The sequence below is a fragment of the Homo sapiens genome, chromosome 14, assembly GCF_000001405.40.
Source record: "Homo sapiens chromosome 14, GRCh38.p14 Primary Assembly".
NCBI lineage: Eukaryota > Metazoa > Chordata > Mammalia > Primates > Hominidae > Homo > Homo sapiens.
The window spans coordinates 83,857,038-83,929,126 of NC_000014.9; the positions used below are offsets into that span (position 1 = coordinate 83,857,038).

Below are 72,089 nucleotides of genomic sequence, written 5' to 3' on the forward strand. Positions count from 1 at the left end.
TGTTTTACTTTTGCATATGTAAATCCATTCTGCTTAAGAGTCTCTGGGCTTTTTGGATCTCTGGTTTGATGCCTTTCATTGTTTTAAAAACTTTTTTTGGTCATTATTACTTCAATTTGTTTTTCGGCTCCTTTCTTTCTTCTCCTGAGATTCTAGTTACACACATGCTATGCTACTTAATATTGTCCCACTGCTCTTAGATGCCCTGTTCTCCTCATTTCTCTGTGTTTCGGTTGGGGTGCTTACTATTGACTCATGTTCAAATTGAATGATTAACTTTTGGAAATGTCCAATTGAATGATGAGCACTTCAAAGTTTTCCTCAGCTTATGATACCATGTATTTTAATTTTTACCACTTCCATTTGACTCTCTCTTAGGGTTTTGACAAAGACTCGTTCCTTGACCGAATTTTAGCTAGGTTCCTCTGATCCCTGTTCTTGACTAGGCCTCAATCTTAGCCATAGAAAACTCAAACTCTCAACATGAATGATTTTTCCACCTCCTCCCCGCACATGAAAAGACTTAAACACTTACATACTATCTAAATGATCAGGATGACCCTAGCCCAGCTTAAAGTGCCTGCCTAAGAAAGCCCAAAGTTGACAAAATAATTTGTTGTTTTTATTGTAACCAACACCTGGTGACAGGCCTCAGACCACCCTTTCTCAGAGCATTTGCTAAGGGCATATGATTCTGAATCCTTCCTCTGTCTCTTTGTAATGTTTATGTATCTCACACAACTCTAGAGTGTCTTCCTCGAAGACTAAAATCCATTCCTCTAAAACACAACCATACAAAAGGATAAGACATCTGTCCCCCAGTCTTCGTGGTAGAATATAATCCTAACTTTTTAATGGCCAGTTAACAGAAATGGACTAATAAACATTTATACTGACAAGCCCTTTGTAATTTTTTTACTTTCATGACTCCACTGAAGCACCCTTTGCCTGACCCCAAAGCCTTCATTCTATCTTTCAAATGCCCACCTCTGCACACCTCTCACAAATCAAAGTGGAGCTCCATTATTCAACTAAATTATTAACATCTGTTCTTGCTAGGTGCGGTGGCTCACGCCTGTAATCCCAGCACTTTGGGAGGCCGAGGCAGGTGGATCACGATGTCAGGAGATCAAGACTATCCTGGCTAACACAGTGAAACCCCATCTGTACTAAAATTACAAAAAAATTAGCCGGGCGTGGTGGCGGGTGCCTGTAGTCCCAGCTACTCCGGAGGCTGAGACAGGAGAATGGCGTGAACCCGGGAGGCGGGGCTTGCAGTGAACCGAGATCATGCCACTGCACTCCAGCCTGGGTGACAGAGAGAGACTCCGTCTCAAAAAAAAAAAAAAAAAAAAAAAATCTGTTCTTACCACTTTAATTAGTGTTCAACTTTCATGATCTTTCACAGTTTTCATCTTTTTTTCTGAAGTGTCCCATCTCTTCACATGCTGTCTACCTTTTCCACTGCATTTTTAACATGCTAATCAAAGTTATATGATATTCACTATCTGATAGTTCTAACAGCTGCATCATCTCTGAATCTGGTCCTGTTCATTGCTCTGACTATTGACAATGGGTAATTTTTCTTGATTGTATTATGCATGTGAATGTATGCATGTTTGGATTTTTGTGCATATTCTAGATATCTCCTAGAGAAGGAGAGGCTGAGGTCAATGGGGTTCACGCATGGGAACGGGAATGTGTCTCTTCTCAAGCAGCTAGTGTCGTGGACTGAGTCAGTCTTGTCAGTTGAGTTGGCTTGAGGTTTTATAACTATATGTTTAGCTCAGTACACCACAGGAAACAAATTTATTTAACAAAGCCTCCTCCTTAGGGTGGGGGATTAAATCCCAAGCGTATTCTCCGTAGTTGTACTCCTCTCTGAGTCCTCAGTCTTCCTGTGTGCCACAGAGGGAATCTGTCTTCATACTCTTGCCCTCTTGTCTTGATTCAGCCTCTGTTTCAAATAGATCTTGCATTCATAGATCTATCTCAGAACAGGATTTTATCAGAGCAGAAAAGATTTAAAGCTGGGATGTTAATGTTAACGTGATTACTAGAAATATTAGAGGGATCATATCCAGATGGGCTTCTCAGAACTACTCTCCAAGTAGTAATCAGAATTGTCCTACCAAGACATGCTGCTTCAGCCACATTCAGAAAACTGAGAGCTGAAGATGCCAGTATCATGAATATTGGTCCAGGATTATATTTTCTTATTTCTGATCCCAAGGTTAAGAAGCAGCTTCCAAATCTATTGTCTCTAAAGTCACAACACGCCTGGCAACTCCACACCAGCAAAGTGTGTGCTTCATATGCGCTGCTCTTTCTCCCAATTTACTTGGTCCCAAACTTAATTTGATCAGACATGCATGGTATTGAAAAAGATGAGTTGTAGTCAGGATAATAATTGCAAGAAATTTTACAAAATGTACATTATTTGTGACATATATTTTATTTGCAGTAGACACAAAACCTGTAAACCTATATAAGAGGTTAGAATAGGGGTTGAGCAAGTCTTTCCATCATATCTACTATGGATTTGAATCCTCTCCAAATTGATTGATGTAATTTTTTTTTGTAACTTAGTGCCCAGGTTTTATTCACTTATGAGCAGAACAGGTATATTAGTAGCTAGTAATAACAGATGTTGTTTATTGGATGCTAACTACTGGCCAAGCATTGTTGTAAAATGCTTCACATAATTTGATCAATGCAATTCTAATCAAAATCCCAAAAACACTTCTCACAGACTCTTATATGGACTATGAAATTTATATGGAAGAGCAAAGGCAAAATATGGCCAACATATTACTGAACAAAAACATGGTGATGGTGGATTTCCTATGCCAGATGATATTATTCATTTGAAGTAATAGAAATAAGACAGGATGGATTGTCATGATCATAAATGAATAAGTCAAAGGCACAGAATAGAATTGTTTGCAAAGCAGAAAATATTACTTGATATGTATAGGTTTTTACACACACACATTTTCAAATAAATTATTGACCAAAATTATGTACAAGGTGGAACTCTAAATTGTTAGAGAAAAGAATAGGAAAACATCTTTAAATCTTGGTGATGATAAGGAAAACAAAAATAATTAAAGCAAAAGTGGTAATAATAAGGGAAATGATAAATCCATCCGTTTTAAAATTAGCAACGTGTGTTTAAAGTGAAAATACCAACACAAACTAGAAAGAAATATTTACAACATACATAATGAACAAAGGGTTAGTGGACAAAATACAGTCAAGAAACATTTAAAAGCCTTTATAATAAAAAAATAGAAAAATTGGTAAAATACACAAGTATTTAACAAAGCAAAGACTAATAGCCAATAAACATATGAAAAATATTTCACTTCACTAGCAAGCAATGTACTGCAAATTAAAATAATGAACTACCATTTTTACTCATTAGATTGGCAAAATAATCTGACAAGATCAAGTCATGGAGATAATGTGGATTAATAGGGAAATAGGAACATATGTGCACTTACGGAGGGAAAATAAATTCTACCACTACCTTGGAAAATAATGCGATATTATCTCATAAAATAGAAGATACACGCATGTCTTTGTTTTTACTACTATAACGAAATAACTTAGACTGGGAATGTATAAAGAATGTAAATTTATTTCTCACATTTCTGAAGGCGGGAAGTCCAAGATTAAGGTGACAGCAGGTTGAGTGTTCTGCTGAAGGTGGCAAACTCACCTGGCAGAAGGAGGAAAGGCAAAAGGGAAGAATACTGCATTTTCCATGGCAGAGAAATGGAAGGACAAAAGGGTCAGATAGCTCTCTGAAACCTCCTTTATAAGGACATTAATCCCATTTGTGAGGGCTCTGCCCTCAAGACGTCATCACCTTCTAAAACACCATCTCTTAATACTATCACATTGAGTCATAAGTTCCACCATACGAATTTTGGAGGGACACATACACGCAAATCATGACTCAGCCATATGAAACCTAGGCACATACTTTTGAGAAATTCTTATACCTGTGCACTGGGAACCAAGCAAGAGACCTAGAGCAAAAAAAAAAAAAAATTACTGTGGCTAATTCAAATGAACTTAATTTTGAATAAAATTGAGAAACCCACAAAAAAGTACTTATAGAATTATACCAGTTATATAATGCCCAAGAACATAAAACATAAATATACAATGTGTCATATACGCATAAATACATATGTAGTAGCATTATTAAGACATACAAGGGGATGATAAATGAAATTTGGAATAGTGGTTTTCTATTAGAGGGAGGGAGAAAAATGTGATGAACTGGATATATAGATTATTCTGTGTCTTAATCAGGGTGGTGAACAAAGACATGGTGTTTATTATTATTGTATAGAGATAAATTTTACTTATATACATATCTTTATATATTTATATGTATTACTTATTGCATGTTTTTAACAGAAAAGCAAACAAAAAAGAAGGTAATTTTACAACAAAATGATTGGCAAGAAAGGAAAAATGTTATTAAAGTTGTGAAAGGCAAAATTAAAGAAGGATTTTCATTATACAAATTAATTACCACATATTTTCCATTTTTCATATTTCCCCCATGAATCAGCTACCAAGAAAGCCTCCTATTTTTTTCTCCCATATATGCTCCTTTGTATTAGTCAAAGTCTAGTCAGGAAAAAAGAAATCTGAATGTTTCAATTAGAAATGGTGTAATAAAAAGAAAAGAAAATAAATGATGTAATACAATGATTAATTGGTTACTGGATATTCCAAATATAAGTGCTGTAGTACAAAGACTGGTCACATGGGTGGGACAACACCTGAAAGACAAATAGGGGAATGGGAGGTAAACTGAAGGTTATTAACTCCAGGAAGGCTGAGGAACTAAAGAAAGGAGGTGTTGGAACCAGGTCCTGGGAGCAGAAGAAAGTTCCCACTTCAAAGGTTGCCACTACTTTCTGCACTGAGGTCTGAGAGGAAGGACCACGCTGTGGATGCTGGAGTGGCGGAAGCCAGGCAGATCCTTCCAGAGACACTGTCAATGAAGGAAAAGACAAAGAGTAAGTGGAAAGATTTCTCCCTCCTCCTGCCTTCTAATCTGCCCCCATGCCTCTTGCTGACAGAACCGAACAAGAAGCTGACTGGCAAAGAAAAAATGGGAAATGTAGTTTGCAGACTCCCAAGTCTCCATTTTAGTTTCTCAGAATTTGCATAGCCATATTAAATATTTTTTTTAATTTTTGTTTTTTGTTTTTTGTTTTATAGTGGTTACTCCCTATAAAACTCAGAGTGAAAATAAGCATAAATAACTCAAAAATATTTTTCACTCGTGTTGCTAAATCTTGTCTTCCTAAGTAAGGTTATGTATCCAGACCAAATTCTCATTTGTTATGACAGACTCTTAAGATAAATAAAAGATGATGTTACTGAGAGTGGAAGGGTGTGGCAGGCTGAAAGCTAAGGTGGCTAGCCCACCTGCAGACAGAAGATGGATAAGGCTGCTGTGATTCTTCACAGTCAACTCTATCCGAAATTTCTCTTACAACACAAACCCAAACAACAAAAACAGAGACCCAAGAGGAGCCAGCTTATGCTGCCAGATAGGTCATGAAGGCCAGCAATCATCCCATCTCATCCCCAGACATGGAGGATCATGCAGTTTGAGGTGAGGGTGACAGAGCAGTGCCATTTGCTTTTCTACCATTTTCTTTTGTCCTATATTTAATAGTTGTTTTAAAAATGAATATTTTCCTTCACTTAGTAACTGATATCCTTGAATGGCCAAGTCATTGGTGTCCTTGCCTTAAAAATGTACCTGGGATTTTAGTTTTATTCAAGTATTCACCATGCAACAGAACTGAAGACAATTGCCATTCAAGAGATGGTTTATTCCTGACAGTGTCCAAGAGGAGAGGGGCACATCACCCTAAGCAAAGTCACAGAAGAGAGTCTGGAGATTGGTCACGGGCAGAGGGAGTGAGCAAGAGCAAACAGAAAGCCTTCGTGGTGTTTTCCAGAGAAGGTGTGGGCAAGGCAGAGCAAGGGGACTGACCAGGAGAGTATTGACTATGTTAAATAATTTCATAGGGATCTAGCATGTAAAGCCTGGGCCTAGTTGTTTGAGACTTAGGCCTGGAGAGATTAGGGCAAAAGGATTACTGTCCCACAAGTCTAAGAGCCCAGAGAAAGCAGATAAACCAGGTGGTGGAGAAGGGGAAGAACTCTAGATTGTTTGCTTTGCATATCAAGGACATTCTCACAGGGAGTTGTTTGCTGTTTCCAGAATTTAGCTATCACTGGGAGGAGGAGCATTGATTCTGGAGGCAGCAAGTCCCTGGATGTGAAAATGTGAGATATGGAAACTAGCAAACATGATTAATGCGTTGATATATTAGGGAGAATTGATATCAACAGTAAATTAATCAAGGTGGCCCAGTTCCTAATAACCCATGGGTAATGAGAATTTATTTTTATGTTGATGTGTGTTCACACCCACTCCCTTGTCATTTAAAGCCCCTACACTATTGATGTCAATCCTTCATGTTGCTGTAGCCAACATTACAGTATTAACCATTCTCCTTATGATGCTTCCTCCTCAACAGGCACTGCCCTCATTTATCGTTCATCCCTTTAAAGAGCAGGTGCAGGGTAAATACTGCTCCCAGCACACCATCACTAAGAGCAAACGTTAGACTGCTTCCCCTGTACAGTTTAGCAAGTAGATGTGCTTAGATTTGGTTCTAATTTGTTGGAAATGATTTACTTTTCTGGTATCTCATAACTGCTGCCATTCTTTTATTTCTCTGATACAACTTTGAGAATTCCCTAGACCTCGATGCTAAATCCGCAATGCTACCCCAAGAATAAGGAGATAGGGTGGAGATGGCTGAAGGGGTTTTGAGAAATCAGCCCAGGGCTCCATTCAAATGAGCTGTCAAGGAGCTGTTGGATAACTGCACATTTTTATTTTCTGGAGACAAGATTGGAACATTGGGAATATGAGAAAAGAGTGCCTGATGCTTTATTTCTTTAAACTATTTGGTTGGGATGTAAGAATAACAGACAAAAGCCTCTGGGTTTAGCAGAATCATTAGCGTGAAATAATGTACCTGACTCCAAAAATACGTCAAAAAGCAATACGGAATATAAGCCAATTCCCAGCAGTTTGAATTTATTATTTATGATGCCGGTTAAACAAGGCTAATGTGCTCTGCAAAAGTAGTTATAGCTGCTATGCAGTATTAGTGGAAATTAGTCAGATGTTACCAGCTCAATACAAAGTAAATTTGCAAAGGTTTCTGCAAATGACAGTTCGGCTGAGTTAACATGACAGTTGAGAGCATCCAAGCTGTTTCAGTATTGGCAAGTAGGTTTAGAACCAAAGTCAGCATTTATCACTGAAGGAAATAAATTAAAATAAAGTGGGGGAGGGACAGTAATGAGCTTCAGTACTTTACCCATCATGCAGGAACAGTCCCCCTCCTCCTCTCTAATCCTGGTCTTATCAGTTTCCATGAAAACTATGAGGGTCACCTTTATTTTACATTGTTTGGCTTCTTCTCTACCTAGCTTCCTCTCTTCAAATGGTGTGCCCTAGGAATACCCTCTAGCATGTGTTCTGCCCTACAGGCCTGCAATTATGTCAGCTTAATGTTTCCCAAGGAAATGGGGCAAGAGGATCTTGTACTGGGCTGATTAGTAAAATTATTATGCTAATGAAAATACATATAATCATAATTCTTATTTTTAATTCATAAACACTATCTCATAAATACATTAATGATGTATTGTATAAAAAGGCTTAAGGCAATAAAATATTGGCTTATTTAGAAAACTTACACCACATTTCAAGCACCAAAGAATAAACATATTTTCAGAAGTTCCACTTACATTTCTCAATCTGGGCAAGAAAATATTAGTCTGTCTGTTTAAAACTTTCTGTTAAGAAGAAGCCATACTGATTTAGGGGGGCTTTGAATAATGCTTGAGCATTGAGGAAGGAATCAGTATCCTTCCAGTGGAAGGATGAGCTTCAGGAAATTCATTTTCAGATTGGATTTGAGTAATTCCTGCCCCTCCCCTCCCTCCCCTTCCCCTTCCCTCTCTTCCCGTCCCCTTCCCATCTCTCCCCTTTTTTTCCTTTAATGGGCATGTGCAGTGCACTTACTAAACATAAATTCTCCTCCTTTGTGTAAAAACGAAGCAATGGTGCATTCCCCATTGATCTTACCTCAAATTATTGGATGGGTAAATCATAAGAGCTTTAAAAATGCTTTGTACATTTCAGAGAGTATAAAAATTACTGGTTTAATTCTCATTATGAATTTTACATTTGGAATATAGGACTCCATAATCTGTATGCAAATGTATGTGAATTAGATGCATGTACAAATTAGAATCAAGAGTCCAGGCTCTTAAAACAAACATAAGGCTGTTCAAGTGACATTCATGACAATTAGCTTTCTTTTCCTTTAACTGTTCAATGTCTGTCACTACTATTCTGAAATAACTAAATTCATTATTCTATTTCAGTTCCTATTTCTCTATGAAGATTATTGCCCTGGTCTCCGAACTATTAGAGCTATTCTGAAAATTGTTCATAATTTGAAAACGTATCTTGACCATAGAAACAAATAATACAAAATTTCAGATACTTTGATAGTAAAATAATTTTGAACACCATCCAATTTTATCTTTAAAACATCTACTATGACACTTGTTTCAAATAGTATACACAGTAGTATATACACTTTTAATTATTTCTACAGCTGTCATCTTACCTGAGTTTTGCCACTATCTTTAAAATATTTGAAGCAGGAATAATTATCACTGTATTGTATTTAAATAAACAAAGACCCAGAGGCAAGAAGTGGCATGCCCTGGGTTACCTAGGAAATAACTAACAGTTATATACATTCATTTTCTGGGCCTGCTGTAATAACCACAAATTGGGTTGTTTAAACAGAAATTTATTGTCTCTCAGTGTGGAGGCCAGAAATTTGCAATCAAATTGTTGGCAGGGTTATATTGAGAGGTGACGCCAGCTGGACTTCCTGGGTCGAGTAGGGACTTGGAGAAATTTTCTGTCTTACAAGAGGATTGTAAAACCCACCAATCAGTTCTCTGTAAAATGCAGCAATCAGTAGGATTCTAAAAGTAGACAATCGTGGGGAGGATTGAAGAAAAGGGCACTCTGATAGGACAGAAACGCAACATGGGAGAAGACAATAAGGGAATAAAAGCTGGCCACCCCAGCCAGCAGTGGCAGCCTGCTCGGGTCCCCTTCCACACTGTGGAAGCTTTGTCCTTTCACTCTTCACAATAAACCTTGCTACCACTTATTCTTCGGGTCCATGCCATCTTTAAGAGCTGTAACACTCACCGCAAAGGTCTGCGGCTCCATTCTTGAAGTCAGCGAGACCACGAACCCACCGGCAGGAACCAATTGTGGACACAATATCCTTCTGTGGGGTGTGAGGGAAGGATCCGTTCCATGGCTGTCTCCTTGGCTGACAAGCTGGCTCTCTCCTTGGCTCTCTTCATGTTCAAATGGCATGCTTCCTGCAGGGAAGCCTGTGTCCAAATGTTTATTTCTTATGAGGACACCATCATATTGGATTTGGATCTGTCCTAATGATCTCACTTTAACTTTATTACCTCCATATATATCTTATCCATAAATAAGGTCTCATTCTGAGGTGGGAGGGATTAGACTTCCAAATATAAATTTTGGGGAAACACAATTCAACCCATGACAGTATGAAAACCCACATCCTTTGATATACTACTCAATACCTTGAATACCAAGCCACAACGCTGCTAAGGAAAGATGGGTAAAGATGAAAAAGTGTTAGCAGGGTGAATCAAAAGAGACCTTAATGATATGAAAATGGAGCAAAGTGGGTAATCATGGGAAACATAAAAAAAAATCAAGTACCTACCATAGATTGCGTGCAATTTGCAAAATTACCCCAAGATGGATCTAAATGTATTAATATACAACTTTTCTTTTATCCTTTGATGGGATTAACTACAACCAAAGTGAAGTTTAGGACGGAGTAAGAAAGCCCTTGCCTACTCTGTTTAGTTTATGGTAATAAATTCCAATTATTTTGAATTGACATTGTTCTGCACAGCCTGAGGTTGACTCCAAGAACTTCTTTCTCTGCTCTGTTAAGGTACCAAAGACAAATGACTATGCTAAATTCTTTGGCATAGCTCCATTTATTTAAACCTCATCTATGCTTTTCTTTTTCTCTTTGCAGGCCCTATGGGAAAAGAAAATACACACTGACCAAATGCTGAGCCTGTTATGAATTCTGTGATTTCAAAAGAGAAGTGAGCTAAGCCTGAGATTAAGCTTCTCTGTTTTAGGGGACTCTGTTGATAAATTATCCTAATAGGAATGGATACCAACTTTTTGTGTGTGTAAACTTGTGAGAGGTCATGGTCCGCCCCTCCACCCAGCTTTTTTCTCACCTATCTCCTTGGAAGTCCAACCCCATAAAATACTGAAACTATTAATTCACAAGACATGTGCACAGATCTTGTTTAGTTCTGCCCCTAATCTTGCTTTCATAAATATTTGAAAATTGCAGCTAAAGCCAAATTGTGCTTCTCACATAATGGAACTGCAGGCTAGTATAGCAGCGCAATCCTTTAAAGTTCCTGGAGGGGGGAAGTGAGAGATGATGAGATTTGGGGACAGTTTATGTGAGCAATTTGTTATGCATGCAGGAGGAATGGCGACTTGATGACAGATTCACTTCTTGGTCCTGAACCTTAATTAACAAGGCCCTCTGAGTAACATGCGGAGAAACAATAGGAAAATTCTTCTGAGCATTTCACAGATTATTCACTTATAATCTTTGGGGATTTATTTTATTATTATTTTTCTTTCTTTGTGAGCTGCAGCTTTGTTGCCTTGACATCCACACTCAAGAGTTATTGGTATCAAACCAAGCTATATAAAAAGCTATCAAGCACTTCTCAGATTTTCCACAGTTCAAAGCAGTGTTGGCAGCCTGCCAGCCATGAAAGATGAGCTGCACCCCAATGTGATGAGTGTGGCTGCACGTGCAAAAGGGAGCTTGGGGGTGAGGTAGGAAAGGCTGCCAACTTAGAGAACCCCACAGGGGAGAAAGCTGGATCCATCCCCATAGACCTGAGGGTCAATTCTGCCCCTGCAGGGAGCAAACGAAACTAATAATGTTGACTAGGTACAACCATCATAGAAATATTACATTCTTGGAAAATAATTTTTTAAAAGAGAAGAATCCAGCTATATTAACCAGAAAAATATCGGCGAGGATTTTATTTATTTTGGCCCCAGATACACCGGAGACCTTAGGTCTGGGAATCTGCTGAGACCAAAACACCAATGTGTAGGACCTGAGGTGATAATATTCTTCTTACAGACAGATGATATAAAATTAGGAATTTCTAAGAAATCTTGGAACATTCTATTATCCCTGATTTTGCCTGTGCACAAGCTTCAACTTTACTTTTTAATTTTTGTTCAGTCTTTTCCAATCCCAGTTGGTAAATGGAGGTGAAACCATGAGGCACATTTTAGTTTGTTTTAATCTTTCCAAAACTCAGTGATGCTTGGAGTCATTTTCAGGTAGCATGGTTGGCCGTGTTGTTGCAAATTAGGACATTAAGACCCAGAGACATTCTGTTCTTATCAAAGCCCGCGTAGCTAGCAAACACCAGAACTGAAACCCAAATTTCTACAATCACCAGTCACCCTCTGATCCAGGAATATATCATCCACTGAGTAACAGCATATTCACTTGTAAATGCAAACATCATATAAAGCTATGTAGAGCAGCAGTCCCCAACTTTTTTTGGCACCAAAGAGCAGTTTCATGAAAAACAATTTTTCTACGGACTACAGGGTGTGGGGAGATGGTTTTGGGATGAAACTGTTCCAGCTCAGATCAACAGGCATTAGATTCTCATAAGGAGCTCACAACCTAGATCCCTCACCTGCACAGTTCACAATAGGGTTCACACTCCTATGAGAATCAAATGCTGCCACTGATCTGACAGGAGGTTGAGCTAAGGCAGTAATGCTTGCTTGCCTGCCACTAACCTCCTGCTGTGTGGCCCAGTTCCTAACACGCCCTAGACCAGTAGCCGTTGGGGGCCCCTGATGTAGAAGACTCTGTTGGTGCCCCAAGTATTTTCTCTGCCAGTCATTTGTGGGTATTCTATGTTACACAAATTGAAAATGCAAGTTAACCCACTGAAGTGACCCTCAACCAATGAAGGATAGAAATTGGTGGATAGGGCTGGGCACGGTGGCTCACACCTATAATCCCAGCACTTTGAGAGGCTGAAGTGGGTAAATCACCTGAGGTTGGGAGTTCGAGACCAGCCCGACCAACATAAAGAAACCCCATCTCTACTAAAAATACAAAATTAGCAGGGCGTGGTGGCGCATATCTGTAATCCCAGCTACTCGGGCGGCTGAGGCAGGTGAATCCCTTGAACCCGGGAGGCAGAGGTTGCAGTGAGCTGAGATCGTACTCCAGTTGCAGTGAGCCATTGTACTCCAGCCTGGGCAACAAGAGTGAAACTCCATCTCAAAACAAAACAACAACAACAACAAAAAAAAAAAAAAAAAAAAGAAAAAAGAAATTAGTGGACAGCTCTCACAGCATCTTCACTACTTAGTGGCATAATTTCTATGCACATTCAACACAGGTTCTCAAAGTGTCCACGTTGGACTGAGACTTAGTTATCTACAGCAGTGACCAATTCATTAATGTTCCTTTTTCTGTGACCTATTCATTAACGTACCTTTCTCTTTCCCTGTCTCAGTTCTTCCCTCTCACTTTCAAATATATTACTTGCACCCAAATCAACCCAAACCAACACCATTAACTTGCATATTTATCACGTACTACATCTATCAATGAGCCCAGAATCCAAAGATCTCGCAACAGAAAGAAAAACCCAGTTGGATCTTTGTTTCCTGTTCCAGATATAGCTTTACCTACGACAAGAGAATTGCTACTTTCTTTTCAAAGTACTTTATGCTACCATGATATTTTAAGAATAATGCAATTTGATTGGAGGACAGACTTGTATAAAAGCAATTGAGAATAAAATGAATATCTACTTCTAAATTCTACCAACCAGAAATAACTACTGTTTATATTTTGGTAAATACAATTGTATATACATATATGTTTACAAAATAAAACAGTTTCATATATTGTTTTATAACCTTTTTTATTTAATATGTTATGAGCATTCTCAAGAGTCTTCAGATATTATTTTGTAATATTATATTTGCAATGGCAGAGAGTTTCACCTGATCTATATACAGAATTATAGTCAGTATTATAGGACATTATTTTTTCTATTTTCTGCTAACATCAACATCCTTAAACTTACAAAATGTTCTTATTTATATTCCTAATAGAGGTAAATAAAAGTGCCAACAGCTTCACTGCAACTAGCATTGCATCCTAATAAATTTGTTAATTTGCTAGTAGAAAATAGTATTTTAACACCTTCAAACATATTTTTTCCTTACTCAGTGATCTCCCTTTTATATGACTATCATAAGTGTTGCAGCCTCCTTGTTTGAGAATGGGTAAAACTTTGTTGTGAACTTTTCAACTTACGTTTCTTCGTGTTTGAAAAATATTCCCAGCAGCTGTCTGTGAATTCCATCTTAAGCAGCTGCTGGTTTGGGGTGGATAATGGGGCAGTAAGAATGTGCCAAAGGACTGAAGAAGTAAGAAGATAGGACTTTCTGAGGTGTTGGGAATTGAACTTCAACAAGATATTTCTTGTGGGTTTTTTAATGTGTGGGAGAAAGACTTTTAACATGTGACCTTCCCATAATATCTAAATCAACAATATCCTGTCTGTTTCTAGGTTTAAAAGCAAAGCTGCTTAAAAAAATGCAATAGAGCTGTATATGAATCTGTCTTTATTTAATCTCTGGTTTCCCCTGTTAGGAACACTGCACTATGACTTTCATAGTTCTTAAAGGGTTATAAGCTTAATATTTGCCAGGAAAGCTTGAGTGGTTTCAGAAACTTGAGAGAGAGAGAAAAAAATCTCTTTTGAGCATATGTACAGTCTAGCATCTCATTTCCAACTTGTAAGCCAACTAACCATAATGTCAGAAGAAAATTGCTGTAGTGAAAAAAAAAAGGAGGAGAAGAAAAAAATAGAAAGAGAGAGAGAAGGAAGGGGGAGAAGAAGGAGGAAGGGTTTAAGAAATAAAGAAAGGAAAAGAAAAAAGGAAGAAAGGAAAGAGGAAGGAAGGAGCTAAATTTAGTGGCAGACTACATGCACTACAGCATAATGTGGAATTCCACTAGAAGCAATTTCTATCATCACTTACATCCCAGGATAATAAATATTTTAAATGGGAAGGAAGAAGGTTTATACGAGTTATGCCTATTTCTGTGAATTTTGCTATTATTTTATTACTGACATTGTTTCTTGGTGTGCTTGGTATACATGATTTATTCCATGATTTAGGCTAATGAGTTTGCTCTCCAGACAGATTCAGCTACACAAGTCTCTGCTAATGCAGTCCAGTGTCTTCTACTTGCTTTCTTGTTAAGATGTAGACATCTGTTCAACCCCATTCTGGACAAACAAAGACTAAACAATATACTTTCTGACAGACCACTGCTACACTTTTTCCCACTGAATCCACAGTTCTGGATACATAGAACAAATGAATCCAACTCTCATTCCATATGCTAGCTGTCACCTTCAGAATATGTCTCCTCACAGCTACTTTCCTCATCTCGTTTCTCCAGTCACTCAAACCAGCATTGATTTCAGCTCTTCCGCTATCTGGATCAAAGGAGAACCAATAGCACTGTTTCAGTTCTCACAGTCCTCGTAGACATATTATTTTTTGCCTGGAGAAAATTTTTCCATCTGACACATTTATTCAGGGTTTGTCAATGAGCACTTGCATGATACCTAGACTGAAGTAGATGAATCGTGTATCCTTTCAGAAGTCAGTTTTGATCACTTCCTTTCTATAGCCCAAGCAAAGTTGAGTTATCAGCAAATTGAAAAATATGAGATGAGGAGTAAGGAGATATGGATCTTTACCCTTAATATACTCAATAAGCCAATCACTATTGTACCAAGAAGCGCAGTAAAGCCCACAATGAAGTATGGGTAACTCCAGCACACATCAACCAACAGAAACACAGAATTAAAACAATGTTAAAATGCTTATCATTAGTGACAGTTGGCTATGTTCCAGTACTTTAGATACAGTGCATTATTTTGTTAATTTCACAGACAGTTATTGCAAGGCTACAATGTATCGTATACTTTAAACATGCTAGAAATATAGCCATAAATAGCACCCAAATCAGAAAAATATTATTATTACACTCATATTACAGATTGATAAATTTAGGTTTATAAATTTGGATTGTTTGCCCCATGTCTATCATAAGTATCAATCAGCAGAAGAACTGAAGCAAGCTAACTGATTCTTCAGTATGGCATGTATCATGATGTACCAACACTCGGAACTGAAGAATCGGTTTCTACACATAGCTTTTTTCTTTTCTTTCTTTTTTTTTTTTGAGAGGGAGTTTCACTCTTCTTGCCCAGTCTGGAGTGCAATGGCGCCATCTTGGCTCACTCCACCTCCCCAGTTCAAGTGATTCTCCTGTCTCAGCCTCCCAAGTAGCTGGCATTACAGGAGACTGCCACTACTCTTGGCTAATTTTTGGTATTTTTAGTAGAGATGGGGTTTCACCATGTTGGCCAGGCTGGTCACGAACTCCTGACCTCAGGTGATCCTCCTGCCTCAGCCTCCCAAAGTACTGGGATTACAGGTGTGAGCCACCACGCCCGACCTACACTTAGCTTATTTTATAATCTACTTCTATATTAAATGAGAGATGGGGAAGGAATTTATTCTACATTTCTTTTTTGTATTTTTATTTTTTTTGAGACAGAGTCTCTCTCTGTCACCCAGGCTGGAGTGCAGTGGCATGATCTCGGCTCACTGCAAGCCCCACCTCCCAGGTTCACGCCATTCTCCTGTCTCAGCCTCCCGAGTAGCTGGGACTATATGCGCCCTCCACCATGGCCGGCTTATTTTTTGTATTTTTAGTAGAGACAGGGTTTCACTGTGTTAGCCAGGATGGTCTCCATCTCCTGACCTCGTGATCCGCCAGCCTGGGCCTTGCAAAGTGCTGGGATTACAGGCATGAGCCACCGTGCCTGACCTATTCTACACTTCTTTTCCTTTGCCTTTTTCTCTTCTTCCATTTTCTTCCTTTTTTTTTTTTTTTTTTTTTTAACCACTGCATTCTTTTTATCTCCTGGTATTTTCTTTGCGGTAAGAAAAGCATTATTAGTTATTTTCTTTAAGGAACATGAACAAATGAGACTTAGACTGCAGAGTATTTGCCTCTGTGTTAAAATACTCACTATTAAACTGTCTCTATTTTCAGTACAATGTAAATAGTTACTGGAGTTTGGTATGGAAGAGCATCATATTAGCATGTGGAGTTGCAAAGCATTACAAATCAAGTAGGCAGGAATGCATGGTGTAAAACCAGGGGTCCACAGGCAGGGGAGTAAAGGTAATTCCCTAATTGTACAGAGAAACAGAGATACGTTGACTTTGCTGAAGTGTTAGTATTTTAAGCACAGTAGAGATTTGTTTCTGCAAGTAGACACAACAAAACTCTCCAGTATTCCAAACGATTGAGACAAATATCTTATACAACCCATAAATCAAGGGCCATGTTTATGTTCTCTGAAACATTCTGCTACAGTTTCCTTCTTGAATGATAAGCTTCTACAAGAGTGTTAGATGTGAACTAAAAAACAAGAATGCTCTTTGTTTTGGTTAGACAGTCACCATTTTTGAAATAGAATGTGCCTTGCTGTTCTAGGAACTGTTTTTTTAAATGATTTCTTAGAAAACGTGATAAATGGTTTTTCTCAAGATGTGGAAATGTGCTCCAGAAGGAGCAGACGGGAGAAGGAGTTATGAAGGAAATAAAAAGCAGAGCTTCAGTTTCATGATTTAAAAAGCGGAAATCAGAATGTCACTGTTACAGGGGCATAACTGCTTTTTTGCTTTTAATTCAGGTGCTACTTGGATTCTGTAAACTTGGTTTGCTGATAAATAGTGTGGGTGTCCTTTCTTTATAGTTGTTTACAAGATCAATGAATAAAAGTAATTTTACATACTTATATTTTACATAACTATCTAATAAAAGTAAAATTGAAAGAAATACACACACAATTCCATCATCTGGATTAGTAAAGAAACTATGCTATAAGCCTTCATTATATCGATGTTGGTTCTACTGTACATGTAACATAATAGCATGATGTACTCAGGGTGTCAGATCACTACCTAGATATGTGTAAAGCATATAATGGACCATGGGCTACATCTCACTTGGATTTACAGGAAGATAGCATGAATATGAAGGATTTATTTTTAACTTCGTATAGTTAGTACTTGATCATATCCTGAAGTGTTGTTCCTGAGTTATGTGCTTGATTTCAATTTCTTTTTCAAAAAAATTCATTTAGTTATTTGAAGCTACAAAGAATAGCAGTTAAGAGGACAAGCTTTAAAATCAGTTACATGTGTTTAAAAATTTTGAAATTTTCTCTCAGGACTGGCATCTTTATGTCCTTGTCAGTTTCTCTATCACTGATTTAAGCCTTCTGATTTGTAAAATGAAATACTACTTAAATGACAGGGCTACTAATAGAGTTGAATGAGTTAGCAAACATCAGCATCAATCACAGATGTCATCTGGAAACTCCCTTCTCTTCTGAGATTTAAGTATACTTGGTTCAAGTTCATAACTACTTTAACTGTGAGAATGGGAAAATCCTTGGGTAATTCCAGAACATTCCTGGTCACTTAGTCCTTCATGGCCCTCACTTTTCAGCTGCTTCATTCTTACGAGCTTTCTCAGATTTATTCTTGGTCAGATGGGTCCCAAGCTCATTTTCTTCCTCACATGTAATTCTACTCAAAAAAAGTATTTTAACAAATTTAATAACGGATTATGTTTCTTAGACAATTTTGCCAGTTTCTGTAAACATGGCTATATTCTCTTTTACACCTAGGAAATAGCAGATTAAAAATCCTTTCTTGCCTTAGGCAATACAATTTTACTCCTGGGCAGGCTCCCCAGATTCTGCCCCGAATTCTTAGTCAGGAATGTTTTCGGCAATTTACATAGACAGCTATCTAAGAAGAGTTCATTTTACTAAACAAATAAAATATGCTGTACTTTTTGTACTATAAATATTTTAATTTTTGTTGAGTTGGTAGAAATGATTCCTGTCTATTACTGATAGCATGTAAATATGGAAATAATGCACTCAACACACTTGTCCTCATGGCCCACAGAAAGTTTGTGCTCTACTCTGTTTATCCCCATTCACTCACTGTTTATTGAACACTCCCTGTGTATCTAGCACTGTTCAAGATATCGTAGAGACGGTTTGTGGCTCTCAAGGTGTATCTTTTATTGGTTGTCTAGGAGGACTACTTCCAGGGTTTATGTTTAGGAATTTAATATTTTTTATAAGGCATAAAGCTGATACTTTGCTATCTATCTGTCCTGTTCATTTTGTGTTTCTATTTAGTTCAATAATTGGGTGGGTTATAATAGCCTAATTTAGGTGATACCCTAAACCCCAACATTATTATTATTGTTAATATTTGACAACATGTATGTTTCATTTCTCAGAGCTCAGTGTCTTTTGACCTCAAATTACTTTTTTTTTCAACTTAAGACATGTTTTAAAGTACAGTTATTAGCTCACAAACAGCCAGTAGGCTTTTTCAGCTCCCATCACTGAGCTTTTGCATAAACTAGGACAGAGATCCTGCTTTTCTTCAGCATAAAGTAAGAAACTGCTACTTATCGCCTTCAGCTGGCCTCAGCTGCAATATTTTTTGTCTACTCACATCAAACTTTTATATGCGGTTATTTTAAATAGATTTGTTTGAAGTGTGAATGTATGCTGTTAGAGAACACTTTTTTATTACAGGCTGGTATAGTTTGGATATCTGTCCCATCCCAAATCTCATGTCAAATTGTAATCTCCAATATTGGAGGTCAGACCTCATGGGAGGTGGATTCCTCATGGGAGGTGGATTCCTCATGGGAGGTGGATTCCTCATGAATGGTTTAGCGCCAGCCTTTTGTGCTGTTCTCATGATAGGGAATTAATTTTCATGAGATCTAGTCATTTAAAAGTGTGTAGTGCCCCCCCACCACCTTGCTTCTGCTTCTGCCATGTGAGATGCCTGATCCCTCTTTGCCTTCCACCATGATTCTAAATTTCCTGAGGCGCCCCCCCAGAAGCCAAACAGATGGCAGCATCATGCTCCCTGTGTAGCCTGTGGAACCGTGACTCAATTAAACCTCTTTCCTTTATAAATTACCCAGTATCCGGTATTTCTTTATAGCAATGTAAGAACAGGCTAATACCCAGATACACATCTTCACATGTACTCGCATGCACATGAATACCAGCACTCTGTCAAACATTGTTAACACTTGAATCGCATGTTTTTGGGGATTACCACTGTGACACTCTTTATCAACTGGTACAATCAGCAGTTTAGCATATTTTGGAGAATTGATTGATGCATATTTATTAATGAGGGGAACAAGGATGTGACAATACAGAATAAAATAGAGAAAATAACTTTTTATGGAATGGGAATTATGACAATAAAAAGAGAAGAGAGGCCGAATGCAAAAGCCACGTATTAGCTGCTTGCAATCTTGGTTTTACTCAGTGTCCAGAGACATAAGAAAATGTGGCAGCCTCTCAACACAAGAAGAGGATGCTAGGTAGAGCCAGGTAGCATATCGGAGTCTCACCCAGCCAAATAGACTGAGTTGCAAAACATTGCACCTGTGCTTGCAGAGCAATGTGGTGCTGAACACAAAACAGAATCAGAAGGCAAGTCACGCAAAAGGCTAACCTGGTCCATAAGTACCCAAAGATGAGTGTAGGCACATATAATACAGAACTGATAGCCATGTTTAAGGCACAAATACTATGGCATTCAGAGCTGTCATTTTCAATTGCTGACTGGTGGCCATAAGCTTGTTGGTTTATTTGCTTGCCTGGACATATTTTTCCTCAGAGTTTTCAAGCTGAAAATTTGCATTAGTGTTTATACCTAAGAAGGGAAACTGACTTGATATGTCATAGCAGTGACATCAAAAATCACTGAGAAAGTATTTGTAAATAAATTAAATAATGAATATTTTATACTGTTTACTACATTTAATTCAATAGGCAAAATGAGTATAGTAAATAAAACTGCAAAAATATAGAAAAGGGTGGAAGTGAAACTACTTTCTATATTTACAGAATGGAAACAAATTACAATTATACAATTAATGTATACAGATGTAAAGGTAACCGTTCCTCAAAGTGTCATTAAAGGTAAATAATAAACACATAAACAACATTATTACAAATGAAACACACAGTTTCAGTATGAATAAGCTGTGCTAAATTCCTAGTAGCTAATAGGTAAAGGGAATTGTCAGACAATTCAAAGAACAAAAAGTACGGCTCAACAAAAGGAAAGTTTCAGGCTCATCAGTACTCAAAGACAAAAGCATTAAGTGACAAAATACAAGCATTTTCATACTAAAATGCCAGGTTCTTATGAACTTTACACTTATCTATGGATGGATAACAAAATGGTTTCAATTGTTTGAACTGCGAGTCATCAGTCCATATCAAGAGTGTTAATTTATTAACCTGTTCTCCATCTTTCTTGGATGTCTTTTAGGAATTATAAAATATCTAAGATAGACCTTCTATTTCCATTCTATGCTTGCAACTTTTAAAATTATTTCTTATATTGATAAATGTCAGCATAGCTCTTCCAAATATCCATGTCATCTAATCTAGAGAAAATCCAGTATCTCCTATCCATTATGACAACTTCTCTTTCCCTGAAAGACATCATGCTAGTCCAAGCCACCATCTGGCACCATCACCCGGACATCTGTGATAACCATTTTACTGGTTCCCTGTTTCTCTCAGGCTCCTCTACTACTTTCAGTGAGCAACCGAACAATCTTTCAAAAATTCAAACCAGATCATATGATTCCTGTATGTACAATCACAATCTATTGGTGCCTTTACATCATGATTAACAGGAAATCTCATCTTACACTTACCAATAAAGCTGTCATAATCCAGTCTGATTTTCTTGTGGACCCCACCTATTTCTTTCTTCCTTACACATAATACTGTGGCCCTCATGGTCTTCTTACAGATCTTTAAGCATGACTTCAGGATAATTATTATTGCCCCTCCCTCAGTTTGCAACACTGATCTCTTACATATACTTGTATCTTACTCTCTCTATATGTTCATGTCTCAGATCAGGAATACCCCCCTTGGGAGAGCATGTCTATCCTGCTCTATCCCCTTCCTCTGCTTTAATATTCCACCTAGTGTTGACCACAATTTTACATTATATCATATGTTCTAGTCTATCTCTTTATTGTCTCTCTCACTAGAGTTTAAGATCAAGGAATGCAGGTATTTTTCTCTCTTTTTCTAGGTATTTAATAAATATTATTTAAATAACTGGATAAATTAATTAATAGGGAAGTATCAGAATTAACTCAAATGAGCAACAACAAAAATAGCTAAATTAAATGGAATATTGCAAATCATATTTGCAAAAAATATTTAGTAATGAAAAATAGTTAATATTAACTGAATTAATCTAAATGAGCTCTTATTTAGGGCAGTTGATTCAATTTACCAAGCATTCCTTTTTTTTTTTTTTGAGACGAAGTCTCGCTCTGTCACCCAGGCTGGAGTGCAATGGTGCAATCTCGGCTCACTGCAACCTCCGCCTCCCTGGTTCAAGTGATTCTCCTGCCTCAGCCTCCCAAGTAGATGTGATTACAGGCGCATGCCACCATGCCCAGCTAATGTTTTGTATTTTTAGTAGAGACGGGGTTTCACCATGTTAGCCAGGATGGTCTTGATCTCCTGACCTCGTGATCTGCCTGCCTTGGCCTCCCAAAGTTGTTGGATTACAGGTGTGAGCCACTGCGCCTGGCCTTACCAAGCATTCTTATACAAATAAACAGAATCTTAAATTACAGTAATTATTTCTGAGCTATAATACTAAGGGTGATTTTTTTTTGTTTGTTTCATATAAACATCTTTATCTCACAAAATTTTTATTTTTCTTTAATGTTAAAAAAAAAATCTCAGTCAGAGGTCTGAAACCAAGCTGAGGTCCAACCAGGCTTGTCATCTGTAGAACTGATCAAGATTAGATAAGATCAAAGTAAAAGTGGGCATTCAATTAAAAAACCTCCAGTGAATCAGTATGCCAGGTACCTTTAGTTTCTTCTTCCAGGTCTACTTTCCAACTTTCACCACTCTGCTGTCTGCTTTAGAAAGCTGATGTGTGAGAACACATCAAGATAGCAGTCTTCGTGCAATCTTGGATTTTCATTTCAGCGAATAGAGAAATCTCTGTCGGACACTGAGGGCCACAGGAGAGTTTCTTAATCTCCAGCTCCCTCTCTGTCAAGCAGCCTACTGCTGTCTCCTGTATTGGAAGGCCATCACTCCTCTAGAGGAAGCTGAAACTACTCATCTCTTGCTGTCTGCACACACTCTTCTTGACATTTTCAGGTGGCAAGCACTCAATTTACTAAGCTCTCATTACTGCTTCATCCCTGTGGTCTTCATATGTCAAATTTTGGTAAGCGGAACACCTTCCAATTATTATATCCCGTCTATGCTTTGTTTTCTATAGGGACCCTTAATGAGACTGCTCTGGTGCTCAGTCTTATATCTTCTCAACTTACCCTTTTACACCAGGCATAAGTGAGGCAAGGAAATAGAGTATGCTAAGGGTATCCTTGCATTACCTTACATGAGTTGCACCATGAGTTTCCCTGTTTTAGCTCCTGGGCTCTGGGCGTCTCCACATGGAATGTCTCCAGGAATCTACCCAACTACTCTGATGCATGAATGAACTTGGAAGTAAGAAAGTTAACAAACCATGAGGTGACCTCTTACCAATGAAGGACAGGAGTTGGTGAATACTCTCCTCTCCTTTATATTACAGTGACAATTCTGAGTGCTTATTTTACTTAGATATTGCAGTGTCTCAGTAGGATTTAACCGTGGGTTTTCATGGCAGTGAACGAGCTCAGTAATGTATCTTTGGATTGCCAAGAATGGATGCCTCTATCCTTGTCTTATTCTTCTAGGTTGCCATACTCTTCTAGCTGCCATGATCTTCTAGGTTGCCATACCTCTTGAGAGAATCCCCAATAAACTACCTCTTGCAAACATCTGTCTCACATATTCTTTTCTGGAACGATCCCAAACTTGGCAATACCATTTTGATACACACATTACACAGTCACATATACACACAACACACGAGTTTCATTTAATATCAAGAAAATTTGTTGTGCCAGTTCCAGCTACTCAGAAGGCTGAGGAGAGAGGTCCTCTTGGCCCAGAAATTCGAGGCTGCAGTGAGCTATGATCATGCCACTGCACTAAAGCCTGGGCAACAGAGTGAGAACCTGTCTCAAAAACAAAAGCTCATTGCATAGAATTATTAAATAAATTATCATTGAGAACTGTGCAGTGTTTCCATCCCTCTTTCTGATGTGCTCCCCTCCTTGACCTCTACCCAACATTTCCGCCCTCCGATTCCCTCATTCTCACCATATTCACATGAATGGGAATAAATATACTTCAGTGCATATTGAGTAATCCATCAGTAAATTTTTCCAGTATGGTTTCTGACAGGTCTCAAAGAGGTTCATAAGAGCATTTTCCCTGAGGGCAACAACACCTTTAGCCAGAAGTACTAAAACCTTTTAGTGAAAGGGAAATTGGAAAAACGTTCATATTCTCTACATTTTCAAAATTGAGTACATTTAAACTTCAGTTTCCAGACTTAGAGAATAAACTTCTAGCCTAATTTCCATAGCGAAGCCATAGGCAAACAGGTGCTGGAAAGAATTCCAATCCCTCCCTTTCACAGCCTGGCCTACAGGAGTCCTGACCAGTTTGTGAGTGTCTGCAGTAAGGGCTGTGCAGGCCAGGTCTGAAGGTGGTATTGTTTCATGCAGAGCAGTTGGAGGTTTCCATCACCCTTGCTGATTTCAGAGGACAGGAGTTTGAAGTGTTTCTCCTGTAGAGAGAGGACCAAACAAACAAACCAGACTAACATCACAGCTAGGATTAAACACACACAGCTGCTGTGAACATACCCAAGTATAAACTCTTAAAAAGATAAAACAGTGGGTGAAATATCAGCATGACAGAAGTTTTCATATTAAATCATACAACTTTGATTTTCGTCTTTTTTTTTTTTTTTTTTTTTTTGAGACGGAGTCTCGCTCTGTCGCCCAGGCCGGACTGCGGACTGCAGTGGCGCAATCTCCGCTCACTGCAAGCTCCGCTTCCCGGGTTCACGCCATTCTCCTGCCTCAGCCTCCCGAGTAGCTGGGACTACAGGCGCCCGCCACCGCGCCCGGCTAATTTTTTGTATTTTTAGTAGAGACGGGGTTTCACCTTGTTACCCAGGATGGTCTCGATCTCCTGACTTCATGATCCACCCGCCTCGGCCTCCCAAAGTGCTGGGATTACAGGCGTGAGCCACCGCGCCCGGCCTGATTTTCGTCTTTTAGTAAATTAGTTTTCACTGATTCTGGTTACAGTTAGGAAGCAGAGAAACAGAAGTATTGGAACAGCAAGAAGGATCTGTTCTTGGGCCATTTCCAAGCAAGACCTGAAATGGGAACTCCCAGGGAGGAGGCAAGAAAACCTGATCTTGTGAGATTTCCAGAGTGGCTTTGCTTCTGAATGAGTTCTGAGTTTGCAGAAGATGCCATTTCATAGTGCTTCCTTGGTGCACTCATATAAACCTCACATCATTTGAGGTTTGCCCTTCTCCCTTTCAAAATGCATCTTGTGTTACAAATTAGTGTAAACAGCAAAGGTTATAATCTCCCTCCCTTCTTAATTCTGATTTACATTTACAGGAAAGTCAAGCGGAAAACCATGAGCTGGGAAATACCACTCATCTGCAAAGAGGCATTACTGTTCCAGACCTGGGGGCTGAATAATGTAGTTCAAAGTCCCATCTGCCAACCTCACTGATCCCCCATCTCTCTGCCCACAGCACACACACAGCTATCATTCTAGTGCCATTTTACAGATTTACCTGACTTTCTAAAAGTAATTGGTTTAGTGTCACACTCATGTACCAGTTATGGGGAACATCTATGAGGCCCTGAGCATCAGACAAAACAGGAGGTCGCTCAAAGACTGTGTATATTATGTTCTCCTTGGCTACCAGTTGGCTTGGGGAGTCTGTTTCTATTGGGAAAGCAGTCGATAAAACTAATTCTTGCTCACATTTGTTTAAAAAAAAAAAAAAAACTTCTCTGACCACAAAATTCCCAAGATAAAAAAATGTAGCCTATATTTTGGGTTCCCCATGATAGTCCATTAGTTTCTTTCTTTTTTTTTTTTTTGAGATAGAGTCTCGCTCTGTCGCCCTGTCACCCAGGCTGGAGTAGAGTGGTGCGATCTCGGCTCACTGCAACCTCCGCCTCCTAGGTTCAAACGATTCTCTTGTCTCAGCCTCCTGAATAGCTAGGATTTTTTTTTGTATTTTTAGTAGAGACAGGTTTCGCCATGTTGGCCAAGCTGGTATTGAATTCCTGACCTCAGGTGATCCGCCTGCCTCGTCCTCATAAAGTACTGGGGTTACAGGCATGAGCCACCGTGCCTGGCCCCATTTATTATTTTCAAGCAATGAACACTGGCAATATTATCCTTCTGTCATTGTATGGGACTGTTATACACTAAGCACATAGGCATTAAAAATACATCAGAGACATATTTACAGTTATATGTTCTCCTTTGGAATTCCTGTCACTTCTTATTAAAATGTCACTGAAGATTTGAAATGTTTTCGTTTTTATTTTCCCTTTCCAAGTTGTCTCATAGTCAACAGCTTAGGATTTCCAGTTGTAAATGTTACTGGAAATTACAAAAGAATATTTATTAAGGTCTTCAGTTTTTTACCTGTTGTAACTTTATGAATAAAGTTTTTTCTTTTTTTTCCTGACAAATATGTTTGTTTTCTGACACAAAATCATTTGGAATGGGGAAATGGAAATGTGTCAAGAGAGATAAATGAATGTGTTTAATTGTTTAGTCACAGAATTAAAAAAATCTAAAAATTAGGGGAAAAATATTTTCCTTACTTTTTAAAGTACAAGCCTGGTTTTCTTTACACCTACAATGTTGAATAGAATTGTTTTCTTTAATTAGGAAAAGTTATAGAAGATACAGATTTAATACCTCAATATTTTATGGAGAAAATTCATTATTTGGAAGTAGCATAAAATGGGGATTATATTGGTTTTGTTTTATTGTTTTTGCCTTTTAAACCTATGGCTGCAATTTACTGGAGGAGACAGTTAAGCCATAGTTCCTTTCCATTATTAGCACGCTTCATTACTTTGCAGCTCTGTTATTTAGGCCTTAGTGATAATAAGATGAATATCACGTTATACCATATGCCATAATCAAGTAACGAGCTGTATTGGACATTTGTTAATTGCCTTTCCAACATACATTTCCTATTTTTATTTGAGCAGTACATCAATTTCCATCTAGCCTCCACTCCCAACCCTCTGCCCCATTCTCAATCTAGTTCTAGTAAGACTACCTCTATTTCCCCTTACAGGGCTGGAGCTTGTGATTTAAGTTATATGAGTGGTTAATTCCCATGAACACAGGAACCAGTTCAAGGACAGATGTTTGACCTCAGTTTAGCAGACAGAGTCAACAGCACTGGATTATGAAACCTTTCTTTGAGTCACATGATGACAATCAAGTTACTTTCACTACACTTGGTTTTGTAACGATATAAGCCTGAAGGTGGCAGAGAAAACAATGTTGAATCTGGCAATGAAGCCCACTTTTTAAAAAAATCTAGGTAAGTAAAAATCTATAATTGTCCCTGGAAAAACTATTGAAAGCAAGGGTTAACAGTGCTACATTTACATTTTAACTTCAAATTATAAGTATACACTATATTTTATCAAAACATAGATGCAATCACATGGGATTAGAGCAAATTCTAACCTATCTGCACAACTCCAGTGTCTTCTGAAGGATTTCTAGAAAAATCCTGCAGATTTTCTATTTAGAAGAAATTTTAGTTGAATAACTACCTAATTTTTCTATTTAGAAAGATACATATATTTGTGTGTTTGTATATATGTACATATGTGTGTATATATATTTAGTATATACATACATATACATGTATGTGTATGTAAATATACACACACCCCAAACACATACACATATAGATACACATATACATACCCACACACACACACAAATAACTCTCCTCTTTTTAGGATTCTATCAGTTACATATACTTAATACTGTTATTGTAAGAAAATCCCTCCAATTCTCCAATTAAAACTAAAACCAAAATAAAACTAAATATTCTGAAAGAGGATTACAGGATGCACCAAAGTTTTCGAAGACCATTAAGATGACTTGAATTACATAAATAATATTATGAAATAATCAATGTACTTTTTTCCTAACATATATTTCAGTACTTATTCAAATGTCTCCTATTTCTTAAAAGTTGGCCAATAAGAATAAGGAAACAGTACAAGGAGTTAGATCAATAACTTCTTCTTCATGGCTTGATTTGCTGAGTGACAAATGATCACTCCATTTCAAACAAAATCTCCTGTATACTTGATAGCATTGTACAATTTAAGGAGTGGCGGGCTACAGATTAAATGCAGCTACAAGTTGAGAAAGATAATATTTAGACTATGACAAAAGTACTAATTAACACGCATTTTGTTAGCTTGTAATTTTGATATATCAGAGTAATTAAAACAGGCAAAGATGTCACGAAAATTTAGGACAGATATATTGTGATAAAGGGAGAGAAGTTCAAGGTTTAGAATCTGAAGAATTGTGGGTCTCTTCCTAATCTAACTTGCTTAGCTAACACATTTCACAAGAACACTGAACCTTCAGTGAACAGCATGAGAACTGGAGGCTGAAGAATATGTGAGAATATTAGAAGAGATAATAAAAATACTTAAAATAAATGTAGTCTTTTTTTTTTTTCTTTTTGAGGCTGAGTCTTGCTTTGTCTTCAGGCTGGAGTGCAGCGGTGTGATCTCTGCTCACTGCAATCTCCACCTCCCAGGTTCTAGCTATTCTCCTGCCTCAGCCTCCCGACTAGCTGGGACTACAGGCGCCCACCCCCATGCTAGGCTAATTTTTTGTATTTTTAGTAGAGATGGGGTTTCACCGTGTTAGCCAGGATGGCCTCGATCTCCTGACCTCGTGATCCGCCCTCCTCGGCCTCCCAAAGTGCTGGGATTACAGGCCACTGAGCCCAGCCCTATTTTTTTATGTTTCTCTCATGATTAAAGTACATGTAAATTTATTCATAAGGTTGTGAGTCTAGCTTTAAAACCAACTTTTTGGCTTCTTTCTTCCAGAATGAGTGATCTTCTCTACCTCCATCATTAGTAGATGGGGTGTCTTCTTAATCACTTTCAAGAGAAAGAAGCCATACTTTGAATCTCAGTAGACTCTATCTGCAGTTTTGTTTACCTGTAGTCAACCACAGTCAGAAAATATTAAATGAAAAATTCCAGAAATAAACAATTCATAAGCTTTAAATTGTTTGCTATTCTGGGTAGTGTGCTGAAATCTTGCACTGCTCCACCCAGGACATGAATTACCTCTGTTAAGTTTATTCATGCTGTATATACTATCTGCCCTACACAATGTGAAATAGGGAAAATACATAATATATAGAGAGAGTTCAGTACTATCTGTGGTTTGTAAATGTAATAAACTATTTGACATGAAACTTCTGCAGCTGTGCGTGACTGCAGTCACTAGTAGTGTCACATGTGTTTCTTTTCATGGACAGTTTTACTCTTTCTTCCCATAATATTTCCATAGCACATGTTTTACAAATGGGTTTTACATGGTTATCTGCAGGAATCGGTTTTATTTGTTTTTTGTTTTGTTTTAGTTTGCTTTGTGTACATGTGTCCATATGTGTGTGTGTCCTTCCGTCAAACATATGACACTTCTTCCTTTTCTCTCCCCACCTCAAGGGCATTTGTTCTGTGTGGCCACTGAACGGCAATTAAGTGTTTTCTCTCTGAGAAGGTGGATTATTAAGGGGTTGGTAGCCAGTGCAGATTGCTTTTGATTCATGGACAGGATTTCAAGGGACTTTACTAAAAGAAAACAGAGAAATATCTCACGTTGTCTTCATCAATTCAATGATTTATTAACAAAACTTGTAACTGTGCCTGGTTTTTAACAAATGCAAAAGAACAACAATTTACACAATATTATTCATTCCAATAGAAATGCTTACATTTCTGTTATGAAGTATCTGGTTGCACTTATGAAATAACCTTGCAATTTCTTATGCCGAATACCAGTACCTCCAATATTTTTCTCAGGATTTGCCCTCTTTCTGCCGAATTTCAACCGAAAGAAATCCTTTTGGAAAATACATTGAAAAATGTTTATAATCTCTCATGATACTGCATTGTGTTGCAGATTCTCATTTACATGTAAGCTCTCTTAGTTTTGCTCCTCACTGCTTTGTAAGTGTTCGGCAACACACCAGTTGAGTGAAGGGGAACAACAATCTTGTCTTGCACTCTGCTTGGCCTTACCTACCTTGGAGATAAGATGGAGTTCAACTGCATGAAATGGAACTGTTTGGCAAATAAAGTAACATAGGCATTTAAGGAAAGGAGAGTTCATAGTTAATTAACTGATCTATATATTTTCCCCTACTTGAAGAGTGCTCCCACTATCAAGTAGAGAGTTAAACTGAATTTCTCTGAGATGAGATTATAGAAAAGCTTCATTCCTCCTTGTTCTACTTATCCTTAGCGCTACTAGTTATTAGCTCATAACACCAACACTTTCAATAAAAACTCAATCTTGCTTACCAAGAAAGGTATCCTGGTTTAAAAATTCTAATATCTAAGTAATCAAAAGTTGTGTACAAATTTGGCTGAGCATTCTTTTTCCATTTTTTAAAAAAAATCTCTGGACATTTACCTGAGAATATTTTAACCAATTTATTAATTGAAAAAGGGATTAATACAAGTTTTCCATAGTCCATGTGTTCAACTTTTTTTTTTTTTTGATAGCCAAGCTAACAATTTTACTTAGACTACTGGCCTTAAACAAAATGTAGCACAGCAAAGAAAACAAACAAGCAGCAGCCAATGAAAGAGCTACAAACCACACAGAGTGGAACAGGAGGCAGAAGTAAAAAGTAGAAAACAAAGAAGAATGTGTGTGAGCCCTAGAGGGACTCTTGCAGTGAGCCTGCGAGCCACTGAAAGAAATTTGGAATCATCTAAGGTCTTTTTACCTAACAATATACAAAAGCATCCATGGACTGAATTCATTTAAAATACATTTATTGAGAGAAAGTGCTTTTTTGTCTTTTTCCTAACATGGCTTCCTTTGCTATGAACTTCCTGGTCCCAAAGCCTATGCTTAGGCTCCTCATTGTAGAACAATTCGTTCTGAATTGAGTTGTTCCTTCTTTTCTCCTGGCTAGAATAATGAAAATTGTATTTTAGTAAGGTTATCTGCATTAGTTTGCTAGGGCTACCTTAATAAAGTGCCAAACAGGGTGGCTTAAACAACATAAATGTAATATCTCACAGTTCTGGAGGCCAGAAGTTCAAAATCAAGCTGTCAGTAGTGTTGGTTCCATTTGAAGGCTGTGAGGGAAAGATCTGTTCCGGGCCTCTTTCTTTGACTTGTAAATGACCATCTTCTTCCTGTGCTTTCATGTCATTTTTCCTTTTAATGTGTCTTTCTTTCCCCATGCATTCTTTTTATAAGTTCACCAGTCATATTGAATTAAGGCCTATCCTGATGACTAATCTGTACTTAATTAGTTACATCTGTGATAACCCTAGTTCCAAAAGCAGGTCACATTGCAAGGTACTGGTGGTTGGAATTTTCAAAGTATGAATTTGTTGGGGAGTGGGGGTTACAATTCAACTTATTACATGTTATATTTTCTGTATAACATGCTGCCATTCCTTTACAATTTTTCCACTTCTAGACAGTAACATAAGTGAAGCTTTACCCAGTGGAGTAGAACTGAAGCAATATTAATTAGTGATTATACTCATTGGTTCTAGAATTGTCAGAGATGTTTGAACAAGAGCAACTCCATCTTGGAGAGGGGCTGAGTAAAACAAGGCCGAGACATACTGGGCTGCATTCCCAGGAGGTTAGGCATTCTAAGGACTTAGGGCCCTCCAGACCCCAGAATGGTAGATCCACTGACAGCTTGCATTGTGCACCTGGAAAAGCTGCAGGCACTCAATGCCAGCCCATGAGAGGACCCATGGGGTCTGACCCCTGCAAAGCCACAGAGACAGAGCTTCCCAATGCCTTGGGAGCCCACCCCTTGCATCAGCATGCCCTTGATGTGAGACATGGAGTTAAAGGAGATTATTTTGGAGCTTTAAGATTTAACGAGCGCTCTGTCCACTTTGGACTTGCAGGGAGTCTATAGGCCTTTTGTTTTGGTCAATTTACCCTGCTTGGAACAGGAGTATTTATCCAATGCCTGTACCCCCATTGTTTCTTGGAAGTAACTAACTTGTTGTTTCTTTTACAGGCTCATAGGCAGAAGAGACTTGCCTTATCTCAGATGAAACTTGAGACTTGGACTTTTGGGTTAATACTGGAATGAGTTAAGACTTTGGGTGACTGTTGGGAAGGCATGATTGGTTTTGAAACGTGAAAAGGGCATGAGATCTGGGAGAGGCTGGGGTGGAATTATATGGTATGGCTCTGGGTCTTCACCCAAATCCCATCTCAAATAGTAATCCCCGTAATCCCCACTTGTTGGAGGAGGGACCATGTGTGAGGCGATTGGATCATGGGGGCAGTTTCCCCATTCTGTTCTCATGATAGTGAGTGAGTTCTCATGAGACCTGATAGTTTTATAACTGTTTGACAGTTTCTCCTTCACACATTTTCTCTCACCTGCTGCCATGTAAGACATGCCTGCTTCTGCTTCTGCAATGATTGTAAGTTTCCTGAGGCCTCACCAGCCATGTGGAACTGAGTCAATTAAACCCTCCTTTCTCTATAAATTGCCCACTCTTGGGCAGTTATTTATAGTAGTGTGATAATGAACTATCTCATCTTCCTATCACAAGATGAGATAGGAGGTCAGCACAAGACACTGGTCACAAAGACCTTGCTGATAGAACAGGTTGTGGTAAAGAAGCTGGCCGAAACACGCCAAAACACACCAAAACCGAGATGACAATGAAAGTGACCTCTGGTCATCCTCACTGCTCATATGCTAATTACAATGCAGTAGAATGCTAAAAGACACTCCCAACAGCAACATGATAGTTTATAAATGCCATGACAACTTCAGAAAGTTACCCTATTGGGTCCAAAAATGGGAGAAACCCTCAGTTCCAGGATTTGCCCACATCTTTCCTGGAAAACTCATGATAAACACCACTTGCTTAGGATATAATCAAGAAATGACTGTAAGTGTAATCACAGTGAGCAGACCAAGCCACAGCTCTGCCTATGAAGTAGCCATTCTTCATTCCTTTACTTTCTTAATAAACTTGCTTTCACTGTACTCTATGGACTTGCCCCAAATTCTTTTTTGTGCAAGGTCCAAGAACCCTGTCTTGGGGTCTGAATCAGGACCCATTTCCAGTAACAGAATCATACCCACCTGTATGTTTTTTTCCTCCTGGTGTTGCTACTTTTTAGCTCTGTGACTTGTGTTTCTTCATACGTAAAGTAGAAATAATCCCATCTATCATGTTAAGTGCTTAGCCACTTTACACATACTGCACTTATAAATATTTATTATAAAATATTATGGAAGAAATAAATTGCCTTCCAAATCTAGGTAGTAGTCCATACACTTTGATTATGAATCTTTACAATTCTAGCAAAGAGCACCTAGCTAGTTTGGAAAATATAGAGACAAAGATTTACCTTTGTTTGGAATATGAGAAAAATCTTGCCAAAAAGGGCAAGGATTCAAGTTTTACAGATACCTCAGGTAAATCATAAAAGACACTTGAATTCCAAGTGTTTTTATTTTATTATTTTATTTTATTTTTTGTCTCTGAAATTAGGTAATGGCCTCATCAAAGAGTCAGTTGGACACTCTTCTTTCATCTCTCCAAACCCGTTTCATGGATCAATCCAGATGAAAAGCAAAGGAATCAATCCTTAGGAAGAGAATAGTACCCATTGAATCTTGTGTTTCTACCCAAAACCCCTGCAGTAATATCTAACTGCTTCCAAAGCATTGTAGACATGCTAATTCAATCTCATCATTTCTACTTCAAATTTTTATATTGAGAAGATGTCCATTTCTGCTTGCTCTGACTTTTAGGGCACTTTATTTATAGTCAGCTAATACTGATTGTCGGTCATCTAGATCAAAATCTAGGTGAGCTCAGAAGTGTTCTCCTTTTTTCACAGTAATAACTTTTCAGGATTTGATGTAAATATTTCACACATATTATCACATTTAATACTCAGATCAATGCTTTTATGTGAGCATTAATATGATTATCAAAAGTTGGGGGAAGAAGAGAACCGGCTTGAGGAGGCTTATATTGCCCAACTTCTCAAAGTAAATGGTGAAGATAGAACTTCAAATCACATCAGCATGACCCTATTACCTTCCCCAAAACCTTATATTCTTGTTTTTTTCTTTTCCAGGAAGATATGCTGTGAGCTAGTATTATATTCATTAGTTCTTAATGCAAACCATAGTTAAGAATACATCTAGAATGTGAGTTTCTTATGATTATGCCTTCTGTCTTATTTATAGTTTTTACTTTCTAAGCTATGAAGACATATTTATAATTAAGAAACTCAATCTTCAGAGTTTAATTAACGCATTTGACATATTTTATGTCTGAATTGCTTTCCCTGTTTGACTTTGATGATATGCCTTGGGATATGGACTATGTATACAATGATTCATATAGTGATGCATACTTGGAGTTCAATAATGATAAACAATAAAGAAATATTACCTAACAAAGATACAACTTTCATGCTAAGGACAAATTAGCTAAATGACTTAGAATTATTTTGCTTTTATATTGGAAAGCAAAGACATATCTTCATTGAATGAAATAACACTTTTCATGTGTCCATTGACAAATCCCCTCTCCTGTGCAGATAGAGATGGAAGTCAGATATCTAACAGTAATCCTTATTGGAATGAGTAGGGCCCAAATCACCTAGTAAATGGTTTCATTAATGATATTGTCTCTGTATAACTTCCAATCCTAGATTTTCTTAATCCAAAACAGACTCAAGTCACTGATGGATACATGCCTTCAGAACCAGAGGATTGGCAGATGAAATGCATCAGAGGATACACCAAAAAGCATAAACACAGCTTCTGTAGATAAATCTTAAATATATAATACTTCAAAATGTCAATGGCCAAGTACACAAAACATAAATTCATTTTCTCAGGTTTTGGCATCATTTGCTTTAGAACTCAATGATCAAATGACATTGGGATTTCTGTAAGTTCTCAAATGTACTTGATTTATCCCAAAAGATCACTTGTAAATTGAGTTTTAAAAATTCAGTTATGTATTATGTTTCCAGAAAGGCTCACCAATTCTGAATTTTTAGACCCTTTGAATAGCGTAGCTTAATTTAATTTCTATAACTTCACATATTTGAATTCATTTTTTCTTAAAATGAGAGTTATATTAAAAATAAAAACAAAAAGTGTCAAATTTAAATAAATATATATTGGGAAACTACTATGTGCCAAATGTTGAAGGTATTGAAGACATGGGTAGAAGAATAGATACATAGATATTGATAGGCAGATATTCATAGAGGTAGAGACAGAGACAGAGATAGGGATATGTATCTGTTCATCAATCTATCTTTTTTTTTGCATTTCACATTGGGCAAATATGATGACCTTCCCATTATATAACAGGAGGTTAGCACAGTATAAAGAATGGTAGTCAAATACTGTCTTTATGCCTGTGATGCTTTGTGGTGCAGAACCATTAACAACTGGGTAAGTTGAAAGTAAAGTGAAAAGGTTTCATTGGAAACCTGAGCTCTTTTTGCTTCTACTCTTTTTTCCTTTTGAAAACTAGACAAATTATTGAGGTAAAAGCACCACGTTTTCAAGAATACAATCAAGGTTATTGTAAACCAGGATTCTGTCTTTTCGACGAAGTAAGAAGCTATAGTGGGAGAAAGATTAACAGAGAGTAGAGGGTAATCTTGGCAGCACCCTCCCCATATTATATTATTGTTTGTTTGTTTTCTAGGAAGATGTCCTGTGAGCTAAAATTATATTCATTAGTTCTTAATAGCAAACCATAGTTAAGAATATACCTAGAATGTGAGTTTCTTATCAGTAGGACTTTTGTCTTATTTATAGTTTTTACTTCCTAAGCTATGAAGGCATATTTATAAGTAAGAATCTCAATCTTCGGAGTTTCATTAACTCATTTGACATATTTTATATCTGAATTGCTTTCTCTATTTGACTTTGATTGTATGCCTTTGTGGTAGGAACTAGGTATATAATGATTTATATAGTGATGCTTACTTGGAATTCAATAAATAATAAATAATAAAAAAATATTGCTAGCAAAGATACAACTCTGATGCTAAGGACAAATTGGCTAAATGACTTAGAATTACTTTTGCCTTTATACTGGAAAGCAATGACATAACATCTTCATTGAATAGAGTTACACTTTTCATCATTTTAATATCTCAAATTAATCTAGCTGTGCATGTTCCCTCTTCCTCCCATTTGAAGCTTTAAATTCACCTTTACATACATTTTGTAAAATGCTATCATTTTATTGAATATGAATTTTGAGTGATATCAAATAAGAACTGAGTTGGCAAATGATATAGTCTAGTTCATCAGCTCAGCACAGTATACACAGTAGCATTTGGAGTCACTCAAAATTAACTTAAATAATGAAGGTGAAAATATTTCACTTGCACTTACCTTTATTTCTGGCTTTCATATACCATTTCCTTTCAGATCATGAACTGTTCAGTCTTTTGTGCTGTTATCAGTGTTCAATTCTTTGGCATGGCATGCAGCAAGCATCTCTCCAGGATGTCAAATCAGAGAAGAATGTACTTATGTTGCTTGCTTCATTGTGATATTCATGTAGGCTGAAGTCTGATGGAAGGAAAAAATCCTATAGAAGATGCTCACGGTTTTGCTCATTCCCACCTCAGGATCTCTGACAAGCTGTTTTCTGCCTGGAACACTCTTCTGCTTCTCCTTCTTGTATGATTCTTTCATCTTTTTTCTGGCAACTTATTATTCATCATTCATGTTTCAGATGAAATGATTCTTCCTCAGGAGAGCCCTCTACTCCACTTCTACCTTCTACATAAGTTAGGTACCTTATTAACATTACTCATACCCCCCTGTACTCCACATAACATTATATTTATTAGATTAACCATGACTTATTGGAGATGCATCTTCTTAACCAGATAATAAATCCCACAAAGGATGAACTTCCTGAATTCATTACTATTGTGAAAGGAAAATAAATCTTGGTGCCTCAAAATCAATAAGCTAAAGGGAAAAGTCAAGCTGGGAACTGCTTGGGCAAACCTGCATCCCATTCTCTTCAAGGTCACCCTGCTGTTCATTGAGATAAATGCATATCTGATTGCCTCCTTTGGAAAGGTTAATCAGAAACTCAGAAGAATGCAACTATTTGTCTTTTATCTCCCTATGACCTGGAAGCCCCCTCCCTTCTTTGAGTTGTCCCTCCTTTGCTTCGAGTAGTCCCACCTTTTCAGACCCAACCAATGTTCATCTTACATATGTTGATTGATGTCTCATGTCTCCTTAAAATGTGTAAAACCAAATGTGCTTTAACCACCTTGGGCACATGTCATGAGGACCTCTGAGGCTGTGCTATGGGAGGGCGTCCTCAACCTTGGCAAAATAAACTTTCTAAATTAACTGAGATCTGCCTCAGATATTTGGGGCTCACACTATTGTCCCCAGAATACCAATCTGAGGTATACATAGCAATCATCTAATAAACATTTGCTGATTGATTAGAAGAACATTATTTGATCATTTATGACCACTACCCAGTAAGATCACACATACTGTTGAGTCAAAAGAGTGAAGTTTTACTTTTGAATTTGGCTTGTAAATTAAGGAAGGCATTTTACTATCACAAATAGCTTTGAGGCTCAATCAATCAGTATTTGATACAAATCATGTGCTTTCCTTGAGCGACACTAATATACCAATGCAAAATGTTCAATAAATGTTCATAGAACCTGGACATTTCTAGGTCTGTAACCTGCGTAAATTGAACTGGTAAAGTTAACTTAGATTTTTTCCTTGGAAATGATATAAGATTATAATGTATTGGCATCCTCTGCATAAAAAGAAAAAAGATTCATTGGCAATCTACATTTGAACTTAGCACAGGCTGAAAGGACTGCATTACAAAGGTTTATTCTTATTCTTATGAGTGATCCCTTGAGCTGGGATGAGAAGAAGGACTGGGAGGATAAGAAGAAATGGCTACAAAAGGCTGGAGAGAGGCAGAACCTCAAGTCAGGATCTGATGAAACCCAGAGAAAAGAGCTTTGCAATCTGAGTAAAGAATCACAGCTGCAGTATTGAAACACATGGGCTCCTCCTAAATAAATAACTCATCACAAGACAGAGTCATTACCAAGATGCTCCCAGAATGTTGGTGCAATATGAATACCTGTGTGTTACTGGCAGAGCAATGTGTAAATTATGGTAAACATTTTGTATGTGTGCTTGTTTGTTCATTTTGGTGAATCAAGAAATTCCTGTATTACTGGAAATTACATAGGAAATCCCTTTATCACTCTCTCTATACATGTATTTTATGAGGAGAAGAAGAAATGCAGTATCTAATTGATACTTTATGAGGCAATGATATGAGAATTCTCTCTCTCCCTATCCAGGCCTGCAGATTTTTAGGAATTTAACCTCATTTGTTATTTTTAAATTTCATTTTCTGGGGCCCAATATTTATTGTGAAAGATAAAGTAAGCATATAGTTCTAGGAGATATAAGAAATTTTCTGCTTATCTTTAAAAATCTTGTCTATCTATAAGAAATCTAATCTAATTTAGCAACCTTAAAGGAAGATTAAATTATTGCAGGACTTTCTGTAATTCAAATCACCTGTTTAAGAAAACCACTTAAGTACCACTTTAACAAGAAAAAGGTTTTACTAATGTGAGAGTATGAATAACCCATAGATTTAAGCTCTCTGAAAATAATGCATGCCTCTCGCTTAGTCCCCCTGTTTAGCCCACCAAACAGTTAGTTTAGAAGAGAAATTTATGTTTGATTTCTGAACCAACATGGTTTAGTAAATTAAATCACATTTGAAAGTTAAATGCAAACAAACAACTGTCTGGTTCAAGTGTTAGAACCATTTGCTCTTTTTTCTGCTCCAAAATGTTTGTCTTGATTGAAATCGGTGGTCAATCTTTCTCTATCCTCTCTTCATTTTACTCACTCATTTATAAATTTCAACTGGTGATATTTCTACTAAAATAGTGTAAGAGAGGTAGATGTATTTAAATAGGAATATTAATTTATTCATTCATCTCTTTTCATTACTATTTGTTATTCTGAGTAAAAACACAAAGGGTAGGATTCTTAATTATATTTAACCAGTTCTTGCGGTCAGTTGATTTTATTTTATTAAATGTCAAACATTTATAGTAATGGCTCCAGTATGTTTTGAGGACATTATGAACATATGCTATTTGAGGGTCTTACAATTGGGCACCCATATTTTCAAAATACAAAATACCGTCTTGAATTTTATGATATTTTGCCATCTCTGTCTTTGTACTATTTTGTATCATTTGACAATATTAAATATCATTTGTTTATGAAACAAAGATTACTCTGAATAACCCTACATTTCCAGTTTCAGGGTAAAATGTAGTTGAAAGAAAAGCTAAACCTTATAATAATTACTTTAAGGTGTAGCAGTGGTTTAGGTTGTTCCAGGAAAATAGTTATTCTCTTGAAGAGTAGCAGCTTCCAGAATGTTGAATGCAAGGGTAACCAAGCATAAAGCCTTTTATATCTGGTCTTATGTGCACTTGAGAAATGACACCAGTTGCTTTTGCAGTAAAGTCCTTTTTAAATAAATCAACTCTGAAGAAAATTGAGAGTCCTCAGTGCTATAGAGAGAATCTGTAAAAAATCTTGAAGCTCAGGGGCACTGGAATGCTTAAGTGTGAAATCCATTATTCTACCATGATTAAAGCAGTTCGTCACCAATTAGAGGAGCGTGTTCTTAGTTAATCAATGGAGGTTAAAGAGTTTTCCCTTTCTTTCTAGAATTAGTTTCCTAATTAATAAAAGTGAATTTTAAAATGGCCTTCTGAGGAACAGCTGCGTTATCTATTGTTTATGGAACAGCCTCACAGTCATGCTTGTTTTTCGGCATGGAGAGAGAAATGAGAGTAATTTGCATAAGTGGAATATTATTTGCTCTGTTGATTATTTTTCTCTCTTTTTCCTTTTCTGGGTACTGTTCATTTCTATTATTTTAATGATAAGTGACTTTCAGGCAGAAAACAACTGTCTGTTATTTTTTGACCTCACAAAACAGGCTAAAAATATGTTCATATAAAATTAGTATTATATTAGACTGCATTACATGAACAGCAATATGTTCTTTGAGCAAGAGTCAAATTCATCCTAAATCTGTTTAAGACAAACGGATATAGGTTGAACATCCCTAATCCAGAAATCTGAAATTGGAAATGCTCCAAAATCCAAAACTTTTTGAGTATTGACATGATAATATAAATGGAAATTTCTATACTTGACCTTGTGTGATGGGTTGCAGTCAAAATGCAGTCCGACTTTTTTTGTTGCACAAAATCGCTTAAAATATACAAAATTACCTTCAGGCTATCTGTATAAGGTATACATGAAACATAAATAAATGTGTTTAGACTCAGGTCCAATCCCCAAGATATCTCATTATGTATATGCAAATAATCAAAAATCTGAAACACTTCTGTCCCCATGCATTTTGGATAAGAGACATTCAACCTTCAGTATATAGTCTTAACATGTAGAAAGTTACATCTTCACTTGAAAATAGACTTTACAAAGTAGTTTTTAGCAGCAAACTATGATTTTTGAGGGACTTAATGCCACAATTCTAAAACTACCTTTAAAAAATGGAAGTTTTAGGGACAGGTGTGGTGATTCACGCCTGTAATCCCAGCACTTTGGGAGGCTGAGGCAGGCAGATCACCTGAGGTCAGGAGTTTGAGACCAGCCTGGCCAACATAGTGAAACTCCATCTCTTCTAAAAGTACAAAAATTAGCCAGGTGTGGTGGTGCACACCTGTAGCCCCAGGTACTCCGGAGGCTGAGGCAAGAGAACTGCTTGAACCTGGTAGGTGGAGGCTGCAGTGAGCCAAGATCGTGTCACTGCACTGCAGCCTGGTGACAGAGGGAGACTCTGTCTCAAAAAAAAAAAAAAAAGGAAGTTTTAGATATTATTTATCTAAAACTTAAAATGAATATTTCCTTGTGTTTCTTAAATATAATAACTACTCTCCTGAAAAGAAACAGATTTTCCTATCTAAATTTCACGACTGTGCTGTTTATTTTTTTAATTCATGGCAATTGTTATGAGTTCAAAATTTATAAGTTGAAGTTCTAATTTCCAGCACCTCAAAATATGATCTTATTTGACCTTTATAGGGGCAAACAAGTTAAAGTGAAGTTCTTAGAGTAGGCCTTAATTTAATCTAACTAGTGTTCTTATAAAAAGGGGATATTAAGACCCAGAGAGATACATATGAAAGAAAGATAGTGTGAAGAGACATAGGCAGAAGACAGCTATTTCTAGGCAAGGAGAGAGGTCTGGAACAGATTCTTCCCTCAGGACTCAAGGAATGGAGCCAAACCTCCTGCTGACACCTTGGGGTTGGACTTCCATGCTTCAGAACTGTGAGAAAATACATTATTATATAAGCTTCTGAGTTGTGATACTTTGTTATGGAAATCTTAAAATACTAATGAAGTAATACAGTTATTGCTAGGTGGTATGTTTTAACGAAAAATTCTAATACTGTCTTTTATTTATATGTTAATTATGCTGCAGTTTAGAAGTAAAGTGTAAGTGCTAAGAGTCTTGGGCTCCAATATCCAACCTGCCTATCCTCTAGCTATGAAACAATGGACACTTTCTATAACTTTCCTGTGCTGCAATTTCTTCATTTATAAATAGAAATAATAGTAGTTCCTAACATACAAAAGTGGTTGTGAGGATTAAAATAGATGAAAAATATAAAATGCTTATCCAAGTGCCTGGGTTCTAGTAAATACTCCATAAATTTTAGTGGCCATAAAGGTGACAATTTACCAATACAAATTGCTTATCCAAGTGCCTGGGTTCTAGTAAATACTCCATAAATTTTAGTGGCCATAAAGGTGACAATTTACCAATACAAATTGCTAGTGGAGTTTCATCTATCATGAACGGAGAACATAACTAGGAATCTGCTGGATTTCTAAAAATTAAGATTTGCAAATATATCACAGCACATGGGGAAGACCTTACCATACTTCATGCTGTGTTACTGATTTCAACCAAAACTTTCTCAAAGCTTTCTTTATTGAATAACATACGTGCACTGTGGACTGTCCTATATGCTCTCAAGGACACAAAGATGCACCAGTCAGCCATCCTAATGATAAGATATTGCTGTTTAGTTAGAGAGATTGCCTGTGGATACATGTGGCTCTATTACAAAGGCTCGATTTCAAGAGAACAGCTGTCAAGATTGATTCTGACGTCTCTGCTTAGATCTGTACTCCACAGAGAAAGCATTCTTAAAACATCTTACCACTGTGGTTAGATACTTTAGCAAGTCATTCATTTTTTAATGAAGTTGTTAATTCACCACACCTTTATTTACAGCTTTATGTATGTCAGGTTTTGTGCTAGGCTCACCACTTGGACATATGGGATGAAAGAGCAAGAGAAGGAACTATGGAAAAATCAACTCCACTCAAGCAGATTTTGTGTAATTTTCCTGTTTAATAACTATTAAAATATTAGCAGATAGAAAAGTGTCTCCTAGGTGCCCCTGGACAGAGTTTGTCCTACTTGTTTATGTTCTCATGGAAGCTGTGTTTACCTGAGTCATTGCACTTAATCATCTTATATTATTATTGATTCATTAAAAAAAACTATTCTGCTACATTCTCCAACATGTTTTGTTTTTTATATGCTTAGACCAGCATGGAAGCTGACATAAATCAAGTGCTTTATTAATAAGAGATTAAATTATTTATTCTAAAAGAGGGAGGAGGAGGAGGTAAATAATCATGAAGGAGGACTTAGTATTCAGGCAGAACTTGCATAAGACGAGGGAATAGACAAGAGAATATGGTGGGGGAAAAAGCTTCCAGGCAGATGGAAAATCCAGAGCTAAAGCACACATGTGGGGAAAGGAATATTTGCTGAAATTACAAACAAGTCAATTTGGCTAGGGTCTAGTATATATAAACGCAAATCAGGTAGCATTTAAAAAGGCAAATCCCATTTACATCATGGAGGCTCATAAATGCAAGGCTAGGGAATCTCTACCTTAATTGTTACAGCTTAGGAAACAACACTCCATGATTCTTCATTGCCTCTGGCGTAATCTGTCGACAGTGTATAATTTGGAAAAGACATGGGGGAGTTTCACTGGCATCCAGATATATTAATTCAAATTACTCTCTGGTTAATTCAACCCTGATATACTTTAATCCATTAATACAAATTTCTTTCTTAGTTGTTTTGATACATTATGAATATGCCATTTAGCTGAATGTATTATGTTTCATGTTTTAGATTATTTACTCTTAAATGAGCAGTTAAATGTACCTGCTGTGTCCAATAGATGCTAATAAATTTGATCTGCTTACATACATTGAAATATCTTGGAAAATATGAGATATATGTAATATCAAAAAGTGATGAGTAATAAAATTAGATCATAATATGTAATACTTAAATTGAGAATATTATTTGTTTTCCTAAACATACTCATCAAATACTCCATACAGGTCAAAGTAAAATGGAATCAGAAAGTGAAGCTTGAGCTAAAGCTACACGGTGCCACGATAACTTTAAGGAAAGGTAATATAGAAACCAAATCTACAGTTTAAGGTGATTCTGGGCACTTGGTTGAAAAATATGCCAACAATATGCTGGTAAGAAAAAAAATCCTCTGAAACATCAAAATGCTGCATGATTCAGATACGTAAAAATAGACATACTATGTATGCCTATAGGGAATACATTTTTGATGGCTGTCATGGGAAAATGCAATGCCTTCTCTATAACACTTGTTTCAATATTGATAAATTTCAAAAACATAATGTTGCATGAAAAAAGTTGCAAAATTATTCTTAAACTTGAAAGTCATTAAAATTAGTTTTAATAGGTCCCATACAAAAAGTTTATTATATATTGATACAGAGATCTGTAATAAAATTATACACTTCTCCTTGGGAATGATATACCCTGACTTCAGAATCATAACTGTCTATGAGACGAATAGGAGAAATATTAAAAAAGGGTGCTGGGGATGTAGAGGTATTGATGTTTATTTGTTTTTTAAAGCTAATATCTGTGTGTTATTAATACAAAACAAAATAAAATACTTAAAGCAAATGTGAGTTATTAGGGGAAACATCATTTTCAAGGCAAAACACTGATCTTAACCTCTTGCCCCCCGAACATTTAAGGTGCCCACTTCCCTTAAATCAAAGACATCCCACTTAGCTTTTTTCAGAGGCAAATTCTTCCAGGTTGCATGATACCTTTGCCTCCAGAATCAAAAGAAGCTGGACACTTTTATATCAAGAAGATAAAAGAGTAGGAAGGAAAGAATAAAGGGAAGAAATTTGGTTTTGCCTTTGGAGGCAATACATAGCCTGCATTTTAAAATATGTGTGTGTGTGTGTGTGTGTGTGTGTGTGTGTGTGTGTGTGTTAGAAATGATTATCTCTATTAGTACTATATTACATTTTTATGTTTTTGCCATATTCTTCTATGTTATCTAATATTTCTAAAATGAGTGTGTATTACTTTTACCATCAGAAAAGAAAATACATTTTTAAACAGTTATAAGAAGATTAAATGTTAATGTAGAGAAAATAAAATGTTATGTAACCTATACACACTCTTAAAACTCAAAAAATAAAAATAAAAAAACAAACAATCCAATCTTAAAAGTGGGTTAAAAAACCTGTACAGACACTTCACCAAAGAGATATATAGATTGCAAATAAGCAATACAAATTTACAAAGATATTTGACACTGTTTCTCATTAGGAAATTGCAAATTAAAATAAAAATGAGAGACTACTACATACCTATTAAAATGGGCAAAATCCAAAGTACTAATAACACTAAGTGCTGGCAAGGATGTGAAGCACCAAGAATTCTCATTCATTGATGGTGAGAATTATAAAATAGTACAGCCACTTTGAGAGACAGTTTAGCAGATTCTTACAAAACTAAGCATGATCTTGCCATATGTATTAGCCCATTTTCACGTTGCTGATGAAGACATACCAAGACTGGGTAATTTATAAAGCAAGGGAGGTTTAATGGACTCACAGTTCATGTGGCTGGGGAGGCCTCACAATCATGGCAGAAGGCAAAAGGCACATCTTACATGGTGGCAGGCAACAGAGAAATGAAAGCCAAGTGAAAGGGTAAACCCCTTATAAAACCATGAGATCTCATGAGACTTATTCACTACCATGAGAACAGTATTGGGGAAACCACCCCCTGATTCAATTATCTCTCACTGGGTTCCTTTCACAACACATGGAGGTTATAGAAGCTACAATTCAAGATGAGATTTGGATGGGGACACAGCCAAACCGTATCACCATAATATAGAGAAATTGTGCTCTTTGATATTTACCAAAATGGGTTGAAATCTTATGTCCATACAAAAACCTACCCAGGAATGTTCATAGCAGCTTTTTCATAATTGCTGAAACCTTAAAGTAATAAAGATGTTCTTCCGTAGGTAAATGAATGAATAAACCATGGTATATCCAGACAATGGAATATTACTTACTGCTAAAATGAAATAAAATAAAATTGAAAAGATATGGAGGATACTTAAATGCACATTACTGAATGAAAGAAGGAAATCTGAAAAAGCTACATGCTATAAGATTCCCACTATTTTTCATTCTGGAAAGGGCAAAACCATAGTGACAGTGAAAAGATCAGTGGTTGTTAGGGGTTAAGAGAAAAGGAGGGATGAACAGGCAGAGCACAGAAAATTTTTAAGACAGTGAAACTATTCTGTCAGATACTGCAGTGGTAGATACAGGTCAGTTATACACTTGTCAAAACCCATAGAATGTAGAACGGCAAGAATGATACCTAGTGTAAACTATGGACTTTGGGTGATAAAGATGTGTCAATGCAGGTTCATCAATTGTAACTGACATACCTCACTGGTGTTTAAATAGTGGGGAATGCTGTAAGAGTGTGGGGGAAGAGAGTTTATGAGAACTTTCAGTACTTTCTGCTCAATTTTGCAGGGGAACTAAAACTGGTTTGAAAAATAAAGTCTAATAAAAATTACGTAAAATATATTATTAGTGTCTTAAAAAAATTATACAATCCACACACATCACTACCTTTGTCCTTCCTCCTTTAGTGGAATAATTTTATTTTAAATTAGTTCAAATCAGTGAATGTTCATTAAGTTGCATGGATTTTGTTGGACTTGATTTCTATCATTTTGAAGCTGAGGCATATTCTCACTCTGTTCTATTAAATTTAACGCATTTTAAAGCCATATTAATACATGAACTGTAATATAATGGTAAAAGTGACAGATCCCTCTCTCTGAAAAAGCTCACAATGTCATAGGAAAGACTGTAATGTACACAAGTAAGTTCCAGTATCATAGAGTTTGCACAGTAATAAAAGCTTTACCCTGTACAGTAACTACTCCTAAATGGGCCAGTCAGGGTGAAAAAGGCTTCAGATAAATTTAAAATGTTAATATCGCAATGTCAGAGAATATCCTCTTAACAACCTCATTTCTGTATAATCTAACAGACCCAGAAGAGAGAGAACATTGTTCTCTTTCTACAAAGTAGCCAATTTGACAACACTGAAAACTCAAACATCTATTTGTTTTAATTTAATATATTTTTATTTCCTGATACATTTGGTAGAAGAAGAGCTTAAAGAGGAAAGAAATATTTTTTCTCAAGTTAAATGGTGGGGTAGCCAAGGCTGGTTCAGAGAATCCTCAATGTTTTCAGTACCACAGGCTCCTTCTATCTTTCTTTGCATTTCAACATGCTTTATGTAGCTCCATTGATCAAGATCGGCTCCTGGTTACAACAAGGAGTCCTTGTAACTTCAACCACCATATCTTCTTCCTGGGTGACAGAAAAAGAATACAGTAGAGCCAAAAAGCTTTCTTTTTAAATAAGTTGTTTCTTTTTAAATAAGTTGTTTGTTGAAGTGTATCATTCATGTATAAATAGTGCAAAAATCGAAGATACCACCTCAATTATTTTTTCCAAAATGAATTCATCCATGTAATCAACACTCAAGAAACAGAACAAGGTCAGGCGCGGTGGCTCACGCCTGTAATCCTAGCACTTTGGGAGGCCAAGGCGGGCAGATCACGAGGTCAGGAGATCGAGACCATTCTGGCTAACACGGTGAAACCCCATCTCTACTAAAAATACAAAAAATTAGCCGGGCGTGGTGGTGGGCGCCTATAGTCCCAGCTACTCGGGAGGCTGAGGCAGGAGAATGGCGTGAACCCAGAAGGCGGAGCTTGCAGTGAGCCGAGATCACGCCACTGTACTCTAGCCTGCGTGACAAAGCGAGACTCCGTCTCAAAAAAAAAAAAAAAAAACAGAAACAGAACATTGCCAGCACCCAGAAGACTCTCATGACCCTTCCCAGTCACTGAATCGCTATACTGCCTTCTCAAAGTACAAATTAATTGTACCTGTTTTTTAAATTTAACTAAATAAAATGGTACAGTATATGCTCATTTGTGTCTTGCCTTTTGTATGCAACATTACAATTGTGTGTTCAGTCATGTTAATTAGTAGGATGTTATTTATTTGCCAATGTAAAATAGTATGTCCTTGTGTGCAGTAAAATTTTACCATTTTACTGTTACTAGGCATTTAGGTAGTTTCCACTTCTAGGCTATTGCAAGAAATACAACTATGAAGATTTTTGTCCACGTCTCTTGTATATGCCTGCAAGTGGAAAACCCTGAGTCATTGGCATATATTAATCAATTTTCTCAAGAGGTTGTATCAATTCATATTTGAACCAGCAGTAATGAGATAATTCCAGTTGCTCCACATTCTTCTTAACACTTTGTATTTTCTACCTTTTATTTGTCTTTTGGTAGAGGTGTGATAATATTTTATCATGATTTTTAACTCATATTTCCTGATGATTAATAAGACTAAGCCACAATTTTATGTTAAAGAGTAATTAAAATACTCTCTTTTATAAAGTGACATCGTATTTTTACCATTTTTCGTTGTAGTATATGATTTTTCTTATTGATATGTAGGATGTTTAAAAAAAAGCTCTATATGGGCCAGGCGCAGTGGCTCACGCCTGTAATCTCAGCACTTTGGGAGGCCCAGACGGGCAGATCACGAGGTCAGGAGATCGAGACCATCCTGGCTAGCACGGTGAAACCTCATCTCTACTAAAAATGCAAAAATAAAAATAAAAAAAAAAATTAGCCGGGCATGGTGGCGGGTACCTGTATTCCCAGCTACTCGGGAGGCTGAGGCAGGAGAATGGCGTGAACCCAGGAGGCAGAGCTTGCAGTGAGCCTAGATCATGCCACTGCACTCCAGCCTGGGCGACAGAGAAAGACTCCATCTCAAAAAAATAAATAAAAAATAAATAAAAATAAATAAGCTCTATATGAGTCCTTGATGAGTTACTACATTAGATATATGTATTGCAAATGCTTCACATTATTAGTTACTTTTTATACCCTTAATTGCTTCTTTTAATAGGTAGAAATCCTTAAATCTGAATTTGTCTATTCATCATTTCTCCTTCATAGTTACTGTTAGTGTTACATAGTTACTCTTGTTTTATAAAATTTGTCTATCTCAAGGTCATGAATAGAATATTTCATCATATTTTTCTGGAATCTTTATTGTTTCATAAGCCATCAGAAATTACTTTTTGTATATGATGTGATGTACAGTAAAAATGTATTTATTTCCACATAGATATCCAATTGACCTAGCACCATTTATGGAAAATAGCATTTTTACTCACCAGACTGCAATGATACCTTTTCTATAAATCAGGTGACCCTATATGTTCAAACTACCATTTCAATCTCTTTTCAATTTTATCTGTATATTTATCTATTGTTACACATATTTCATATAGTCTCAATTATTGTAACTTTACAATAAATCTGGGAGTATAAATCCTTCAGTTTTATTTTTTTTTATTTCAAAATTGATGTAGCTATTCCTGGCCCTTTGGATGTAAATTGTAGAATATGCTGTGCAATTTCTGCCAAAAGAAAACCTGATGTGATTTTTATTTAATTTATGAATTAAATTGGGGGAAACTAACATCTTTACAATAGTGATTTATGGTTCACTGTTGTGAACCATGGTTGGGAAACTATGAATGTGATCTGTTTTATTTTGTCTTTTTTAGTTTATCTAAATAAAGTTATGTTTTAGTTTAGAAGACATGTATTTTTTTATAGATTCATTTCTGCATATTTGATGTCTAAAATGTTGTTGTTGATATATAATAAATTTTAATATTTGTTGCTACTGTAAATAAATGTAATTGATTTTCATATATTGACCTTGTACTCAATTACATTGTTAAGTCCATGCATTAATTCTAATACCTTGTGAATAGATATTTCAAAAAATTTTACATGCAAAATCATGTCATGTGTAAAAAATATGTTTTGTTTCTTCCCTGAGATTCCACATCTATCTGAATGTTTTCCATATGCTGAGCATATTTATCATTTAGGAATGATACAGGCCATGAGAACCATAAACCACTTCTAACAGTGGCTTAAAGATATAGAGAATTATTTTCTCACATAGTAGACAGTTTTTGCGTAGCTGCTGCCATTGGCTCAGTGGTTCAAAAGTCAGAGTCAGGCCATCAGTGGTACTCTAGGCCTGTTCTTAATGCTTTCAATATGGTTGAAGCAAACATATGCATCACTTAAGATATTAGAGAAGAGAATGAAGCCATCTATATACGGATCTTTATTAAAAAAATCCCCAAAAATCTTAAACAAAATCCTTATGTCTTATTGGACAGAACTATGTAGCAAGAACATTCCTAGTTGTCAGAAAAATATAGATGAGTAATTTTATTTTTAAGTCCCAGTGAAGGAATAGATAGGGACAAAGTATTTGCAAATTACTTGTACATCAGCTAACAATTCCTGGCAGCTGAAGTTTGTTTTCTAATATTTTATTTTTGTTTTGGTGAAACTTTTTGATGATGACCAGACTTTGAAAATAGCTATTAAATAACTTGCTCACTATCATACATAATTACAGTACTTCTTTTAAGGTAATCATGAGTTATTTTTATCATATTATGCAATGTTGGTCAGATTTTTCCCATTCCATGTTCTCCTTGTAGAGTTATATTAAATTACAACGAGAAATGCATCATTGTGGAGAATCAGTATAGTTGAAAGTTGAGATTCTGCAATCATGAAGAGGGCTGTATGTGAGTCTTTGAATCACGTATTGTTTCTGTGATATTCAGCAAGTTATTGCATCTTTCTCAGCCTCAGTTTCCTCTAGGCATCCTGCTCTACATTTTATGAGATTTTTGTAGCTACCACATGTAAAACAGTCAGCATACTTCCTGGAAATGGTAAACATAAAAAATTAATAAATATTGTAAATATCATTATGATTATTTTATAACAATTGCATTAGGTCTCCAGAAAAATTATAATTTTTCTGAAATAAGGTAATGCATAAAAATACAAAGAAATATAGTAAAAACAAGTCACTGATCAAAGGAAAATAAAATACTAACAATAAACAATTATATCTTTTCTATAATTTTAAATAAGCAAATATTTAAGGCATTTAAGTGGCATAACTGGAGAGTCAGAATGTTGGCTGAAAGTAAAAGCAAAGCAATCAACAAAGTCATGTGAATTTCTATCCATTTGGCTACATCTCTCTCTGTCTCTCTCCCTTTTAGTTCTTTCGATATAACTGTAACACAAATTTAGGTAAAATAGCAATGAGGGGGTATGAGAATCTGATTAAAGCTATGCACACTCATTGCATAAAAGTATATACATATGTATAAACACATTTTGGTGTGTAATTTTAGAGATTTTGATATGTGTACACCCACACACACACACTTTGGTGTGTAATTTTGAAGATTTTTTTCTATATTGTGGAATCTAGAGGTGCCATGTATGGCAGAATAAAGCCTGTGAGTTGAATACATCCTCTTTTAGGCCATGTTCTTACCTCTAGAAAAAAAAAAAATGTGCTACTGCTATTTCTGTCCATTGGCATTGTTTACTAACTGAAATGAAACAAATACTCTGAAGCCTATGACAAAGCACGCAAATATGAAAGTATTTCATAGGTAATCAGTGAAAAGGAACATCATTCCAAGGAATCTGAAAACCTAATTCTTCTGACATTTTATGCATGGCATTTATTTTCTCTCCTCACTACTCACTCATATTCTAGCTTCCTGTACCAAACTATTGACAGAAAGGAGAAAATATCTCTTTCCTAGAAATTATATTTTTGTATGACTATCCTCTATAATTCCCTCCCTGTCTGTAAACTGTACATTCTAGGCCATGAAATATTCAACAAACACCATGGTGATGCCTTTTCTTCTAGACACCTCTATTTTACAAAACAGATTGTTTACAACTGTGTTCCTCTTCTGGCTAATGGGCACCCTGGGGAAATGTTGTTGGCTTTGAGACTCACCACATATTTCCAACAAATAACAATCCTAAAGCCAATAAAATCTGATAGCAGCAAATATTATTCAGTGATCTCTGAATGGAATAGGCTCATATTTCTCTTCCCCTTGGGGTATGAAGGAAAAGGACATATTGGGATGTGTGAACTGCAGCCACATATAAGCAAATGATTTCAAAAAGTAGTGGAGCATTTCATGTTCTTTGGAGTCAAATGGGAGTCCTACCCTGTCAAGCTTAGTTGCAGTGGTAACGGGTTTCTCTTTGGGGACCACAATATACATTCATTTGCTTCCCATTTGTTTTGCTGATACAGCAGCCATACCCTGGCAGGTGCTGCCGGGGACTGCCAGAGCGATGAAAGCAGATATAAATTACACCATTCTATTGGGTTCTCAGACCAATAGCAAGAATTAATGTTGCCCCATGAAGATCAAAGTGCTTCCTAGGAACCTGGGGAAACCAATACATCACTGATGGTGCCAGCTAGGATTCTGTTTGAAAACAAAGCTTAATGAGTAGCAAGATGAGAAAAGGTAGGGAAGAAAACTGCTAATAAAAAAATCAGAAGTGTTCTGGATACTTGGGTTTAAGTATTTTAACCATGCTGCTCTTTTCATATTAAGATAGATGTATATTCAGTTCACTGTCATTTTAAAAAATTTAAACATATATTTACTGTGCACCTACTGTGTGCCACACACTAGGGAAAACATACACAAAACATAGTTTCTGACATCTAAAGCTTAGAATCTAATGTGGGAAAAAAGGAGTAAATAATTATTCCCAAAAATGATGTATTTGGTGATAGGTTAAACACAGAATGCTGTGAAAGCAACAAGAGCGGCACTTGTCACAACCTCAGGGAAGTTGACAGAGGAGACCTAGACCCAGGACAGGTGGCTGCTAAGTCAAATTCTAGAGGATAAGCAGAGAGAAGCCAGAAGAATTATGGGGAGATGAGGGGAATGATGAAAACTTACAAAAGCTATTATTTTGTTCAAATTGGCAGAGTACACAAAATAATTGTGTGGTAAAGGAAAAATAGAAAAAAAAAGGATCATCCAAGAATGCCTTAATTGCGGTATAAAGTCTAAAATAAGGACCCAGTATATGTGTTCTTTAATATCTGGGGAAAACCAAGATGAACTCAAATGTCCTAGCCCAAGTGCATCTCGCCATTGTGGTCTCATGGACAAGGTATCATAGCCATACCACCTTCTTTATCATGGAGACCAAGAACAGTGGTTGCTTACATCCGTGTAGAAGATTTCAGTTTCTTACCAACCCACAAAACTATTGAAACAAGCCAATCACATCTTCCTGTGGGAACCAAGCTTTACCCTACCCTCCTAATACTATAAAGCCTAACTCCCATAGCCCCTGCTTATTCACCTATTTCCCAACAGCAATCCATTCATGGTCCTGCATAGCATGGTGAGTCATCATCCCCCAAGATGTGAGTGTATGTCACTAATAAGCTGCCATGGACCTCATCTGTCCAGTGTTGTATGTAGTGTACTCAACCATCTTCATAACTCTAGGGCAGGAATTCTTCTTCCACCAATGAGGTGAAGAGGATATTAATAAACACTACCTTGGGAAACAAGGTGTTATTATTTCTATTGTTGTACAAGAGAATGTTCAAGGACAAATAGGTTTATTGTTTGTTTATTTGTTTGGTGAGAGTGAAGGTGGGGGTTGATGAGGAAACTAGAAATTTAGTTTAAGCACATAGCAGTGGTTAAGCTTGTAGAAAATAAAAAAGTGGATGCAATTTGCTTATATGAATGTGGAGAAGAGAGAAAAAGAAGAGAGCATGCAGATGCACGTGAAAACATTTGCAGGTTGCTTGATTGGAAATGAAGAAAATTCCTGTATAGCAAGTTCTACTTTCTACTTGAGGTTTAGAACAAGGGTTCTGATATGGTTTGGCTGTGTCCCCACCCAAATCTCATGTTGAAGTGTAGCTCCCATAATCTCCACATGTTGTGGGAGGGTCCCGGTGGGATGTAATTGAGTCATGGGGGTGGGCCTTTCCCATGCTGTTCTTGTGATAGTGAATAAGTCTCAAAGATCTGAATGTTTCAGAAAGGGGAGTTCCCCCGCACACGCTCCCTTGCCTGCCTCTATATAAGACGTGACTTTGCTCCTCATTCACCTTCCACCGTGACTGTGAGGGCCCCCGAGCCATGTGGAACTGTGAGTCAATTAAATCTTTTTCACTTATAAGTTACCCAGTCTCAGGTATGTCTTTATTAGCAGCATGAGAACAGACAAATACAGGATCCCTGAGAATGATGGAGGATCTAGTTAGACAGGAGATCTGGGGAACATACAGCAAGTTGAAAATGGCTAAATAACTATGGCGAAGAATAAAAACATGTATCTCCTAGGGCAGCTGAGTTGCCACCACCAAAATATTTTATTCTTTTTTATTTAAAATGGACATAGATTACTCACACTAGGTAAAAAGTCACAATCCTAGCTTCAGAATCTTTGTAGGATAAATGAGAAGGATGCTAAGGAACTTGATGAAAATAGCTCAGACCAAGACTTTTGGAATTGTGTATACTAATACATATGTGTCTATATGCTGACGTTTATATTGCTCTGATGTATAGCAGTTTATTGTTAATTTGTAAAAGATTCTTGATTTAAATGCTTTGTGGGTGTATATTATCTTGTATGATATGGTTAGGCTTTGTGTCCCTACCCAAAGGGACAAATCTCATCTTGAATTGTAATTCCCAGGTGTTGAGGGAGGAACCTGGTAGAAGGTGATTGGATCATGGGGGAAGTTTCTCCCATGCTGTTCTCACGGGTGAGTGAGTTCTCAGGAGATCTGATTGTTTTACGTGCTTGGCAAATTCCTCCTTCCCTCACTCTTCTCTCTCCTGCCACCATGTGAGGAAGGTCATTGTTTCCTCTTCACCTTCCACCATGATTATAAGTTTCCCGAGACCTCCCAGCCATGTGGAACTGAGTCAAACCTCTTTCCTTCATAAATTACCCAGTCTTGGGTATTTCTTTATAGCAGTGTGAAAATGGACTAATACATTGCTTTTCTCTAAAGGCAATCCCTGGAAAAAAAAAATGCTTGGAGATAAGAATTGGTATCAGAAGAAGAATAAGGAAAAAGAAGGAAATAGGTGCTTTCTTGAAATGTAGAAAGTGTCTATTAAAAAATAAGATAAAAAATGGTAAGATTAATAATGGTAAAAAAGCCTTGATATGGAGAAAAAAATGTTAAATGTGATGTAAAGCAAAGAGATATGCTTCATGATTTTAAATGTTTTCTCTTAAAGTTTTTCTTTGTTGCTGTGGAAAGAAAAGTTGCTTTTTATGTTCATTTATAATGATATCCCATTTATCTGCACATAACTGAAAGGTTAAGGACACACTTCCAATTTAAATACAAAGAAACAACCAAACAAAAACAAACCTAAAACCTAAGCAAACTGGCAAGAAAAATAACAATAAAACTGATTCAAAAAAATCCTGAACATTATGTGTCAGGTGTTGTGGGTTGAATTATGTTTCCCCTAAAAGAAGCTGTGTATGTTAAAGACCTAAACCCTGAGACATGTGAATGTGATCTTATTTGCAAATAGGGCTTTTTCAGATACCGTCAAGGTAAGATGAGTTCATATTGTATTAGAATAAGACCTTTTCCATGATTTGAACTCTAAAAACAGAAAGGAAATTTACACACAGAAAAAACATAGAGAAAATACCACGCGACAGTAGAGGTAGAGATTTGGGTGATATGTCTGCAAGAATTTTTGGCATCTACCAGAAGCTAAGAAGAGGGAAGGAGAAATGCTTCCCTTGAGGCTTCAGAGAGTACAGCCCTGAGACTCCTTGGTTTCCAAATGCTATCCCAGAGAACTGTGAGAGGATACATTTGTTTTGTTTTAAGCCAACCAGTTATAACAGCCCTAGGAAACCAGTGCATTGGTGAAACATTCAAAAAGGCTTTCAGAAAGCCCAGCAGTGACATGAGACAAGCCTCTTTTCTGAGTTGCTTATTTGTTAAACCAGATGCTCTTGCTTTCTGAATCATTCTATTTTTGCTGAGGTTTTCATCACCAAAGACCTCACCATTCCTTTTTGTTTTAGAAATGCCTCACTTCCAAATTCTATAATCAGAGCACTCCAGGATTAGGCCAGCATACAAATCATTTCTACAGATTCAGAAACGTGTCTGTGTCTAGACTTAAAAGGGCCTTTATAAAGAATGAGCTCAGGTCCTCAGAAAACTTTTCCATCCAAACAATTTACTCAGCCTCAATTCAACACATCTCAGTTTGTAGGTTTTCTGCATGCCTTCCCCATTGTTTCACATTTCTGTATAGTGTCTACACAGGAAAAAGGGAAAATTGACAGAAAAAAATGGAGAAAGGAAGAAAGAGAGGAATAGGAAAGGTGGGAGAAAGGGAAGGGAGAAGAATTTTCTTCAAAAAATTAATGGACAGCTTTGGCTGAAATCAAATGCTTGTTTTGATCAATTTACATCAGTAAAACCACAATAGCTATCCTTATAGTACTAGAAGATGATGGAGAATAAAGGTGGGGTGTGAGGCAAATAACATTTTACCTTCTTATGCACCACAGTACATCTTTTTTTTAAAAAAATTGCTGTTAATAAGACATAAAATGACAATGAAAGAGCTACTTTCAATGCAGGTATCCTTTGAGTTCTGAGCAGTAGTTTAGCAAGAATATCACAACCTCAAAGTATTTCCTTGAATTCAAAAGTATGAGTTCAAATATTTAAAATAACCCCCTCCATTTTATTCCCATAAGGTCCTGGCTGTATATAACCCATGTATTCAACTCTATCAACCCAAACCTGGAAAATGGTATGAACAATAAAGTAATGAAAAGTGCCCAAGTCTTTCAACAGATGAATGCTGCAAAATACAACATTCAATGAGTATCTATTATATTATTACATCCTGGATTAATAAGAATGTGTGCCCTCTGCAAGAAGATGAGATGTAAAAGAGATTTTGAAAATCTTCCATTTTATTCAGCGATCCCCTCATATTATTTGTGTTCTTATTCATGTTTCTTCTCTCCTTTCACTCAATCAAGCTTCCTATTTTAATGACATGATAATTTTTAAATGACATATCATAAATTCCTAAGGATGCAACACTTCTCCAAGAATGCAGGTGGATTATTCTGTTGTCACTTTAGTCTGGATGAATATCTAGAGGATCCATATATCATTGACCATAATTGCAAGCTAAATTGTTGATACAAAGCTAAAACTTCTTTGAAACATTAGGCTGAATTTAATCTAGTTCTTCCTACTCAGCTCCTTGACCCCTACTGGGAGATATGTCTGCTTTGTAAAATGAGCCTAAATTTATGAATCATCCACTTGACAATCATGTAAATTAATGGCACTTGATAAATATGCCTTTTGCAATTGCAACGATGACTAAACTGTGTATTTTGTTAACTGCACCATTTATAGCTCACTGATTTTGGATTGAACACAAGTTTATTTGTTCTATAAATGTTTTCAATGCCATTTCTCTGTCTTTGAGTTTAAAATAACTTTATCTATCCAGGGGACTTCTTTATTGAACACTTTTTAAAGCCCTCATCAAATATCATCTCTTATCAAATTTTAATACAATTTATGTTTACCGCTCAGTGAAGACACAGCCAGATAAATTAGAACAAGAAGTCCTTCAGCTACATCCAGCTTCTGATTAGTTGGATATCACTCCAATTTGTCTCCCTAGAGAATAAGCAACACAATAATAGCTGAAACACCACTCTAGGAAACTGATGCCCTATTTATCTACCCTCCTGTTAAATAGCTTTTATTTCCTTGGAGTCAACTTTAACCAATCTACTTTGACATCTGCTCCCCGGTTATATCCTAATACCTATGTCATCCCCTCTCAGTCATCAAATTGCTTAGGTTCCAGGTTGATAGGATTTCTTTCCGCCCCACTCCTGTCATTATCCTGAGATTTTTCCATCCCTGATGATAACACATACAGCTGCCTAGCCTCATCTGTTCCATAGGCGTCTCAACCAATGGCCTCCACTTCTAATCTTTTCCAACCCTTTCCCCATAGTGGCTATTGGCTTCTCCATCTCTAAAATCTGAACTTTGTTCTTTGACTACAATCACTAATATTCCACTTCATCACTCACATTAATTTTTTTTATATCAATAATTCTGGTACTTTACTTGACCACATTCTGATTGGTATCACCCTTTTTTCTCACTGGGACAATAATTTACTGTTAGATAGCCTTGTCTAACATTTAATCATCTGAATCTTTTACCAACTCCACCAAATTCTGAATTTCATTGATTCTCTCTTTCTCAAAATTTCTGATCTTCAAGAGATCCTAAAATTTAACTTTCTCTCTCTCTCATATAGAAAACCAGTTGAGAAAAAAGTATATTTTTGTATGGATTGGCATCACAGAACAAGTTTCTTTTCTATCTGTGTCTTCACTGTCATCTGTCAATATCTTTACGTGGTCCTGGTCAACACTTCCAGTCTTCTAAGAAGGTAGATTTTTATCAAAGTCTTCAGAACTCTCACTCTAAAACCTAGTACATTAATAAGAAATTTATCTGTGAGAAGTTGTGAAGACATCATGTGTATATAACCTCAGTTTCCTGTCCTTACACCTACACTCTCATCTGCAATCACCTTAATGTTCTCTTTCTCTAAGATCTTGATAGGAACCACTATCGTCTGTTTTCCTTTATCACCTTCTTCTTTTTGTTTGATTTTTTTTTCTGACCATATCCTTTCCTTTGGCCTCTTCTTTTTGTTTGATTTTTCTTTCTGATCACAATAGCATGTTCCTATCCCTTGAATAAATGTAGGAAATCATCATTGAATACCATGCATTCCTATGTGGACTACTACTTATCTTTAAAATGAAGATTCTTAAAAATTTAAGTGACTCTTGGTTTCAGTACTTCTTGGACTTTATCCTCTCCAAAGCCCTGTTGGAATATGCTTTTTTGTCATCCCTACCACTTCCTGGAAAGCAATAATGTGTCAGTCACAAATGGTTTTAAAGCTCCCAAAACTGACAGAATCATGTGACACTTCCACATTCTTTGGCATAATTGACATTCTATGTCTCCTCAACATTCTCTTTGATCTTCAACAGGAGGCTTTTTTGAGTTTGCTTTTGTGTTAATAACTATTACCTTTTATACGTTTGCAGGATGTTCTATTTCTATTCCCCAACTTCATGTGGTTGACTTTAGGTTCTGAACAAGGTTCTGTTGTCTATTCATATGCATGTTAATCCCCTTAGACACTTTGAATGACTTCTGACAAACATCTCACCTTTGCTCCAGATCCTTATATCCAACTACCTACTGCATGTCTTTGCTTGGGGATGTACACCTCAGTCAAAACTTTACGATCTCCCTAAATTATTTGCACCTTCCACTCCACCACACTGAAAAAAACAAAAGGCAAACAAACAAAAAAACTTCCACCATTTATATTCCATATGAAAATGTTTGATGTAATCACATAATTGCAATGTTAACCTTGGTGGTAGTATCCTAAGAAAGATCCACCTCTATGGTGGGAGAAATAAGTAACTGAAAGAAGTGGTTGGAAACATGCCACCTCCTATCCATTTGCAGTATGAGAAGAAGGCCTGGCGTTCCTCTTTTCTCTATTGCTAATTGTCTTAGCTGCAATTTTCTATCGTTTGTGGCACAGAGGTTTAGGAATATTATTTTAATAGGAAGAATAATCCCAAGAAGCAGGTATAAGGTACAAGGGCATAGATGAAGAGATAGCTCATGCTAGAATGTTATCAACAGTCAAGTTTCTTCAAGTATGATGGATCAATCAGTTCTTTGCTAACTCCTAGAAAAAAAGTCTCAGGACTTTTGTGGGGTTGATGGAGAGAAGAATATAAAGATTCCCCTCTAGTATTGGTATTTACAATTGGCTAAAGATTCTTCAATCAAGGAGTTAACTACCCTGCTTTTGAGCATTTTCCATAGTAAAAGTGGCCATGAGAATGAGGGAACTGAAGTTATGTTAATACAAAACCCTTGTGCTGGTAGTCAGGGCCTCGCTGCAGGCAAGAAGCAAGTTTCTGTCAGATTAATCTTGTTAGAAATCAATCAGACCCAACACAGAACTAGAATAAGATGGTAAGGCTAAAGTAGGTGAAGTGTTGCTTAAGTTGTTTGCATCAGCCATCCTTACTCAACTTGCTAATCATAATTTTATCCTGCTCCTGTTATAGCACACGAAAAGAAGAGGGAAGAGAGCAGTGGTGATCCTTCTTGACTCTAAGGTTGTAGTGACTTAGCCTTTGGACTCTAGAGCTGGCAGTTATTAGAAAACTTAAAAGTCCTAGTATAAATACCACAGACATTAAAAGGATGAAAAAATATAAATTATTGATGATTTGATGCCAATTAAAATTCAATTATAGAGATAAAATAGACAATGCTTGGAATACTCATATTACCAGAACAGACAAAGAAGAAATAGGAAGTCTGAAAATCCCTTTATGTGTCAAAGAAATTCAATTCTACAATACCCACAACTGAAAGTTCTTGGCCTGGACAGATGCACTGTAGAGTTCTACTAAACATTTTAAGGAAGAAATAATGTCAACATTAAACAAACTATTTCCCAATATGAGCATGTACAGTAAATGTAAATTTCCCTCAAAGGTTTGTTATGGACTGAATATTAGTGTAACCACAAACTTCATATGTTGAAATTGAATTTCCAATGTGCAGTATTTAGAAATGGGGACTTTAAGAGGTAATTAAGTCTGAGAGCTCCACCCTCATGAATGAGATTAGTGCTCTTAGAAGAAGAGACCAGAAAGCTAGCTTGTTCTCTTTCTGCCTTTCGAGAATACAAGAAGTCAGCAGTCTTCAATACAGAAGGTCCTCACAAGAACCTGCCAATACTGGTGCCTTCCCCTTATAATTCCAGCCTTCAGAACTGTAAGAAATAAACTTCTATTGTTCATAAGCCACCCAGTCTGTGGTGTTTTGTTATAGCAGCCTGGAATAGCCAAGATGGATTGCTTTATACATGATAATTTTTTGTATGTTTTATTTTAATATTAATTGTGTTTAAAATGTGTTTTAATTTCTCTTATTATTTATTCTTTGATGTGGTGTATGGGTTATTTAGAAGCATAATTTTCAAATATTTTGAGGATGATCCAGATACCCGTTTTTTAATTTTATTTTCCTAATCTAGTTCTTATGGTAAAAAACACATAATGTTTATTATTTAATTATTTTGAAGTATATAAACTAGATTTATCAACCAGATCATCAACTAGTTTATCAACTAGTTAAAGTAAAAAGAAAAAAATTAGACATAAAGTACAAACAGCTTAAGAAAAGTAGAATGACTATATTAACATACACCATAGTAGAGTTCAAGATAAGGAGTCTTACTGGAGATAGAGAAGAACATTTCATAATGACAAATGGCCAATTCAGTGGGAAAATGTAACAGTCTTAAACTTATATGTACCAATAACAGAGCCTCAAATACAAAAAGCAAAAACAGCAGAACTGCAGGGAGAAATGGATATATCCAGAATTATATTTGAAATTTTAATCTTTCTCAGTATTTGATAGAACAAGTTAAAAAATCAGAAAAGAAAGGAAAATCAATGTTGTAGTGAGTACAAAATCCAGGAAGCGTAGTTTATTGGGGGCCATCTCTCAAGACTAGCTACAACACAGATATAAAGCAAATATGACACGATGATCAATTACAATTGTGATAGCCAAGGCAATTAGTAAATACCACAATACAAAACGCTTTGGGTTTTTTAAGAAAACATAATTTAGTAAAGTATTCCCCAGTGAGGTAAAATAAATTATATACCTTCAGCCTGGTGTGGTGGCTCAAGCCTGTAATCCCAGCACTTTGGGATTCCTATGTGGGTGGATCATGAGGTCAGGAGTTCGAGACCAGCCTGGCCAACATAGTGAAACCCCGTCTCTACTAAAAATACAAAAAATTAGCTGGGCGTGGTGGCATGCACCTGTAAACCCACCTACTCGGGAGGCTGAGGCATGGAGAATCACTTGAACCCAGGAGGTGGAGGTTGCAGTGACCCAAGATCATGCCACTGCACTCCAGCCTGGGTGACAGAGTAAGACTCCATTTCAAAAAAAAAGAAAAAGAAAAAAATCATATATTTTTACATCAGCAGCATTGTAAATGTTAATGATCTTAGTCCCCCTCCAATTCCAAAATGTCCTTTTTATTATATTAAGTTTCCTCTGTGTGAAAGTCTATATGCCAATTTAATCTGTCTGACTGGTCAGCTGCTTTGGATTCCCAGGATTAGGATTCCTACTCAGAATCCCAGATTGCTTGGCTGGATCACCGAAAATTTTTCTAATTCTTGCCAACTTTTTAATTTTTTTGACACTGAAATTTGTTCTTCAGACCAACTGTCAGCTGGGTACCATAGAGTTGATGCCAAACATTGAGCGTGAATTCTAGTTCTCATGCTTATGGGCAAGAAGCTTCTAAAATATTTTTGGTTTATCCTTCTGGCTTAGATACAAGTTCATCTTATGATTTGGTTGAAAACCTTCAGTAAGTAGTAAGTGGATTTCTAGGGAACTATCAGCCCATGTGTGAAGCTTCACATCTTGGTTCAAATATCAAGCAATTCTATATAAAATTACCGACTGGATGACTTATAAGAGATCCAGTCCCTGAGCATCTTAGAGATATTTAGCAAATGTGTGAATATGTCTTCTGGGTGACACTTCAATATTGCTGATATTTAACAAGAAGGAGTTCAATGTCTTAAGAAAACTAAAGTAAATCTCATGAAAATTCATTGCTGGAAACATTTTTTGTGGAAAAAATTAAATTAGAATTTTTCAGGAACAAGTAAAGGATACCTACTCCTGCCACTTCTATTCATCGTAGTACTGGAAATCCTAGTCAAAGCAATGAAATCCTATAGACAAGAAAAAAATACACAAAAGGCATGTAAATCAGAAAAGAAAGAAGCAAAGTTGTCTTTGTTTGCAGATGACATCTTATAAAGAAAACACTGAATACTTCACCCAAAAACTGTAAGAAATAAATGAATTCAATAAGTTGGTGGATACAAAATAAACATGCAAACATCAATGTTGTTTCTGTAAACTAACATTGACAGCAAATATCCTAAAAAGAAATCAAGAAAAAAATTCCATTTATAATAGTATTAAGAATAATACAATTCATAGGAATAAATTAAACCAAGGAAACAAAAAATCTTTATATTGAAAACTATAAAACACTGACAAAAGATATTGAAGAAAACACAAATAAATGAAAACATATTCTGTGTTCATGGACTGGAAGAATTAATATTGTCAAAATGTTCATAGTTGTAATTCCAGCACTTTGGGAGGCCAAGGCAGGCGGATCACAAGGTCAGGAGATCGAGACCATCCTGGCTAACACGCTGAAACCCCGTCTCTACTAAAAATACAAAAACAAAATTAGCTGGGTATGGTGGCACGTGCTTGCAGTCCCAGCTACTAGGGAGGCTGCGGCGGGAAAATGGTGGGAACCCGGCAGGTGGAGCTTGCAGTGAGCCAAGATTGCGCTACTGCACTCCAGCCTGGGCGACGGAGCGAGACCGTCTCAAAAAAAAAAAATGTCCACAGTACCCAAAGAGATCTACAGATTCAATGCAATTCATATCACACTTCCAATGACTTTTTTTTCACAGAAATATTTCAAAAAATCCTAAAGTTACTATAGAAATAAAAAAGATCCTGAATAGCCTAAGCAATCTTGAACAAAAAGATAAAAGCCAGAGAAATGCTACCAGCTTTCAAAATGTATTCGAAAGATATAGTCATTCAAATATCATGGTAGCAGGAAAACAGACATAAAGACCAGTGGAACAATGTAGAGAGCTCATAAATAAATCCACCAATTTATAGTCAATTGATTTCTTCAACACAGGTGCCAAAGGCCCATAATGGGGAAATTATAATCTCTTCAATAAATGGTTTTGGAAAAACTGGATATCCACATGCAGAAGAATAAAATCGAACATCTCACTTACCCCATAATTAAAAATGAATTTAAAATGAATGAATTAATTAATTAAACATAAGAACTATAACTGTAAATTTACTAGAAGAAAACACTGAAGAAAGGTTTTACAACATTGGTCTTGGCAAATGGCAAATAATTTTTAGATATGACTCATAAAGCACAGGCAACAAAAGCAAAATTAGATGAATGGGATTGTAGCAAATTAAAACTGAAAAGCTTCTGCACAGCACACAAAGCAATAGAATGTACAGTCTACAGAATGAGATCAACTATTTGTAAACTATACATCTCATAAGGAGTTAATAACTAAGATCCAATCTATATAAGGAACTGTAACAACTCAATCGCAAAAAAACAAATAACCTGATTTAAAAATGGGTAAAGGACCTGAACAGACATTTTTCAAAAGAAGACATGCAAATGGCTAGTAGATGTATGAAAAAATGGTCAACATCATGAATTATCAGGGAAATTCAAATTAAAACCACAGTGAGGTATTACCTCATACCTGTTAGAATGGCTACTGTCAAAAAGACAAGAGATGACAAGTGTTGGTGAGGATATGGAGAAAAGGAAACCCTTGTAAACTGTGGGTGGAAATGTACATTAATACAGCCATTATGAAAAACAATATGAAAGTTCCTCCAAAAATTAAAAATAAATTACCATATGATTCAGCAATTCCACTTCTGGACATATGTCCAAACGAAATCTAATCAGTATGTCAGTGAGCTATTTACACTTCCATGTTTATTGAAGCATTATTCACAATACCCAAGATATGGAATCAACCTACATGTTCATAAACAGATAAATGAATAAAGAAAATATGGTATACCATAAGGTACTACTCAGTCCTAAAAATAGAAGGAAACCTTGTCATGTGCAAAAACATGCATGAACTTGGAGGCCATCACGCTCGGTGAAAGAAGCTAGACACAGAAAGACAAATTCTATATTGTCTCACTTACATTGGGAATCTAAAAAAGTTAAATTCACAGGGGCAGAGATTAGAATGGATGTTACCAGAGGCTGGGAAGTGTGAGGGGTGGGGAAATGGGGAGGTGGTAGTCTAAGGAGAAAAAGTTTCAGACAGATGTCAGATTGGTAAAATAAAATAAAAATATAATTTCAATAGCCAAGTCATTTCATCTGTCCATAGCATCAGTATCTCTCAAGAGCCCTCGAAGAGAGTCAACATCAAATGATAATATGTAATTAAAACTAATCCTTGATCAGCTACCACTAAAATTTATCTGATTTATATTTTCAATTAATTTCAATTTTAATGGAAATTCAATACATATTATTTGTAATATGCATACATATAAACTCACACAAATACACACACACGCACAGACACACACATACCCCTCATATAGTATAGTACAAAGGCAATGTTTTGGTAACGGTCTAATATGTACGTAACTACATTTGTACATTTGTACTTTGGAGTAAAACATGAATAAAAAGCATTTCCCTTCCCTTATGAACTTTTCACATGTTACACGTTAATACAATGTCATGTTGTGGCCTGTGGCATTACCTTATGTGTGAAAATAAAGCAACCATCAAGAGAAATCTAAAATTGGAGTACTTATGTTCGCCAAAATAGAATTCTGGTATAAACTCATGGAAGAAATATGATTTCATCATCAGAAGTCTGGAGTTAAATTTTTTTCCTTTTTCAAGTTTTCAACTTTACACTAGAATATGTGTAATGTTTTGGGCATATTATTAAAAAGATATCTTCCTTAGAATTTTATCTGATACCCTTTAATACAGTTATAGTGGTATAAAAATTTGTGAGACTTCGAGAAGCTTAATGAATATACATGCACGTTATCTAAACAGAAGATCATAACTTTGCTTTTAAACAATTATAATCCCTCCTATTAATTTTTCTTTTGAATGCTATTCAGCTTCAAGGCTCTGTGAGCCATTTGAAGTAATTTATGAGCTCAAGATACATTTCTTAAGGAATGAGGTATCCCTCATTCTGTGTCCCTACCCATTGATCTAGAAAAAATTTTCCTTAAAATAATTGCACTAAATGATTTCTTGCCTTTATTATCGGAGAAGACAGCCCTCTTTCCCTCCCTAAAAATGAATAAACTATAGATTATAATAATTTATTACTTTGATACCTGAGATTTCTTATTGTGTAATAACCATTGGAATAGGCAAAATCTGATCAACCAACATACAACAAACAATTCTCAAGTATTTTACAATTGATTACAAAGAAGCATAAATGTTTTTAAACATATTTAAATAATTATTTTAAAATGCATTATTTACCTAACTGAACATAATGCAATCTTTGGAGATCCCAGGTGTATTTTTTAAAACAGGCCTAAAAGGAATTAAAAAGTTGATCTAAAGTAATTATTATGATCCATGAGAGAAATAACTGTTCATCTTAAAACCCTTAGGTTATTTCAATTTAATAAGAGTCAAATGTACACACATATTGAATGCTGAATTTTAAATAAATAACAGTTTATTATTATTTCTCAAAAATACTCCTTAGGTACAAATGTACATTGTGCAATCTAAAAATTGTCAGCTTGAACAATGGAGTAATTTGTGAGTTTGCAGTGTGTCAAAAAAAGGAAAATAATAATAATGAGAGTAAAAATGTCTAACATAATACACACATGCTAAGCCAATTTTTGGAAGTATAAATGGACTCCTATTAAAGACATTATGGAGTAGCAAAAATCATAAAAAAAAAGTCACTAATATTTAGGCTATCCCTTTAGAAACATGCTACTTTTGGCTGGGCGTGATGGCTCATGCTTGTAATTCCAGCATTTTGGGAGGCTGAGGGTAGGAGGATCACTTGAGCCCAGAAGTTTGAGACCAGACTGGGCAACATGGTGAGACCCTGCCTCTACAAAAAGTACAAAAATTAGTTGGACATGGTGCTGCGTTCCTGTAGCTCCAGCTATTCAAGAAGCTGAAGGATTACCTTAGCTTGGGAGGTGGAGGCTGCAGTGAGCGTGGGACGCCACTGCACTCCAACCTGAAAGACCATGTGAGACCCCTTCTCAAAAAAAAAAAAAATTAAAAAGAGAAAAAGAAACATACTATTTTTTCCCTGACAAAAATTTATTATTAAAGTAATATAATGCTCTTTGAATAAAAGAAGGGAGCACATACAGATAAAGTAATAACAACATTAATAATAAAAGAATAGAGAGGACAGGCTTCAAGATGTCTGAATAGAAGCATTTTATGCTCACCTTCTCCACTAAGAAGAACCAAAATAGTGTATAGACAGTCACTCTTTGAATGTATTATCCAAGAAAGGATGGTGGAATTCAACAGAGAAGTGACAAGAAACACCAAAAGCTTGCAGGAAGGAGAGAGGCAGCCTGCCTGGTTGGGATCTCCTGGGAGCTGGCAGTGATGTCTAAATGCAAGGAAAGGGTGAATGAAAGACTTCCCGTGGCCCACGTTCCTACCGTGGAATCGTGCAATGCTGGCCATGGAAGAACCTCCCAATCACTGAAACTAACACAGCAAGCTGCCAGAAGAATGTGGAACAAAACTGCTCCAGCGAGACTGCTTGTTTTAGGCCCAACAAACTTCCTGAGAACTAAGGAGCTACAGCGAGGATCCACTTTCAATTCTTTGGCAAATTGCATACTGCCCTGGGGCACAGTTGCTCAGGGAGTGAGGTGTTATGGAAACAAGGGTGTCACTGTTATAACAGAAAAGTGAGCTGGGAGCATTCCCACCACCAGGACTAAGAATCAAGCAAGACATGGGCTGCAGCTATTGGTTCCAGGAAGAGAGTGATGGTGAGATGATGATTGGGACACAAGTGGGGTGAGGGGGGGCCACTGGGTTTGAGTTCCCACAGCTGGAATGGGGATGTGACTTGGTGCAGGCTAAAGCTGTTAAGGCTTGATGGAGAGCCCTGCCTTGAATGGGTGTAAGACAGACGACACATACCTCACCTACCAGCCCAAGTTGTGGCCACTGAGGATGGTCTTACCTTCTCCAGTGGCATGGCCTCATCATCACCATGGCTGCCACTATGCCTCACTTGAGTGCTCCACCTGAAGCCTGAGGATTGCCCCACCCATGCCCACCATGGCTGCTTCCTGCTGTCACCACTGGGAAGCCTGAGGCACCTGGGCACTCCTCCTGGGGGCCTGAGGCTGGGCCTAACCTTCCAGCTGCTATCATTTCTGCTGACGCCTACCTTTGAGCACCAACTGTGGGACTGGAGTATGGCCCAGCTAGCCCACTGCAGCCACCACCGGCATAAATGTGCACCAGTCAGGACCCAGAGAATTGTCCCATCACTCCTACTGCCATCACCCAGTGCTATACGAGCTGCTCAGGGGCCTAGGAACCTGATCATCCACCAAGTTTATCACTGCTATTAAAGGCATCCAAGCAAGCCACTTGGAGGTTCAAGAATAAGCCCACTGGTAATTGCCAAAACAAGTGCCAATGTATACCACCTTGGAGCACTAAGATAAGTATGCTCAGCCCACTACTGCCACCATGGGGGACTAAAGATTGGCCCATTTGGTATCACAGCTTCCAGCACAACTTCAACCTCCACTAATAACCCTCTGAGAGAATCATATATGCCACTGTTGCTATTTACACCCAAAGAAATCATATAGAGACTATGTTACCACGCACAGAGACTACATTACCTAGCTTTAAAGCCAAAGTAACCTACTCAACCAACACCATAAATACGTCTTCAGAGAAACTTATTCCCCTTTGAAAATAAATTAAAAATTAGGAAGAAGTAATTGATATGGTTTGGATTTGTGTCCCCACCCAAATCTCATGTTGAATTGCAATCCCCAGTGTTAGAGGAGGAGCCTAGTGGGAGGTGATTTGATCAGGAGGGCGGACATCCCCCTTGCTGTTTTTGTGATAATGAGTGAGTTCTCACGAGATCTAGTTGTTTAAAAGTATGTAGCGTCTCTCCTTTTACTCTCTTCCTCCTTCTCCAGCATGTGCCAGCTTCCCCTTCACCTTTTGCCATGATTGAAAGTTTCCTGATGCCTCCCCAGCCATGCTTCCTGTACAGCCTGCAGAACTGTGAGCCAATTAAACCTCTTTTATTTGTAAATTACCCAGTCTCAGTTAGGTCTTGATAGCAATGTTAGATTATCACACTAGATGTGTAGATATCAACATAGGGAAACAGGAAACATGAACCAAAAAAAGGGGGAATATGAAGCTGCAAAGGAACAAAATGACTCTCTAGCACTAGATCTTACACTAGACCTTAATCAAAAAGAAAGTTCTGAATTCTAAGATATGTAATTTAAAAGTTGATTTTGTTTTACTTTACTATATTTATTTATTTTACAGACAGGACCTCATCCTGCTGCTCAGGCTGGAGTGTAGTGGCAGGATTTTAGCTCACTGCAGCCTCAAACTCCTGGGCTCAAGTGAGCCTTGCACCTTAGCCTCATGAGTATCTAGAACTACACGCACGCAGTATCATGCCGAAGTTTTTCTACTTTGTACAGATGGCGTCTTGGCATCTCACTATGTTGTCCAAGGTGGTCTCCAACTCCTGGCCTCAAATGATTCTCTTGATTTGACCTCCAAAAGTGTTGGAATTACAAGTGTAAGCCACTGTGCCTGGCCAAGATTTGATTTTAAAGAAGCTTAGTGAGATATAAGAGAATTCTAAAAATCAATACAAAGATATCAGAAAACAATTCATGATATAAATTTTAAAATTACCAAAAAGATAGATATTTTTTAAAAGAACAAAATAAAAATTTGGGGACTACAGAATTTGCTTGAAGAAATACAAAATATATTTGGAGGCTTCAACAATAGTCTAATCCAGGCAGAAGAAATAATCTCAGAACTTGAAGAAGATGTCTTTTGAAATAATATAATCAGACAAAAAGTTTTAAAAAAGAATTTTTTTAAAAAATGAGCAAGGGCTTCCTGACATTTGGGACAGTGTAAAGCAATTGGACATTCAAATTATCAGTATCCCCAAGGGCAATGAGACAAAAAAAAAAAAAAAAAGAATTAGAAAGCCTATTTAATTAAGTAATAGGTGAAAAAGCTCTTAAGTCTAGCAAAAGATTCAGACATTCAGATACAGGAAGCTCAGTGATTCTCAGGTGGATACAATGCAGAAAGGGCTTCTCCATGGCACACTATAGTCAAACTGTCTACAACTAAAGAAAAAGAGCAACTCCTTTTTAATGAATTAAAAAGAGTCTGACTAGTATGAGATGGTATCTCATTGTGGTTTTGTTGCATTTCTCTAATAATTAGTGATATCGAGCATTTTTTTATATGCTTGTTGGCCTTGTGTATGTCTTCTTTTGAGAAATGTCTCCTCATGTCTTTTGCATACTTTTTAGCGAGTTACTTGTTTTTTGTTGTAGTTTGTTTGTTTTGCTTGTTTTGTTTAAATTCCTTATAGATTCTGAATATTAGACCTTTGTTGAATGCATAGTTTACAAATACGTTTTCCCACCCTGTAGAGTGTTTGATAAAGCCTATGATAAAATTTAATATCCTTTCATGACAAAGTCTCTCAACAAACTGGGCATAAAAAAAACATGCCTCAGCATAATAAAGGTCATTTATGACAAATCCACAGCTAACATCAGCTAAAAATTGAAAGTCTTTTCTCTAAGAACTGGAACAAAACAAGCATGCCCACTTTTACTGCTCCTATTCAACATAGTACTGGAAGCTCTAGATAGAGAAAATAAGCAAGAGAAATAAACAAAAGGCATCCAAATTGGAAAACAGGAAGTCAAATTGTTCCCCTTTGCTGATGATAACATCTTATATCTAGAAAATCTTTAAGACTTCACCAAAAAACTCTTAGATTGATGAAAGAATCCTATAAAGTTGCAGAGCATAAAAGCAACATACAAAAATCTGTAGCATTACCATAGAAAAGTAATGATCTAGCTGAGAAAGAAATAAAAAAAATTATATTTACAATAGCTACCAAAAATACCCTGGAATAAATTTCACTAAGGAAGTGAAAGATCTCTACAAGGAAAACTACAAAACATTGATGAAAATAATTGAAGATGACACAAACAAATGGAAAAACATCCCATGCTGATGAATTGAAAGAATCGAAATGGTAAAAATTACCATACTGCCTAAAGCAATCTACAGATTCAACATATTCCCTGTCATGATACCAACATCATTTTTTTTCACAGAATTAGAGATACTAATAGTCATATGGAACCAAGAATGAGTGTAAATAGCCAACATAATATTGAGCAAAGAAAAAAAAAAAACAAGAGTTGGAGGCATCACATTCCCTAACTTCAAATTATATTACAAGGTTGTAGTAACCAAAACAATATGGTGTTGGTATAAAAAGACACATACACCAATGGAACAGGATAGAGAGCCTAGAAATAAACCTACATATTTACAGTCAATTGATTTTTGATAAAGCCAGCAATATCTTACACTGGGGAAAGGACATCCTTTTCAATAAATGGTATTGGGAAAATTGGATACCCACATATACAGAACATAGCTAGAGCTCTATCTCTCACCATATAAAAAAATCAAACAAATGAACTAAAGACTTAAACATAAGACTCAAAACTATAAAAGTACTAGCAAAAGCCTGGAGAAAACTGTCCCAGACAATGATCAAGGCAAAAAAAAATTATGACTAAGACCTCAGAATTATAGGCAATAGAAACAAAAATAGACCAAACGGGACTATATTAAATTGAAAATCTTTGGCACTGCAAAGGGAACAAGCAACATAGTGAATACAACCTGTTAAATGGGGAGAAAATATTTGCAAACTATTCATCTGACAGGTTACTAATATCTAGAATATACAAGGGACTCATTTCAACGGAAAAAAAATCTAATTAAAAAGTAAGCAAGGACATGAATGAACGTTTTTCAAAAAAAAGACAAAAAAAGGTGAACAAGTATATGGAAAAGGGCTCAACATCACTATCCTTAGAGAAATGCAAATCAAAGCCATCATGAGATATTATCTTACACTAGTCAGTGACTATTATTTAAAAAACAATTATTAATAATGCCTTTACAAATTAATAAAACTAAAATTTTTAAAATAAAAATTGCTAATGGCTATTATTAAGAAGGCAAAACCTTTAATAGATGTTGACAAGAATACAGAGAAAAGAGAACTAGTATACCCTGTTGGTAGGAATGTAAACTAATACAGTCACTATGGAAAACATTATGGAAATTTCCCAATAAACTAAAAATATAATGAGATGGTTTGGCTGTGTCCCCACTCAAATCTCAACTTGAATTTTATCTCCCAGAATTCCCACATGTTGTGGGAAGGACCCAGGGAGAGGTAATTAAATCATGGGGGCCAGTTTTTCCCGTGCTATTCACATGATACTAAATACGTTTCTTGAGATCTGATGGGTTTATCAGGGGTTTCTGCTTCTGCTTCATCCTCATTTTCTCTTGCTGTCGCCGTGTAAGAAGTGCCTTTTGCCTCTCACCATGATTCTGAGGCCTCCCCAGCCATGTGGAACTGTAAGTCCAATTAAACCTCTTTTTCTTCCAGGTCTTGGGTATGTCTTTATCAGCATCATGAAAACAGACTAATACAGTAAATTGGTACTGAGAGTGGGGCATTGCTGAAAAGATACCCAAAAACGTGGAAGTGACTTTGGAATTGGGTAAAAGGAAGAGGTTGGAACAGTTTGGAGGGCTCAGAAGAAGAGAGGAAAATGTGGGAAACTGAAACTTCTT

General features: G+C 36.6%; 1 long non-coding RNA gene across 4 annotated transcripts, besides 1 other annotated feature; it reads right to left on the minus strand.

Moving 5' to 3' along the window:
- Window positions 4,239-5,438: an enhancer, noted in NCBI's record as "BRD4-independent group 4 enhancer chr14:84327620-84328819 (GRCh37/hg19 assembly coordinates)". NCBI's record gives its function as "activates an origin of replication core promoter dependent on BRD2, P300/CBP, MED14 and CDK7 cofactors, and independent of BRD4, by STARR-seq in HCT116 cells {active_cell/tissue: HCT116}" and the evidence as "EXISTENCE:reporter gene assay evidence [ECO:0000049][PMID:35650434]".
- LINC02305 (long intergenic non-protein coding RNA 2305) lies at window positions 46,400-58,310 on the minus strand. Of its 4 annotated transcripts, none has more exons than NR_184185.1 (3): window positions 58,004-58,310; window positions 56,911-57,004; window positions 46,400-46,654 (listed from the first exon to the last, which is right to left on the minus strand). It is a non-coding gene; the product is annotated as a long intergenic non-protein coding RNA 2305 (long non-coding RNA). The 4 variants fall into 4 exon arrangements; NR_184183.1 differs by having other exon boundaries at window positions 57,942-58,310; NR_184184.1 differs by lacking the exon at window positions 46,400-46,654 and adding an exon at window positions 49,835-50,144.
- Between the last annotated feature and the right edge of the window lie 13,779 nt (window positions 58,311-72,089).